The 63,204-nt window shown below is 34.8% G+C and overlaps 7 protein-coding genes and 1 pseudogene across 7 annotated transcripts; 3 read left to right on the forward strand and 5 right to left on the reverse strand.

Moving 5' to 3' along the window:
- The first annotated feature begins 8,460 nt into the window (after positions 1-8,460).
- On the forward strand, positions 8,461-9,285 carry LOC106435603 (protein SENESCENCE-ASSOCIATED GENE 21, mitochondrial). The gene is made up of 2 exons (XM_013876512.3): positions 8,461-8,759; positions 8,842-9,285. The coding sequence occupies exons 1-2, from the start codon at positions 8,686-8,688 to the stop codon at positions 9,050-9,052; spliced, it is 285 nt and encodes a 94-aa protein (XP_013731966.3). The 5' UTR covers positions 8,461-8,685; the 3' UTR covers positions 9,053-9,285.
- Positions 9,286-20,395: 11,110 nt separating this feature from the next.
- BNAC03G30980D lies at positions 20,396-21,169 on the reverse strand. Its single transcript, XM_013876522.3, has one exon. It carries the CDS (start codon positions 21,051-21,053, stop codon positions 20,565-20,567), a length of 489 nt encoding a protein of 162 aa, XP_013731976.1. The 5' UTR covers positions 21,054-21,169; the 3' UTR covers positions 20,396-20,564.
- Positions 21,170-24,342: 3,173 nt separating this feature from the next.
- LOC106435611 (protein SEED AND ROOT HAIR PROTECTIVE PROTEIN) lies at positions 24,343-25,917 on the forward strand. The gene is made up of 2 exons (XM_013876521.3): positions 24,343-24,591; positions 25,432-25,917. The coding sequence occupies exons 1-2, from the start codon at positions 24,417-24,419 to the stop codon at positions 25,752-25,754; spliced, it is 498 nt and encodes a 165-aa protein (XP_013731975.1). The 5' UTR covers positions 24,343-24,416; the 3' UTR covers positions 25,755-25,917.
- A 506-nt stretch (positions 25,918-26,423) lies between these two features.
- LOC106435607 (putative pectinesterase/pectinesterase inhibitor 26) lies at positions 26,424-27,214 on the reverse strand. The gene has a single exon (XM_013876516.3). The coding sequence runs from the start codon at positions 27,140-27,142 to the stop codon at positions 26,594-26,596; it is 549 nt and encodes a 182-aa protein (XP_013731970.1). The 5' UTR covers positions 27,143-27,214; the 3' UTR covers positions 26,424-26,593.
- Positions 27,215-31,103: 3,889 nt separating this feature from the next.
- On the reverse strand, positions 31,104-31,712 carry LOC125582975. The gene has a single exon (XM_048749465.1). The coding sequence runs from the start codon at positions 31,710-31,712 to the stop codon at positions 31,104-31,106; it is 609 nt and encodes a 202-aa protein (XP_048605422.1).
- Positions 31,713-32,579: 867 nt separating this feature from the next.
- Positions 32,580-33,544, reverse strand: LOC106373289 (glutathione S-transferase T3-like). Its single transcript, XM_048749466.1, has 2 exons — positions 32,795-33,544; positions 32,580-32,648 (listed from the first exon to the last, which is right to left on the reverse strand). Exons 1-2 carry the CDS (start codon positions 33,542-33,544, stop codon positions 32,580-32,582), a joined length of 819 nt encoding a protein of 272 aa, XP_048605423.1.
- A 2,572-nt stretch (positions 33,545-36,116) lies between these two features.
- LOC106435609 lies at positions 36,117-38,487 on the forward strand (annotated as a pseudogene).
- A 939-nt stretch (positions 38,488-39,426) lies between these two features.
- On the reverse strand, positions 39,427-42,285 carry LOC106435608 (protein DEHYDRATION-INDUCED 19 homolog 5). The gene is given in 7 exon segments (XM_048749467.1): positions 39,427-39,544; positions 39,632-39,827; positions 39,966-40,019; positions 40,022-40,052; positions 40,309-40,451; positions 40,567-40,655; positions 40,723-42,285. Coding segments are annotated over 7 exon segments (645 nt in total). The 5' UTR covers positions 40,737-42,285.
- Positions 42,286-63,204: the final 20,919 nt, after the last annotated feature.

The raw sequence follows: 63,204 nt of genomic DNA on the forward strand, positions 1-63,204 counted from the left end.
TTATATTTTAAATTTGTATTTTCCAGGTGGGGGGTTGACGGATGTCTTGCATCGGACGTAACCGACACGATCAAGGGTTACTTCTCCATGGCACATCCAAACTGGAGTAAGACGCCTCACTACGTCAGAAAGACGTGGTTCAAAATTTACGCTGTAAGTTTCTATTAATTAATTATATATTTTTTAATTTTTTCATGATTTATAAATATACTTTCTAAAAAACTAATTGTTAATTTATTTTTTCCAACAGCAAAAATATAATTGGGCTTTGGGGATCACTGAGAGGGTGAGGAAGAAGTTTAACGCGAAAGCGAAAGTTCGCTTGTTGGACACGGTCTCCAACTGGAAGGGTGACTGGATCGTGAAGGGGTATGAGCGTGGCAAACCCGCTGAGCTCACCACGGACGTGTGGGATGGCCTCATCCGTTATTGGCGCCTTCCTGATTCGATTAGAACCGCCCAGGCTTGCTCTAACTCCCGTAACACGGTCGATGAGCACGGGAACGGGCCGATGCTTCACACTACGGGCCAAAAACCCCACGCCGGTGTCCGTTTGGAAATGGTAATTAAATATTTTATTAAATAATTTTTTTAATAATTATATTAATTTATTCTAACTTTCTTAACTGTTTTTTAGGCCAAAGAGACGGGACATCTCCCGTCTCTTATGGAACTTTACGAGAGGACCCACAAGAACAAGGCGGGCGTATTTGTAGATGGCAAGTCCGAGCAAATCTACAACGACGTAGTTGCTCGGGTTGAAGACCGCCAGACTCAGCTGACCCAGCAGTTTACCGACGGATTACCCGTCACCTTATCCACACTTGAAGTGGATAAGATTTACGAGGAGGTAAATTTTCAAAAAAATTAATTTTTAATTATTCATTTAATTTAACTTTAAATATTTACTTACAATATTTATTTTTTTGTTTTTAAGGTTGTCCCTAAAAAAAAGGGACGGACATTGGGTATTGGTTCCGTCAACGATGTTCCGAGAGCGACATCGTCTTATGGTCAGCGACGGGATGATGAAGTCACGGAGCTGCGTAGAGAGTCCGCTCAGCTGCGTAACGAGTTGACCGCGACAAAATCTCGTATGGGTGGAGTCGAGGGCTTCTTAGACGTTATTGCGGCCACAAATCCGGAATGGGAGTCCATGTTGAGGAACATGCGACAACAACATCCCATTCATGGCGAGTCATCCGGCGACGTACATAACGAGGCGGATGTTACGAGGAGGAGTGATGAATTCTACCGGGCGATGAACGACCCTTAGTTTTTTTTTGTTGTTGTATTATATAAATTCAAAACTTATTTATTTATAAAATATTTTCATATGAATTTATTTTTATTTTGAATTTTAATTTATTATTAAATTAAATAATTTTAATTATTTTTTTATTATATTTTAAAATTCTGTAAAATAATAAAAACGAAGTAAATTCGTAGCTAATGTACGACCTCTTTACGTGGAAATCTTACGAGGAAATGACGAGAAACAGTTTACGAGTATTTTACGAGGAAGTATTTACGAGGAAATAACGAGGAAATGTTTACGACCATTTTACGAGGAAATCATTTCGTGGTTGTTACGTGTATTTTGCGAGGAAAATCTTTCAAGGTATTTACGTGTAGATTACGAGGAACTGTTTTCGAGTTATTTACGAGGAATTGTAGCGACGCCCTTACGAGGAATTGTAGCGACATCTTTACGACGAATCGTTCTACTTCGTCTTTACGACGAAATATATTCCTCGCTAAGTTACGACGAATTAGCGAGGAAATATGTGTTACGACGGACGTGTAACGAGCAAACGCGTTTCCTCGCTAATTCGTCGTAAAGCTTCTTTTACGACGAAATAACGAGGAAAATCGCCCTCGTTAAGATTATGTTTTCTTGTAGTGTGGACAAGTCGTCCATGGAAGAGCCTAAGGACTAATGGCTAAGGCATTGATGCTGGAATGTGAAGTACAGAGACTTACATTCGAATGGGATGTCAGCTGAGAATGCTTAGACGGATTCTAAGATTCTCAAGGTAAAGGACAAGCTGGTCCGGGAAATTGAAACTGGAAGTTCCATGAAAGGATTCGGAAAAATCTGTGTAAGACTTACACATAGCAAGTGGCGAGTGTAAGCAAGTCTGGGTACAAAGAAAATGACAATGGAATTGTCAAGACTATCTAAGCTTGATTGTCTTAGTAGATTTGTGCAGTCCGAGAGTTGAGATCATCGGAACAAGAGATTGGAAGTCAAGTGTTCTTGCCAAAGACTTGTTACGTGATCAAGAAACTACTCGGAGGTATAAGATACTATTGATGATGAGTGGTGATAATATGCTCTTAGAAACTAAATGGGTTTGCTAAGGCATAACTGTACAGATACTTTCTGTTCTGGCGTCTATGGAAACCGAGAGTTTCCAAGACGTGACTGTCTGTCATCGCGTGTACTGTCCTGACGTCTGTGGGAACCAGAGAGTTGCCAAGACGTAACTGTAATCGCCATCGCGTGTCTGCGGAAACCCACTCTGATGTCTGTGGGAGATGTACCTTCCAAGGCATAACTATACTGTTACTGGAACTCAAGGAGTTAACTACTGTGGGTTTCTGATCGCGATGAAATCATGGATGGGAACTAGTGAGAGTTTGCCATCACATGTCTGTAGGACGTATGTCCGTTAGGTACGTATTGTATGAACTGATGTCGTTGGGAACTGCTGAGTTTCCAAGACATAACCGTGACTGAGTCAATGGGAACTAGATGAGTTTGCCATTTTGGAATTGTGAACCGGGAAGGACTGAGAGTCCGAAAGGAAAACTGTACAAGGGATCAAGTGTAGGATCCGGTAAGAAATGTCTGTAAGGATCACGAATGATCCGGGAGGTGTCCATAAAGATGAATAAAGATCTGAGAAAAGCTTATGTCGATCACAAGTGGTCGAGGACTGGTTAGGATCAGGGAGTGATCCGAAGGAAACAACTGTAAGGATCAAGATGAGATCCATGCGTTCTGAAAAGGTTAAGTTCCTAGTACTCGGAGTTAGGCCATGCTAAGGAACACTAGAGTGCGAGAATCAAACAGTCAAGTCAGGATTGGACTGAGACTGGTTGGAACTGAGTTCCAGAAGGACGAAACAGAGTCATTATGTGACTGTGATCGGGTAAGGTTTAAGCTGGAAAAACTTAACTAAGATGGTGAGTTAACACTTCGAGAATTGAGATAAACTGGTCAGCACTGTTGGGAGTCTAGCGTTCTCGCCAAAGTGTGTGTCCAAACACCAAGAGATTGCTCGGAAGTAAGGACTACTATGCTTAGTGAGTTATGTGTATTGAACCGAGTCTGTTGGAATGGACTCCAAGCGTGATTGTGATCACGAAGTCTGGAACACAGAAATGGTCGAGTGACCGAAAGCCTGAGCATTGAGTCAAGGCATGAGTGCCGTTTGATTGGGATTTATTCCAAGTGGTGGAGACTGTTCTGAATGGGTAGAACAAAGTTCTATTGCCTGCTGAACTCGAGGACGAGTTCATTCCAAGTGGGGGAGAGTTGTAGCATCCCTGTCCCGATCTATGAACTGGACCAGTCCAAGGTTGGACTGATCAAACGGGACAGACATGTTGGACATGTCATCTGGATAGTTCTAATCAGATTAAGATGATACTGTCTGTCCGAACATAGCAGTTGAGCTTGTTGGACTAAGCTGGACGGATTCAGAGAAGGCATCTGGTCTTGTCATCCGAGACAAGTTAGTCAATGTGTGGACTGACTTGTATACGTTCTGACGGGAACTGAGACTGAGCTGAACATGAACTGATTAGCTAAGGAGAATGGCAGGATCAGTTACTGGATCAGTTACCGAGCAGTTATCAGGACGGCCAGACAAGTCGGTTAAGACTGTCGGCTAAGCTGAGATGAGCTGATTCAGTAGTATCAGTCTGATTCGAACAAGATTAGAGTTGTTGACTGGATCAGTCAGCTCTAGCTCGGTTTTCGCCTAAGTAAAACTGGCGGGAACAGTTAAAGTCCGAAAAGTGGAAAAACTCGCGCATGGAACGCCTTGGAGCGCGGGGTGTCGGTGGGTTAAGTAAATAACTGTTTGGAACAGTGATTGTCGGTGGGGGTTGGTGGAGAAACCGCCCATCTGTTTCCCTTAAGTGGGATTTCACGGATCAGAGAAGAAAACACGGGTTTTCTGAGACAGAAGAAAACAGAGAGAGAGAATTACCGAAAAAGGGAGAATCGGATCGGAGAGATCGAGAAGTTAACAGGAAAGCGGAGTTAGCCGGGAAGGGGATCGGGGTCTCGGTTATTGGCCACGGGTCTGTCTGGTGTACTGCGACTCCGCCTGATCTGATCCGGAGCGGACAGGTTTGCGGAGACAAAAATACAGAGAACAGAACCGAGAGAGAAAGGGGATCAGGAGAGAGACTGGGCTCGTGGAAAAGGACTGATCGGGTTCCAATCCCACCGTCGGAGAGCGATGGTGCCAGGGCGGCTTAGTCTGAGTCGTAAAAGGTGAGATGCGTACTGAGCAATGGAAACCCCGCGGATCAGAAAGGGGATCTCTGTTCTACTCTGTTCTGAGACAGAAAACAGAGGAAAAAGGAAAGGAGAAACCGGGGACGAGAAGAGTGAGAGACATGGCCGGAAAGCCGATCTGAGCAATCGACGGTGACCGCGAGTCTGGGTTAGTTGCGTACTGATCCTTGCGGACAGAGCCAAGGGTCGTACTGAAGATCTGGGAAGGCGGATCGGGGTCTCAGATAGAGACCGCAGGGCTATCTGTTCACTGCGACTCTGTCTGATCAGAGGGTGATCAGATCGTACTGATGACACTGGAGGGAGAGATCAGAGAGACAGATCGGAAGCAAGAGAGCATTACCGGAGGGCCGATCTGAGCCTCTATTGGGTAGCGAGTCTATCTGGCTAGTCAGCGATGTGTCCCTGTTCTGTATACGAAACAGGACATGACTGATGGAACCGAGAGGGCGATTCTGATCAGAAAGATAGGGAGCGTTGGCCGGAGGGCCGATCGGAGTCTCAGTTAGAGACCGCAGGTCTGTCTGTTCACTGCGACTCCGTCTGATCTGAATATGATCGGATCGCGACTGGGATACTGAGAGACAATGATATAGGATCCAAGGGAAAGGGTCTGTCTGCTGAGGCTGATCTGATTAGATCCGGGTACTGATGAATCGCGACGACACTGTAGTCTGTGGCGGGGTATAGGTTGCTGGTGGGAGGCAACGTACTGAAGGGTTCTTTGTACTGATCGGATGAATTCCGACTGGGTTCTGGGTACTGGATACTGGATCGAGCAGAGGTGCGCACAGAATTGGATTATGGTTTGGTATGTGCGGTCTGGGATGATCTGAGAGCAGATTGGAGCTTGAGCGTGATCTGTGGGCGACAGCATACGCTATCAGCCTCATCTGATGAACTGAAGGAAGGATCGGATACTGTGCTTGGAACGATCCTCGCCATGGAGAGATGTGGTAATGTCGCGATTGAATCGTTGAAGGCGATCGGGACTGTGCCATACTAAAGGAGGATCGACTGGAATCAGGATCGAGTCTCAGGATCTGAACCGGTTATGGCATTGAGCCGAGTCTTGATGGATCGGTGTTGAATGGACTGCGACTTGTACTGGAACTGGATAATTCGATGGCAGGGTAGCCGTGAAGAGAACTGACTGAATGGATGGCTGGTTGGTTGGAGACCAAGCCAGCCGACTGTGTGCTGACTGATCCAGGTGTGATCAGTGACTGTTTCAGGAACGCTAGCAAGGCTGGCGTACTGTCTGTTCGGGATGGTTGGTTGGAGACCAAGCCAGTCGACTGTGTGCTGACTAATCCAGGTGTGATCAGTGACTGTTTCAGGAACGCTAGCAAGGCTGGCGTACTGTATGTTCGGGATGGTTGGTTGGAGACCAAGCCAGCCGACTGTGTACTGACTGATCCAGGTGTGATCAGTGACTGTTTCAGGAACGCTAGCAAGGCTGGCGTACTGTCTGTTCTGGATGGTTGGTTGGAGACCAAGCCAGCCGACTGTGTACTGACTGATCCCGATGTGATCAGGACTGACTGAATCGATGGCTGCGGAGCCAACTGCGTACTGACTGATCCTGATGTGATCAGGACTGAATGAATCGAAGGCTGTGGAGCCGACTGTGTACTAACTGATCCGGGTGTGATCAGTGTCTGGTTCTGGGGCGCTAAGCATGGCTAGCGTACTGTTTGTTTTGGATGGCTGGTTGGAGACCAAGCCAGCCGACTGTGTACTGACTGACCCGGGTATGATCAGGGACTGGTTCTGGAACGCTAGCAAGGCTGGCGTACTATTTGTTCTGGATGGCTGGTTGGAGACCAAGCCGTCTCTCTTTGTTTGCTTGGGTCACGTGGGGATGGTTGGTTGAGTGACTAAGGAACAAGGGGATTCGGTTAAGTATCTGATCGAGCTGGCTGGATGATACGGAGTGTTCGGATGGATTTTCAGATAACGAAGCACTGAGGTAGTAAGGTATATGTTTATTATACTGTCTGTTGTAGTGATTCGCTAGGATGCTGGATAGCGAACACTCGGATCTGAGCTGAACCTCATAGAGGAAAACTGGATAAAAATCCTAAGTTAAGAGAAAAATTCGGATATGGCCAGTTTGGTCGAGGGAAGCGAACTGAGGACGAACCGCCGGTAAGGGAAACCGGGTCTGGGGTCACACGATACCACGCCGCAAAGAACCCTTTCACGATGCAACTGGCGTCGAGAACCAATAAAGAGAAACTCCACCGCCTCAAAATATCTAATAGCTTACGATAGTATCATCAGTTTATGTCTTATCATTTTTTATTGTTATTCTACACCATAGAATTAAAATTCAGTACTGTAAGTAGAGACTTTCAAGCAATGGCATCTTGAAATGCTAAAACACATTCAATATACTCTGGCCACTTTCCTACTTCACCCAGGTCTATATGTAGATTAGCTTCAATCATTAACCCTTCGCATACTATTCTATTTTTTTATAACATCGAAAATAACTAATCTTGTTACCGTTTTCGTTTAGTCTTATAATTGACAATATAATCATAAAAATATTGTGACAAAAAAAATATTAATCAGATTATTTTGTTAGTAATAATGTAGCACTATCAGACTGTTTTATCCACTACAAAATAGATGATAGTTTTAGAAATTTTTCTCGGAGCTAAAAAAAATTGTTCCATGTGTAACGTTCTAGAATTAATCTTCATGGAAATATTCAACATAAAATCATTGTTTTAGTTAAAATTGATAGATAAGTTATTGTAGTTATCAGTTATGAAGATTAATGAAATTTTAAATCATAAAAATACAATTTATAATAAATTATGTAAATCAGCTAGCACATGTCAAATTATCCTCAAATTATAAAGTGTTTATCGATTATAAAATTATTGATATACTAATCTCTTATAATTTATAATAAATAATATAAAATATTCTATAGTTTATTTTACATATCACATTTATAGCGTAACTAAGGTATTTTACTATGTAGACAAAAAAGGATGTGAGAAGAACGCTCTCTCTCTTATCTCTTCAATATCTTTTAGAGAGAGAGTGTGATTTCCGCCGGCTTGTTCCGGCTTATCCTTCCGGTTTTGGTGAAATCCGACCGGCTCAGTCTCCGGCGACGCATCTACTCTTCGATTGGTCGTCCGGCTTTTGTTTCCGGTATCTTCACCTGCTCTCTCGGTGTTGAATAGCCGGCTTTTGACTCCGCGTCGTGCTCCTTTCAGTGACGATGGTGGCTTTTCTCCGGGCTCTCCCGGTTTCGTTGATTGACGCCTCTAGTTCTTCCTCCGCTCAATCATCTCTCCTTCTTCGTCTCTGATGTTTTCTTGTTCCCCTTCTGTCGGGTGGTTTCATCTTCGGGCTTATACTCATCTATAAAGATGTCTAAATCTCATGCAAGATAATCGAAGGTTGTAAGTTGGATTGAGTAGGATTGTAGTATCTCTGAAGTGTTAATCCGGTGAGCGACTCGTTATGTACGAAGATAACTTGGCTTAACCGGTTTCTTCTTCGGTTAGCCTCTGCTGACGGCGGAGCTCCATCGCGTCTCCTTGCTGGCACCGGTGGAAGTTGGTGTTTTCTCGTCTTGATGCGTGTCTTTAGATTGCCGGGCAATCAAACACGTGGTGGATAGAGTCATCCTGCTTCCTCCACGGTTTTCCTTCTTTGGGTTTGATGGCCCAAAATAGTTTCTGTATAGTTTGGGCTTGTGTTGGCCTTTTTTTTCTTTTGTTGGGTCATGCTCATTTGAGCCTGGTACCATTAATAAAGCTCAGATGAAAAGAAAAAAAAAACTAAAGGTATTTTACTAGTATTAAACAGAAAAGACTATATGAACCCCAAAAAAGAAAGCAAGGCTAATAATTATTATGTGTGAAAAGCCATAATTGACGTGGTCGTCTTTGGGAGTGAAAAGACAATTTCGAAGTTACTTCCTTTCTCTCCAATCGTCGTCGTCCTTCCTTCTATATAAACCTTCCTCTCCTCTTTCTCATTTCACATCCCTCAAAGCCATTTCTGAAGTCAACATTCTAGTTCGAGAGAGAGAACACAGACGAAAACAAGAAGAAAGTTTCAACCTTTACTGTCTGTTCTATCTCTCTCTCTTTCAAGAAACTACATACTTCGAAAACATGGCTCGTTCTCTCTCTAACGTTAAAATCGTATCTGCTTTCGTCTCTCGAGAACTCTCCAATGCAATCTTCCGGTAAGTTCTGCTACGCTCTGTTTTCTCTGTTTTTTCTCGTAATGCTCTGTTTTCTAAACGGTGACGTTTTGTATTTTAACAGACGCGGTTACGCGGCCACGGCGGCGCAAGCGAGCGTTGGGAAAGGGGGAGCCGTTGTTTCGGGGGTGATGAAGAAGAAGGGAGTGGAAGAATCAACCCAGAAGATAGCTTGGATTCCAGATCCCAAAACCGGTTATTACAGACCGGAAACCGGTTCAAAAGAGATTGACCCTGCTGAGCTACGAGCAGCTCTCTTGAACAACAAGCAGTGATGAATTAGCTGAAAAGAAGCTCTTTTTTCTGTTAATTATTCGTTGTTGATTTTTAATGTCTCGGGGAATAGGTCATGATCCTTTGCGGTGAACCCTGTTTCTGTCTGTCTGCTACGTGCGATTCTGCAATTAATAACATAGAGAAGTCTTTTGGTTCCTCTAATTTGTAACAAAAGGATCGATGGATGTATGATGTATTCTATAAATATAGCTTTCTCATATTTGCTAGCAAATTTGCAACTTTTTCATCTAGCTTAAAACAACTAACATTGATATATATATATATATAAAAAACTAACATTGATATTGATCACAAAATAATTCATCAATATGGGGGATTAATTTTTTTTTTTTAATTTATGATTTTTTATCGATTGAGATAGAAATTTCAATTGATTAATCTGTCTATGGAGTAATTCAGTCTATATTGTTACATATGTATAGTAGCCAAATTAAAATAGAAAATAACCCAAATGAACTAAATAATAATTCGTATTTGTGATTATTGACGAAAAATACAAATTTATAATTTTAGTGATTTTGGAAAACGTTTTTGTATTAGAAAGGACATTGTAGCGTGAGCATATCATACAATATAAAATCAATAACTAGATCATGGGTGTGATTGGTGAACCAAGTGTAACTGATAATAATTTAAATAGAGTAACCATAAGGAAAAATGGTTGGGTAAAAGGTAATAATACAACCCAAATAGGTTAAAATCAGCACAATTTATTTTCCTTTTTTTTTGTCAACTATTTACCTTTTCAAAACTGTGAGGAACTAAGGAAAGGGTGTGACTGAAAGTGCTATAACAAACAATTTGGCTGAAAAGTAATTATTCTGTGGTCTGCCGCTTTTTCACCAATAAGGTGAAAACACAATGGCTGCAACTGGAATGCAGTTTTTTGGAATAAAAACTTCGAGAATGCTTGATTTCATGTGCATTCTAAAAAAAATTCACCAGTTACAACTAAAAAATAGAATGTGTATTCCATTTCATTCCATAACATTCCAGGAAAAAAAATAACTATCATTTGAAAAATCATTCCAAATCAAAAACGTTTTGGAATAAGTGGAATGCTGATTCCATTCCATTAAATTCCAGAAATTATAATTCCTATCATTCTATATATTCCTTTTAGTTTTTACCAGTTACACCCAATAATAAATCTTTGGTGCTGATTTCAGCTCAAGAATATGAAGGAAAATTTCTCTTTTCATACCAAAATTGGAAAGAGGTTAACACTACTTTTAATATTTTTGTCCCTCTAATTTTTCTGCTCGTTTATTCTCACTTCACTTCGTTACCAATCACAGCCAAAGTAAACTATATACCATGAGTTAAACAGTATTGAACGTAAGATAAATAAAAATGATTATTTTCATCTGATTAGCAAAATATAAGTTGAATAGAAAATACAGTTTTTCTCCCTAAAACAATTCTCGCTATTACTTAGGGCTGGGCAAAAAACTCGGATCCGAAAAACCGAACCGAACCCGATCCGAAAAAGTAGTATAGAACCCGAACCAAAATTGATTAAATATCCGAATGGGTTCAAAATTTTGGTATTTAGAGAACCGAAACCGAACCCGATCCGAACCGAAATATTTCGGGTACCCGATAATATCCGAAATTGATTTATATACCTATATATATTAATTATTTTTAAATTTAATATATATTAAGAACATCAAAATATATAAGATACTTTTAAGTTATCCAAAATACTTATAAATATATACAAATAGTCAAAAGTAACATGTCTAAAATAGCTAAAGTATACTCAAAACACCAACAATACTTATTGATTTTCAATCCAAATATTCAAACAAAACCAATTTATATGTTAATTTTAGATACTTTGACATATGCTATTCAAATTTATATGTAATATATTGTTTTGTTTATAGATTTTGAGAAATTTAAAGTATATAATGAATTTTAAAAATTTTAAAATAATTTAAATGGGTTATCCGAACCCGAACTGAACCCGCAAATATCCGAACCGAACCCGAACCGAAATTTAGAAATATCCGAATGGGGCTGAAATCTTGAACCCGAAAACCCGAAACCCGAATAGACCCGAACCGAACCCGAATGGGTACACGAACGCCCACCCCTACTATTACGACTAAATATATAAATCGGTATTAACAAAAAAGGTATAGAACTCGAGTAATGAGATCAGTATCTTGGTGATCAGCAACAATCAACATGATCTCGAGTTTGGATGGTTCAATGATTTGTAGGACCTCAACACTACATGGCAGTAAATTTTAGTTCAGATTCATGTACAACTTTGCGGGGAAGAAGTTCAATTATTGCATGTGCGTGTGTCAACTTATATGATTAACCTGAGAGATAACGTATTATAAGGAATGTTGTTATAAATTATTGGCGTATAATTTGAGCAAAGATAATGGTATTGATAGTAAACTATATCAATAACAATTCGATACTCTTATAAAATATGAATATACGGTGCTGTTGCTTGCATGGATAAACCGACATAATATTGCCCTGCTAATCTAATTGTTAATATAGCTTAGGCTGCTCAGCATTTGGCACTTGGCAAATGCAATTAATTAGCGACAACTACTTGACATAAGCGTCGTACCCTATATATTAATTGAAAAACATTTGAAAAATTAAAACTTTAATTTTGTATTAATTAAAAAAATTAGGTGGCACTCTAAATGCCTTCTAAATTCCTTTTCAAAAAATTCTAGAACATCTAATATAAAGTATAGTTTAATCTAATGGTGTCACATTATTTCATAATTATATAACACTAGAAAACATTATATTAACCTAAAATATAGGAAGTGTGCATTCTTTCCTTAAATAAAAGCTACGGAATTACCTAATATGATTTACATATATATGGCAATTAATGATTATGAATAATAAATATTTGATAACAATTTTTGCATTCTTCTTCATTTTTTTTAAATTTATATTATTAAAAAAACTAAACAATCACATTAACCATATAATAAAAAAATAGATTTTTTTCTTAGATGTTATATTTTGAATTTTTTAAAATGACTTTAAATTACAAAAATGAGGAAACCTTATATGTTTTATATTTTTTTAAAACGACATTAAAATACAAAAATGAAGACACTTTATATGTTATATTTTTCTTATATGTTAGAATTTTTTTATATGTTATATTTTGATTTTTTTTAAAACGACTTTAAATTACAAAAAATGTAAGTTTTCCTTAAGTATACGACTAAAAACATTAAAATGACTTGTATCAATTCGATAGTTGATTTGAAAGCTTTCAAAACCATATGGAAGATAAAAGTCAAAATAATTTAACCGTGGAAACAATACTATTCACTTTTTTCAAGAATGTGTCGATGAAAAAATAAAGTTTTTATGTCATAATTTGTTTAATGTCCACTAGAGAACATTATATTAACCTAAAATATAAGAAGTATGTATTCTTTCCTTAAATAAAAGCTACAGAATTATCTAATATGATTTACATATATATGGCAATTAATGATTATGAATAATAAAGATTTGTTAACAATTTTTGCATCCTTCTTCATTTTTGTTTAATTTTATATTATTAAAAAAATAAACAATCACATTAACCATATAATAAAAAAATTAGATTTTTTCTTATATATTATATTTTGAATTTTTTAAAATGATTTCAAATTACAAAAATGAGGAAACCTTATATGTTATATATTTTTTTAAACGATTTTAAAATACAAAAATGAGAACACCTTATATGTTAGATTTTTTCTTATATGTTATATTTTGAATTTTTTAAAATGACTTTAAATTACAAAAATGTAAGTTTTCCTTAAGTATATAACTAAAAACATTAAAATAACATGTATCAATTCGATGGTTGATTTGAAAGCTTTCAAAACTATATGTAAGATAAAAGTCAAAATAATCCAACTGTGAAAACAATACTGTTCACTTTTTCAAGAATGTGTTCGAGGGAAAAAATAAAGTTTTTATGTCCAATCCGATCAATCCATGATGTATTAATTATAGTTTTTTTCCATTATTTTTAATAAAAATTTGATCCGGTCCATCGAAAAGAAATTATATAATAACAACAAAAAATATTTTATAAATATAAATAAAATGATCAAATATATAAAAGAAACTATCGATAATATATACAAATAAACTTTTATCGTAGTTTAATATTATTGTACTTGATTAACATAGATTAGTTTTAAAATATGTTTTGTACTTTTGGTGTTTCGACCGTTCGTTTATTATATTTTTCGTAGATTAAGTGTCTGTATTACGCTTAACTTTATCTCTTTGCTTTCATCTAACCACACATTCATCATGATTATAAAATGTTTATTTTTATATTAATTAGTGAAGATATTTATCTTATCAAAAGAGAATTATCATTTAAAAAACAATTATTATATTTACAAAATATGTCATTAAGTTTTTTGTTTTTTATATTTTTTCATAAAATGCAGATCAGAATCGTCCGACTAATCAAAATTTGGTTCTTCATATAAATGTTATAACAAAGCAACAGGAACTAAATTTTTTTCTTATATATTTGCAAAGATTGTAAAAAAATGGTAAACCATTCTCTCTCCAGAAAATGTGAAAATTCCGGTGGCTACACGCGTGAAAATCTGGTGTGATGCAGATTCGAACTCAGAATTTTTGGAAATCTACGAAATGCCTTGACCACACCGAAATCTACGAAATACCTTGATCACCCGACCACAGACTCGGTCGGATCCCTTAGGTGTCGTAGCAAAGATTGTATGTCATTGACAATATCATATTCAAAAACCAGTACTCCTTATATCAAAAATATACTTTAATTGGAATATAATAATATATATTAATATATAATTTATGTATATATATGGATGGACCCATATTGTAACTTCAGCCTAAAAATAGGTATATATTTACGATAAAATTGCTAGATCTGATAATTTATGCAATCTTTTTTTACCAGACGGCTCTGGAGTTTCGATTTTGTTGAATTTTTATGAATAAAAGAAAAAGAAGTATTTGCCGGTATGTGAAGTTGAAGAATTCAAAAGGTCGAAGAAACATAGGACGTGTCCCTGTCTTTCTTTGAAGAGTCAATTATGCTCAAAGGCTCAGAGACTTCTTGAGAACGACTTATTGAGAGAGGCAACTTGGTACAACGAATCTATCAACATTGAATTTTCTTTTGCTTGACTATAAAATAGACATATAATTGAGTCTTCTCTTTTGCTGCATGTTATTTTATTCTTAGAAGGTAGGTTGTTTGTTAATTCGTATCCAATCATTTTATATACAGAATTTGTATGTGAATACGTGATTCGGATGTTAAACTCTATCTCTAATAGTTCAGCAACATATATTACTATATATGTTGTAATCTCATGTTATCTCACATACACATTTTTATTTATTTACTCCTTATACTTCAAATATAAGTTTTCGCACATGTTTATAGAGTAAACACTAGATGATCCTTAATCCCTGTGATTTGTATATAGTTTGCGATACTAAGATAACAAAAACTGGCAAAACTAAATCTGTCTCTTTTCTAATATGTAACCGTATAAAGTATGTTAGTTATAACTCTACAGTATCATGCATTGAAATAAAAAGAATACAAACGAAAAAAAGAATTCTGGGGCAATGGCAGAGTCAGAGCTTGTAGCACCCTTTTTTTTTTGGCTCAACGTCAACTTATGTATGCACAGAATTACAAGGTTTTTGACTCATAAGATTTTAAACCACATTGATAATAAAACGATCGAATATTATCTATGCACGTCTATACGTTATCTAATCAAACTTCATTGTTTATCCAGGAAGGCTTCTAGCACCTTTGAACTCTTGATAGAGCTATATCTCACATAATTTATTTTGGAAAAGATAGTTCTTGTGTTATGTCTAGTTTTAGGATTTCTTTTGTTACTGAATGATTAAATGCATATATTGTTGGATACCAAATTTACCGCGTTTAATCTGGCTAAGCCACATTGTCAATTAACCTCTTATACTGATCAATTCGGTGGAAGCAGGAGCTCCATTATTGTTCATAGAAAACATCTAAAACTGTACTAGAAGATCGACAAAATACTCAAATGTGGCCATCATAAAACTTGGATATGATAGCGATCGTGAATATCAAATCACCTTTTACAGCATCTCCAAACTAACTCTATTTTTTTCTCTAAAATAGAATAATTCTATTATAGAATTAAATTTGTTTCAATGGTTATCTCTATTGTTATATTCACAATATGACCAGCCATTGCTATTTTGCTAGAGATCGATGACTTTCATTCGTTATTTAGTTGCTTGCATTATTCGTTTTGATAATGACCTAAAGAATGAGTTGCCTCCAACGTAACTCCCTTGTTTAGTCAAAGATTCACGGTGGAAAACAAACAAATTGTGTTTTTTTCTTTGTATAAAATATTATTGGTGACTAGTAATCCGTGAGCTTTTCCTTTTTTATAGACGCAGGAGAAAACATACAAATATGTTATTTTTTACGTCATCAAGAATCATTTGCAGTTGTAGTTTCAGAACATTTTTTTTCTATCTAAGGCCATCCATTTCGACTCTCAAGAACTCGAGAGAGAACCCGTTTTGGACATAAAAAGTGAAACATTGGTTTTGAATATCTAAATCTTTAAGAATTGGACGCCAAATCATTTTTGTAAATTGTTAAAATTTCTTACGAAATTGTCTATCTTCCAAAGTTAGCCTCACACTACCGGTTTAGATGGATTAATTATTTGGCACATTCGGGGGCCCTCCGCCGGTGTCCGTTTGGAAATGGTAATTAAATATTTTATTAAATAATTTTTTTAATACATATATTAATTTATTCTAACTTTCTTAACTGTTTTTTAGGCCAAAGAGACGGGACATCTCCCATCTCTTATGAAACTTTACGAGAGGACCCACAAGAACAAGGCGGGCGTATTTGTAGATGGCAAGTCCGAGCAAATCTACAACGACGTAGTTGCTCGGGTTGAAGACCGCCAGACTCAGCTGACCCAGCAGTCTACCGACGGATTACCCGTCACCTTATCCACACTTGAAGTGGATAAGATTTACGAGGAGGTAAATTTTCAAAAAAATTAATTTTTAATTATTCATTTAATTTAACTTTAAATTTTTACTTACAATATTTATTTTTTGTTTTTAAGGTTGTCCCTAAAAAAAGGGACGGACGTTGGGTATTGGTTCTGTCAACGATGTTCTGAGAGCGACATCGTCTTATGGTCAGCGACGGGATGATGAAGTCACGGAGCTGCGTAGAGAGTCCGCTCAGCTGCGTAACGAGTTGACCGCGACAAAATCTCGTATGGGTGGAGTCGAGGGCTTCTTGGACGTTATTGCGGCCACAAATCCGGAATGAGAGTCCATGTTGAGGAACATGCGACAACAACATCCCATTCAAGGCGAGTCATCCGACGTACATAACGAGGCGGATGTTACGAGGAGGAGTGATGAATTCTACCGGGCGATGAACGACCCTTAGTTTTTTTTTTAGGTTGTTGTATTATATAAATTCAAAACTTATTTATATATAAAATATTTTCATATTGATTTATTTTTATTTTGAATTTTAATTTATTATTAAATTAAATAATTTCAACTATTTTTTAATTATATTTTTAAATTCTGTAAAATAATAAAAACGAAGTAAATTCGTAGCGAATGTACGACCTCTTTACGTGGAAACCTTACGAGGAAATGACGAGAAACATTTGACGAGTATTTTACGAGGAACCATTTACGAGGAAATAACGAGGAAAAGTTTACGACCATTTTACGAGGAAATCATTTCGTGGTTGTTACGTGTATTTTGCGAGGAAACTCTTTCAAGGTATTTACGTGTAGATTACGAGGAACTATTTTCGAGGTATTTACGAGGAATTATAGCGACGTCCTTACGTGGAATATTGACGTGGTCTTTACGACGAATCGCCCTACTTCGTCTTTACGACGAAATATATTCCTCGCTAAGTTACGACGAATTAGCGAGGAAATATGTGTTACGACAGACGTGTAACGAGCAAACGCGTTTCCTCGCTAATTCGTCGTAAAGCCTCTTTTACGACGACATAACGAGGAAAACCACCCTCGTTAAGATTATGTTTTCTTGTAGTGGGGTTTATTGAACTGATAATTTGAGAGGATTTCATTAGATACAAAACTCAAAAGATTTTTGTAAAAACTCGGGATTTAAACAAAATTTTAGGAGATGGTTAAAATGGATTTAGGAGTTTCAGATATAAATAAACTTTAAATTTCTTTTATGAATTAACCATAGAAAATCTGGAAACAAACCTTTCTATCACAAGTACACAAAAACTTTAATTATCTTAAGAGACTCTTCATCACACTGATTAATACTGCAACATATGCATGACACGTTGGAAGGCACTGAACACTTATCTCTTCCCTTTGACAGTCCACATCACTCAAACTTCAAATGGAACTACGGTCAACGAGAGAACCTCTTTTTTTTTTTTTTGGGTCATCTAGTAGATTAATATTCATTTTAAACTGTCGACTTACACAAAACCGGCAAGAATCTGGAACCCTTCCGGAGCCAATAACCGGCGTGATAAACGAAAACACCTGGAGTCAAGGGTTGGAGCTAATACAAACTCCAAAATCTTACACAGAACAAAGGAGAAAAAGATAGCAAAAGCGATATGGAGTTCCACATTAAACTTCAAAGCAAGGTGAGAGCATCGAAGCCAGAAGCAAGATTGATCGAAAAAGCGATGAAAGCCTAAATTATTGGGGTTGAGAACCAATCTTCTAAAATAGTTCCACCATGGAACCACCAAACACACACCAGACTTACCACAACTTCGTCAAAAGAAGCCAAGAAAGGACACACTTACAACCCGAGCAACCAACGTAGAGAAACGTTTGGCAATCGACTACTCAAAGACCCATCACAATTGAGCATAGGCTCCTCGGTCCCTTACCAAGTAATCCGGAAAACCCGTAGGTTGCAGACCAAGGGACCGCACAGCTTCTCAGACCTCGATGCTACACCACTGAAATCTTCAATTAACCACAAAGGAGGAGCGACCAGAACACCCCAGCGACCTGAAACATGCTCCTTAACAGTGTCGCACAGCCTAACCAGCTCCATAACGCCTAAAAATCAAATTCTCCTTCAAAGAACACTAGCAATGCTTGCGAGGATTCTTAAAAATCCTCCAAGAAACCGAGGATGAGGTGCTGTGACCCGGGGGAAGAGCCCAAAGACCTCTGAAGCCCCACTTGAAGACTGCCAGACCAAACCCAAGCAATTAAGACCCCACATTAGAACCGGCTAAATACAACCACTGCGTACCAGAAAACAGATAAGGTTCAACAACGACAGTCCAAACCAAGTATAGAACCACCAGAAGAGCTAGAGAAACTACACAGAAAACCTCAAAGAGCATAAAACCGAAGAGAAACCCATCGCACAAACAGGTTAATCTCGGCTCACAAAACCGCACAAACCAGCCACAAGCACACTCATCTTAACTAAACGAAATAGAACCGCTAAATACGAAGCCACCACCTGAGAGGAGTCGCAGATGAAGATTAACCAACCAACAGCAAGGCGGCCCCATCAAACCATACTCAAAATCCCTCGGATAAATAATCAGCTTCACTATCATCCATAGGCGGAGCCCATGACACAGGAGCCGACCTCACCGAGAACGAACCAACCACCATACACCGCTCGATCCCCAAAACGCCATCACCGTGGGAATAACACTCTATCTCTAACCATCTCCGACGAGGCTCAAAAGACTACACAAGCACTAATAATAGATAGGAGAGTTCGAGGAGGTCCTCTTACAGCCCAGCGAGGAGCGCCGGCCGAAGAAGACCTCAGATCTAGGGACAACGTCTGATGCGGCGCTTGAGATGGAGTAGAGAGCTTTTAGGGGTTTTTTTTTTCCAGAGAACCTCTCTTCATAAATAATACTTTTTCAGCTTTGGAGTTATCACAGTTGAATACTTCTCCGTTTGAATCATCATCAGATCAAGTAAACAAAATTTTGTTAAAAGAACAGAACCGAACCATGTCAAGTGTATATCTAGCAGTGGGTCCAGGAATCCACGTGGTGAAAACTTCTGCGACTAGTGTTTATGGACAGTGGTTGGGGATGACGATATTCAGTGGTAATAGCACGGCTTTATGGGATCACATAGGGTAATAGAACTACATTTAGTCGCATTCGTAATTTCTGACGGATGATAAAAATGAAAATATGATAAAACGAAGATGATGAAATCCCTTTTTATTTTTGTGAAATACCATTTCATTAGGTGGTATTTGCTCTAACTGAATTTTGACTACAAAATATTTTTTAGATAATCCAAAATAATTCTTGATAAATATTATTTATGAAATTCTAATTTTCCAATAAGGGGTGATTTAATGGGATTTATATAAATGATAAGTTCAATAACTATGGATTTGTAAAAGGTTTTATAAATACTAAATCACTGTTAAAAAAAAAAATACTAAATCCAGTAAGGTAAGATTTGCCAAAAACCCAGAATTCTTTCAAATACCTAATTCAACAAAGCCCCCTCAGTTTATCGTCTTTATGCGTTGACCTCAATATCTTTTTCTTAATGCCAATTTTTTTTTATATATAAATATTAATATAATTAATAAGAGATTTTGGTGAATATGTTGAATGGTGACCTTAAGACCTTTTTTGGGGAAACATTGACCTCGACACCAAAACTGCAAGAACCTGTATGGTTAGTATCAACTTTTACAAGGATTGGGTTCAAGCACCAGAGACCCGGAAACTGAAAGCCACAGGAAGAAGAACAAGAAGAAGAAGCTATATAAAATCTCCATAAAATTGTGATTCGTGACCATCAGTTTAACATGTAATCGAATTAGTGTGTACAAATAGGTGTGGCGTGGTAACGCACTGATACAATTAACTCGATGGTAATGAAGTATATATCACACTGATCCTCAACACAATGGTGTGAAGTAGTGAAGAAACTAGAGTAGGTCTCTGAAGAAACATGTCCTTGTTCATCCTCAAATAGAAGAGTTCATCATCCCCAAACAGTAACTTAAATATCAAATACCTACAAGTAAATTATTTTTCCACCAAATCCATTCAAACCAATCACATAAACTAGATTTATTCTACTCCAAAAAGTAAAAAACAGCAGCTTAACTATACCTCTCAGCTCATTCAGACCAGATCACCAAAGAAGAAAACCAAAAGGAACCCAAAAGCAAAAGAGAGCAAACATTATATACTAATGAACAAAAGACATCAAATTTCATGCAAGATTCACCATTTCAGATAATAAATTATCCCAAATTCACCATTAGATTCACTGATGTGTCACTTCACAATGTCCATTACACAACTTTGGATCCCATAAATATAAGTTTTTAATTCCTCAACCAAAGGCAAGAACAGATCTTATTGGACAACAGATTAAAACAACTAAAGACAAATCTTTTCACGACGAAGAGACAAAAGGGAAGCTTCTATCAAACTTGTCGGAACTCAATTCCTCACACTCAAACCCACACCCACACTGAGGCGACTCCAGAAACTCCTCGATATCGAAATTCGCCGACGTGATCCCAACGGAAAACGCCATCTCCTCTCCGCTCCTAACGACCTCGACGATGTTGAGCCACAAGAAGAGGACTTTCACCTTGATGCCGCTCAGCTTCGTGAGCTTGTTCTCGGAGATGTAGCCGCTGATCGTCGATTTGTAGTTCAACTGGTACGAGCCCACGAGGGAGAAGCTGCAGGAGCCGTTGAAGTAGGCGTGGAATTTGCCTGTCGACGTGTCGAGATCGTAAGCGACGACTCCTTTTGGGAGGATTCCGACGGGGAAGTTGTAGCTCTGGAGGAGGGAGTACGCCGTCGGGGAGTCTGATTCGGCGGTGGCGACGGCGAGGAGGAGGAAGGCGGCGATTAGGATCGGGAGACGTGACATTTTTGGGTTCACGAAAGATTTGATTTTTCGTTCGGGGAGACTTTTGCGATTGTTGAAAATATCTTTCTGTTCGAAAGAGAACGATGTCGTTTTAAGGAGACAACTGGATACACGTGACCATGTGTTGGATTCGGTGATGAGAGTAATTATTTTTGGCAAAATCTCTCTCTCTCTACTGGTATTGGATCAAGTTGATATCATTTGCAAATAAGACCTCTTTATCAGAAAAAAGATAAACAAAAAATTGCACATGACTTGATCAAATTATTATTGTTCGTGAAAATATATGTAAGAAAGTAAAACATTTTCAGAAAATATGTAAAAAAGATTATTATTATTTTTGTTTCTTTAAACATGATCATCAAACTCTAAAATTCAGTATGTATATAAAAGCTCAAATTAACATAATGAGTTATTAATTAACTAATCCTCACAAAATTAACATAAAGAAACTAAATCATATACACATTGTTAGTGAGTTATTATTAGTTAACTACTAATCCTCACAAACCTCATAACAAATCGCCTTTTTATTTAGTATAACGTAGGCCCAACAGATTTAGAAGAAAAGAGAGAGCCCTTTTTGTTTTTGAATAAAAGAGGCCACGACAGATTACAATCTGACCTTTTCTTGATTTATATTTGTTCTCTCTAGCATTTAATTGTGTTGTTTGGTTCATTGCAGGTATTGTGGTGTAACGCTGTAACTGTCTCTCCTCTTGTAGCGTGTAAGATTGCTCTTGTACATGAGTTAACTACATCAAACATCTTAAAGTGTTTACTTGTGTTCCTTGGACGTTGTTTACACATATGTTCATGAAACTTGAGGAGGACCTCCCACTTTCATGCAATGGAACCAACCGAGTTATGTACTTCCGTTCCTTAATTATGTTTGTCAGCGACTTTATGAGATCTTTGAGTGGAAAGGTTTCAAAGGAAAGAGTGGTGAGATATATATTTCCCAACTAGTAAGTGTTCAAAGGGAGTTAGTTGAATCCTATAGAATCGGTTACAGATATATAGCAAAGTGAAATATTGGCTTTGAGCCCCCAAAATTTTAAATGTTAATATTTACAAATATAGATTCTCAAATTCATAAAACAATATTATAATTCTTACTAAATCGTTTTTAGTCTCCAAAAATTCAAAACCAACTCTAGATCTTCATAAACCAAAACGCAAACGTGAAAATAGAAAGTAAGACAATAAAATGTTGGAATCATCAAGGTTTCCACTCATCCCAACTACTCCATTCCAATCAATTGGAATATCTTATAGTTGAAAATGAAATGAGGGAGTATTTTAAGTCAAGGATTAGCTGTGCCATTAGTGAAACTATTTATTTAAAATTGTGTTTAGTTATTTAAACTCCAAGATTATATACTCAGTACTGATTTTGCAACATTATGAAACCACTGGGGGATGTGATGTTTGAATCTGGTAGATCTCAGACAAAAAAACAAACATGTCCTCTATCTGCATAAACCAATTATCATGATCGTTAAAGAGGTTCATCTCCAGGTTCGGGCAATGCTCCTTGGTCTAGATAGAGAGAGAATTGCCGGTATTTCACCACAACGACACCCTGTGGAGTCGTATCTTTCTACATGGTTTGACAGATTCCAAGCTTGAGATGGCTTAAATAAGTTATACTTCACATAAGTTACAATTTATTTAAAGTCTTTCTGGTCTTCCTGTCTATTTAGCAAGCTTTGTTGTTAACTCTCGCCCTTCTGGGTTTTATTTGGAAATGATATCTACTTTTGGAGGAAAAAAAAATGTCCTCTATCTTGCCTACCGCTATTGAGTAGAGAATGCGATACAACATAGCTAATGGATTCTTACGAAACACTTGACTACTTGTGGGAAGCCAAGCAAAACCCTAAAGGATTTTTTTCAAGACTAAGCATAAAAGAGCATTAGCATCATAACTATTGTTGTTTTATAGTTTTTTTTAAAGAAATAATAATCCAACCTGAAAACGAGAATTAAGCATCGGTTTGTAATCGATTTGAACAAAATTACCTAATTTAAATGTTACATAACTAGCTTCCGACGCATTCTGTTAAACATTGCAATAATCCTTCAATGTCAACTATTGATGAGAACGACGAGAAAGTGGGATGCACCTCGTTTCCTTGGTTACCAGAACTTCCAATGTTGCTTTCGAATAGTTGACGCCCGATGAACTCTTCAAAACTTGTAATCTTCACCGTCTTTGAAGCGGTAGACGAACAAGAGAAGAGAAGGTTCCGATTCACTCTAACCTTAGAAGAGTTTCCTAGAACCCGTGCTGTGCATACAATCGCCTCCGCAAAAAAAAAATGAAAGGGTCTGGGTTTGAAATCACTGTCGTACACAGTATAGCTTATGATAAGTAAAGTGGAATCTGTCGACCATGAATGAATAAAAAAGATAAAACCTAAATATTAGAATGAAAATTATTTATATGATGAAAGAAAAACAATATTTTTGGTTATGACACAGAAACAATTACTTGTAGAATATATCACATGTATATTCTATTAACTCCGTTCCCGAAAGTAAGATTTTTTAGAACTTTTTCTTGTTCCACAAAGATAGATTTTCTATATTATTAAAGTACTTTTTTATACTTTCGAGAAACATTAATTGAGAATATTTGAATTGATTAAATTTCATTGGTGGAAAGTTATTGGAAATTGTATAATAAAGTAGCAAATAAATTAAATTATAAACATTTAGGGTTTGAATGGTAACCAAGAGAATGAAGAGGAACGCTACATTCTTTAACGTTCCTCAAAAATGTTACAATTCATGAGGAATATTTTTTTCTCTTCATTCCTTCTCATTCATTTTTTTGTAGAGAATTATAATGCAAATTTATTCCTTGTTAATTTTGATAAGGAACCCTCATTCCTCATCATTTCTAAAATTTTATTTCTATTCATTCTTTTCCTAATCATTCCTAATGTTCCTCGATGGTTACCAGTCACATACTTATTGAATTCTTAATAAGCGTGAATACTCTAGAAAATCTTATTTTCGAGAACAGAGGGAGTATAAAAATATAGGAGTATTAAATAGATGTAATGAATGCTTAATTTATATCACTTTGGAACTTGGAAGTGGTGAATCCCATTCCCACACACCATTTTATGCCTATCACGTCGAAACATTATAACACTATATATTGTATGCCGTGCATGCACGTTCATATCACAAGTTGTCGTCATGTCAACCCTAAACCCTAATTAATTAGAAAGTTACCCTTCATTGTCAACGCTATATATTAGCCTATATAAAACCCCATGAAACTAGTTTTCAAAAATTCACTTTGCTTCTTCTCCAGTCCAACATATAATTAAAGCAAGCAAAAATAAAATGGCTTTCTCACGCCTTTCATTTGCTGCTTCTCTCGTTCTCTTCTCATCTCTAATCATATCCTCAGTTGCTTATTACGGTGACGAGGCAAACCCCGAGAACGGAAAATTAATTCCGGTCGCCGTTGAAGGTGTCATCATGTGCAAGTCCGGTGATAAATCTTACCCAATTCAAGGTAATCTATTACTTATTTTGTAGCCAAAACGAACTGCTCTTATTACCCCTAACACATTTACCCGATCTGAAGAACCTAGCTAACAGAACTGAAAAATGAGGTTCGGTTTGAGTTTGTATACCATGAAAGAGTGGATCATGTACTCCTAAAACCGGAAAGCAATAATCAAATCAAAACCGAATGGATATCCGAATATCAAAATCTACCAAAAATATTTAATTCTAAAATATTTGAATATCCTAAAAATATTCTTTATAAACCAAATTATTATAACTTTGAATTATTCAAATATTTAAAATTATCCAAATTATTTAATATTTTTATTTGAAGAATTTGAATTGCTCGATATTCAACATGAAAACCCCCAAATTATCTAAAAATTAGAACCGAATTAGATCCAAACCTTTTTGGATATTAGTTGTTTCCCAACTTACTTACTTGAACCGAACAAAAAAACCAAATAACCAAACTGAAACTGAACTGAATTTCATAAATACCAGAACGGTTCCTAAATTTCTAGAACCGAAAAACTAAAACAAAAATACCGAACTGGAACTTACCTAAAATTGAATGCCTTTTTAAAAAAAACTCAACCTAAAATTGAATACCTAGGTTAGTTCTAATGGTAGAAGACAATTGGAGTACAATAAGGCGGAATCCTTCACAAATATAGTTCCTCCGCCTTATGATTAGGCTACTAACAAAAAAGAATTGTGTTTTATTGGTTGTGGGCTCGGGGAAAAGTCTGAGCCAGATGTATACGCGTTCCTAGGAAAATTGTTACTTGCTACGACATATATACTCTTTAACTGAATGGCACTAATCATTTGTGTACTTCAGGTGCGACGGCAAGAGTTACATGTGTGAAGACAGACGTATATGGGGAAGAGATAGTTCCAGTCTCAATGATGAGCAGCAAAACTGATGCTAAAGGTTACTTCTTTGCCACTTTATTTCCTTCGCAGCTTCGTGAAGGAAGGATGGTGACCAAGTGCAAAATTTTCCTTCACAAATCTCCAATCGCTGGTTGCAATTTCCCGACCGATGTGAACAAAGGTGTGAAAGGACAGTCACTAAGCAAGTACCGTATTCTTGAAGACAAGAGTTTCAAGCTTTACTGGGCTGGTCCTTTCTTCTTCACCTCTGAACCTACATACTACTAAATTGATGAACATGATGTTTTCAGAATCTTTTGTTTTCTTTGTTTTTAATTGATTTATCATTTTGTGAAATACATTCATTTATCTCTGTGCAAGTTATAATGTTTTACAGACTATCTACATTATTACATTTGTATGTTCATCCTACTGTCTGGTCATTTTTCTCTGTGCAAGTGTAACACTAGAGTGTTTAATTATAGATATTTTTCAACACATACAAATTACTAATTTTTCAATATCATCTTTGATATTAAATTTGTTTCACGTAAAAAATAATAAGATCGATAATTAGTTTTACTAGCACGTTAATATCAAAAATATTTAATTTGTTTTACCAGCACATTCATATAGATTTACATTAGTCTAATTTTTTTACAATAAACTGCTATTATATTATTCAAACTTGAAGTACTCTGGGTACATTAGTTTGATTAATTTAAATGTTCTAGATAGCTTTTATGTTTTTTATTTGCTGTGAAAGACTTATGTAATAAATCAATTATAATATATATTTCTTTATTTTCATTGTGTAAGGTAGATGGGAAAGCAAAATTCATAACTTGATTAATTTCATTGTTTTTTTGTTGCCAACAGTTTTTTTTTTTGAACATAAACTAGATTTTTGTTGCCAACAGTTCCATTGGTTATATACTTATATCAGCAAAAATAGGAAAACATGCATATATATATATATTCCAGTATACAAGTGCATTCAAAATTTACCAAATACAAGTATTTCAAACATTGTTCATTTAATTTAACCAACACATAAATGAAGCCAGTTATGAAAAAAATACAAAAAAAAACCAATATAAAAAATTTATCGGCAACAAGTTTTGAATTTATGGAGTTAAAATAGTGTTGATGAGAAGAGCATCTTTGCAAAGCTTCAAGAAATTAGTGTTCCTACGAGCAAGCTCAGCGTCATTACCAGCACGTTCGCTCAAAGCGTCTTCACAAGCCTCTCCGTCGCTAATAGCCGTATTGAGCCAAATATCAACGTCAATGTATGCATTCGCGAGCAAAGCTGCGAGAGAATCGTCAAGCTGCGCGACTGCGTCTAAGTAGTTCTTAGAACAATCGTCAAGCGTGTCTTCCAACGCCGGCTCGAGGTTTCTTTGTTTCAGTTTTGATTTGATGTACAAAGACGTGTCGGAAGCGTTTGTAGACGCGACGCTTAACGCTATGACGCCTAATTTGGGTGCAGTTGCGGTGTCTGCCTCGGGACGTGACGTTAGGCTTGAAATGCAAAACGCTTTGTCTTCGGATTTCTCGCAGAGTTTTTCTGCTAAGGCTTTGCCTGTCTCGGTAAATGTTGGTGGTAGAGCTTTTCCGGCGATGACCACCGTGACAACGACGGAGAGGAAAAGGAGAAAGATCCTTCCAGCCATTTTTATTTTTTGTTTGTTTCTTCTTTTGTCTTTTCTTGAAATTTTACCAAGAAGAATCAAATTGTTAACATACTTATTTAAAGAGATTATTAAAGAAAAATGTATTTTGGGTCATTCTATTTTAAGGTTTATTTTTGGCTTCCTCTAGTCTATTTTTGGGTCATTTAGAAAATAAACTTGGACAATGATTGGTCAATGATGGTATGGGACAATGATGGACTTGGACAGAGACAGTTTAGCTTTTATGTTGTTTAGCATTGTTTTTTTTTTTGCTTCAAGTTGTTTTACATTGTTATTACTTGTTATTTTAGGGTTCCTAGGATTGTATAGGTTTGTGCACACATACGATTCAAATAAACCAAAATTTACTTTTTTTACTGCAATAATAATATAAAACTTTTGAAAGATACGAATACATAGAATCAATTGCTGATATACTCTTGATCCAAAAATTGTATTCTCATGTATTCCTCTCTTTTATTTTTTTTTTTAATTCAAAAAATACAAATTCAGAAAAGAAAGACAAAACATCTAATCTATTAAATTAGAGTCATATGCAGAACCGGCCTTGAGAACAAGTAAAAGAAGCACATGTTTGCAGCCGCCATATTATTATGTATTTAACCGGCCACAATTTTTGAAAAATTGTTACCAGTCTAGTGGTTAGTTACACCCTATCAATATGTCAGATAGTGGATTCAATACCCCTTAGAGCATCCACATTGGTGAACCCCCTTTGGGGTTCATACCAATTTTTTAATATATTTATGGTAGGACCATGAATAGTGATGAACTCACTACAAGAAAACATCGGTATTCTGACGGACATTCCGACGGAAAATGAAATCCTCGGAATTTCCCGAGGAATTTCTGAGGAAATTCCGAGGAAACCCAAAATTTGGGTTTCCTCGGAATTTCCTCGGAATATACCGACGGAATTCCGAGGAAACATCAATCCGTCGGAATATTCCGAGGAAATTCCGACGAACTAGTGATCGATCGATGCGTTTTTGGACATATACCCATCGATCGATCACATTGTTACGCTTTGGTCCATCATAGTGATCGATCGATGCGTTTTTGGACATAAATACATCGATCGATCCGTTTATAAAAAAACATTCGAGATTTTGAAACCCCAAACACTAGTTCCTCAGAATTTCCTCGGAATATTCCGAGGAAATTCCGAGGAACACTTGATATCCTTGATCGATCGATGGGATAATCTCATCGATCGATCACATTGTTACGCTTTGGTCCATCATAGTGATCGATCGATGCGTTTTTGGACATAAATACATCGATCGATCCGTTTATAAAAAAACATTCGAGATTTTGAAACCCCAAACACTAGTTCCTCAGAATTTCCTCGGAATATTCCGAGGAAATTCTGAGGAACACTTGATATCCTTGATCGATCGATGGGATAATCTCATCGATCGATCACATTGTTACGCTTTGGTCCATCTTAGTGATCGATCGATGCGTTTTTGGACATAAATACATCGATCGATCCGTTTATAAAAAAACATTCGAGATTTTGAAACCCCAAACACTAGTTCCTCAGAATTTCCTCGGAATATTCCGAGGAAATTCTCAGGAAGAAAAGGGTTTCATCGGAATTCCCTCGGAATATTCCGAGGAAATTCCGAGGAAATAGGGTTTTTAAACCGAAAACAACGTTTTGCGGTTTGAATAACACATATATAACCCTTATTAAGTGTCTTACGTTCATTATGAAGTCAAAAATTTGTTCATTACCCTATAATAAACACTTTTCCGATTGTATGAACGAAATCCCCACAACATAAGAGAAACACTTATACACTTTAATGAACGGTAAAGGGAATACTTACAATTCGTTTTGAAATTTGTTATTTCATGGTTTATGCTCATCTATACAAAGAATCTTCAATGGTATGCATTACAATTGTATAAGAAATGAAATACGGCAAAACAAATTGATGTTTTGAAACCCCAAACACTAGTTCCTCGGTATTTCCTCGGAATATTCCGAGGAAATTCTGAGGAACAATATAAATTAATAGAAATACACGCACAGGATATTCTTTTTCCTCGAATTAATGAAAATATTCCGAGGAAATTCCGACGGATATTTAAGTGGCCGTCGGAATTTCCTCGGAATATTTTCATTTAACCGGGCAAACAAGCCGCCAAATATTTCGCGAAAATTGAAATTGAAAATACTGAGGGAATTCCGACGGAAAATATCCGTCAGACCCAAGGTTTTATAAACTTGAACCGCATCTTCTTCCCCATTTCTCTCTTCTTTCTCTCCGGCGATCTCTCTCTCCTTCCGGCGTTCTCCACCTTCTCTCGCGACGATCTCTCCGGCGAATCCTTTCCATTCCTTTACAAATCATGTAAGGACCTTATCCCACTCTCTTAGGTCCTATTTGTTAGGTTTTTAAGTAGATTTGATGATTTTAGAAGTTTTTTGATAGATTTTTGTTAGGGTGATTGGGTAGGATTGTGATTTGTTGTGTAATAGGTTTAGAATTATGATTTGGTTGTGTTGAATTGATTTAGAATTTTTTTTATAAATTGTTTATTATTTTTGTATTTACAAAACGTTTATATAAATTCGATTTTACAAAACGTTTTTGTATATAAATTCGATTTTTGGATTTATAAAAGATGATTTCATATTTATAGAAATATTTATATTTATTAAAACTAATTTTGTATTTATAAAACATTTTTTTATTTATAAAAACTATTTTATTATTTTTTGTATTTTAAATATGTTTTCTATTTCAATTTTAATTTTATATTTTTGAATTTCAATTTAAAAAAATAAATTTATAAATTTTTTTTTGAATTTTGGAAATATTCCGAGGAAGTGTATCCCTCGGAATATTCCGACGACATATTCCTCGGAATATTCCGAGGAATTTCCGACGAAAAAAGTCCTCGGAATATTCCGAGGAAATGAATTTCCTCGGAATTCCGTCGGAAATTTCCGAGGGATTTCCGAGGAAAGATGAATTTCCGAGGAGTTATTTCCGAGGATTTTTTTCGTCGGTAAGTCGTCGGAATAGCGTTATTCCGACGACATACCGACGATTTTTTCCCTCAGTATGCCGCTGTTTTCTTGTAGTGACTTCTTAATATTGTGTTTCTGCATTAGTGAACTCGAAGAAGGGGTTCATAGGAATTAAAATAATATTTTTTTTTAAAAAAATTTAGTTTTGATTTATTTTTGAATACATGAATAAAATATAATAATTTATAAATTTTTATAAAATTTTATTCGTTACATTGATAATTAATGAACATACAAAGATTATTCATTACTAAATTTTTGCCATACATTTTCAACTAAATCAGCTTTCAACCTATCATGTTTCCCTGAATCCCGAACTTCATTGCGCATGCCTAGCATATTATCTGAATGCAAAATTTCTCTCCTTTTGACCTTCGAACCTCTGCTTGACTCTCCTGACTCGAACTCAGATGTATCAGTAAGACTGTATCCGTCTCGTTCGTCCTCTACTATCATATTGTGCAATATGACACAAGTTCTCATAATTTTCCCTATCTTTTCCTTGTCCCATAGTAGAGCAGAGTTTTTAACTATTGCAAACCTCGATTGCAATACCCCGAAAGCACATTCGACATCTTTTCTGGTGGATTCTTGACGTAGAGCAAATAGCTCAGCTTTAGGACCTTGAGGAAGTGGGATGGATTGGATAAATGTTGACCAATTCGGATAAATTCCGTCAGTAAGGTAGTACGCCATACGGTAAGTGTGGTTGTTGACCTTGAATTTAACTTTAGGGGCTCGACCTTGCAATATGTCATCAAAAACTGGTGACCGATCAAGAACATTGATATCGTTGAGGGTACCTGGTAATCCGAAAAATGCGTGCCATATCCAAAGATCTTCTGATGCCACAACCTCTAAGACAATTGTTGGTTTTCCTGAACCACGGGTGTACTAGCCTCTCCAAGCCGTTGGGCAGTTTTTCCACTGCCAATGGATACAATCAATGCTGCCTATCATCCCGGGAAACCCGCGCTTCTCGCCAATGTCGAGTAATCGTTGAAGATCTTCCGGTGTTGGTCTTCTTAGATACTCATCTCCAAACAATTGTACTATCCCGTTAGTGCAATGTTCTAAACATAAAAGTGCAGTACTTTCACCAAGTCGAAGATATTCGTCATACGTATCTCCTGATTGACCATATGCGAGCATGCATATAGCTGCAGTACATTTTTGAAGTGGAGATAGGCCGTACCTGCCGTGAGCATTTCTTCTTTGCTGAAAGTATGGAACTTCAGTAGTAAGGCGATCAACAATGCGGAGGAACAAGGGTTTGTTCATTCGAAAACGCCGCCTAAACATCACCGACGGGTAAGTGGGATTTTCGTGGAAATAGTCGTTCCATAGATGAATGTGTCCTTGTTCCCGATCTCTTTCAATATAAGCTCTTTTTTTGGGCTTGTTGGTTTGAACATCTACTAGGGAGTCGATGATATTATCAAATTCTTCGTCAAACATATCTTCAAAGGCTTCATCAACGCCATCTGACTCTGAGGATGTCATAACTGAAAAAAACGAGTAGATAAAATTTATTTTTTTTTGAAAAAAAACTATTAGAAACATAAATCTGCAATATATGTGGAACATTAATTTTTTTTAAAAAATATCTCTTGGAATATCATATTTTCTTTTTAATTATAACATATAGTGGAAGTTTAGATTTCAATATTGTATCCAATGCTACCCGATCAAACTTGTCATAATGTATTCAATATTTTCTTTTTAATTATAACATATAGTGGAACTTGTCAAACTAAAGACTATAGATAACTCATAATGTGGAACTTGTCATAATGTGGAACTTGTCACTCGATAATGTGGTGATAACAAAACTAAGAGTTTGAGATTTTACTTGGTCACTTGATTTTGTAATCGGCCAGTGAGTGGTTGGCTGGTTTGACAGAACAAGAGTGAGGCAGCTGGTTTGAGAGAACAAGATTGAGGGAGCGAGTGAGTGGTTGGCTGGTTTGAGAGAACAAGAGTGAGGCGGCTGGTTTGAGAGAACAAGATGGAGGGGTATCGACTAAGAGAACTATGATTTGTAGTTAGAGAGAAGAGAACTATGCTTTGGCATTTGAGAGAAGAGAACATAAACAAATGTTAGAGAGAAGAGAACATATATGAGAGACATGAAACATTTGACCTTTTTATAACAAAATTTTACAAGTCCCGTGAAGTGTAGAGACAAACAAAATACTACACTTCATATTACAATCCGTGACACCAAGTACTACACTAGTGTCTAGTACAAACAGTGACCTGCTGCGACCCAAAAGATACATGTAGTACTACAACTACATCAACAACCCGTGACCTGCTGTGAACCAAAAGATAGATGAAGTACTACTACTACTACAATACCCGTGACACCTACAATAACCCATCAACGTCAGAATTTATCTCCCATACGCCCGTGACAACGCCAGGACATCCTTTCACCTGCAAAATAACACAGAAGAATATAACTTTCCAGTCAACAAAAGCAGTTGTAAAATTATCAAAGCAAGTAAAGAAGCAAACAAACAGTTAATCAGCTAAAGCATTCAAGAAATTTTCAAGTAAACAACCTAAAGCATCTCAGAAACAAGTTTGTCCTTCAAAGCGATCTCAGCTTCACTTAGACTAGCTATGTTCTTAGAGAGGAGACGATCAAGTATTTTCTGTTTCGAAAGATTCTGTTTCTTCTCTAGAATGCTCTCCAGGCGATCAAATGCAGCTTCATTTCCATGCTTCTTGCGTTTGGCTGCTTTGCAAGCCTTAACACCAGGAGGCCTAGCCTCATCCGAGTCAGGCACCGTCTCCGCAGCTTCCTTCATTTTCTCCTTTGCACCATCTCTTGATATAGAGTTCGATCTCCACTTCTGATCATACCTCAGCTCCCTCCACGCGTGTTCAAGTGTAAAATTCGCCTGGTAGTCATTAAAGAAGATGTCATGAGCTGACTTCATGACATCGTTCTCGTTCTGCCCACTAGATTGCTCCTTCAATGCTGCCTCATAGCTTCCCACAAATTTACACACTTGTTCATTAACCCTTCCCCACCTCTGCTTACACTGACTCCACTCTCTAGGTGGAAAGCCACCGAGCTGAGCGCTTGCATTAAAGTAATCCTCTATTCTTCTCCAAAACGACCCTAGTTTCTGCTGGTTACTAACTATGGGATCTTTGCTTGTGTTTAACCAGGCACTGATGAGGACAATGTCTTCTTGAGTCGTCCACTTTCTCCTTTTAGCAGCAGGTTTAGGAACCTCAGACGACCCTACTTCTACGGTTTGACTGGACTGGGAAGATAATAGGTTCACAAAACCGGGAGAACTTAGTGAAAACGTATCCATTTTGGTTTGGGGTTGTGTTTTGTCTTTTGTTTGAAGTTTTAAGAAGATTAGGGTGGTGTTTTAGACTTGCTTTGTGTTTTCAGAAGTTTGTTTGGGTGTCTATAAAAAGGATTTAGTATTTTTTAAAGAACTACTTGCGTTTGAGTTACGGGTGGTTTCCTAACTACCAAACATTCATTACACTTAATTAGACAACAAGTTGTTCACAGACATTCATTACACATAAAATCAATTTTTAAAAACTCTAACAGGTTTAAGACACAGCAATTTAAGTGCATTCATCACATCAACCAACCAGAGGAAGCAAACTAGTACTAGATATTTAATGAAGTTAAGTCTCAGTTCAACCAGAGGAAGCAAACTAGTACAGTTCCTACTCTACACGGAAACAGTTCCTACTCGAGTTCCTAGTTAAGTTCTACTTCAGTTTAGTTTGAAAGTTTACCCGTTCTGTTTCAGTCGAAACAGACCTTCTCTAGAACAGCCGCCTGGACTGTGAGGTTATAGACATCACCGGTGAGCTTATCAAGCAGAAATGTGAGCCTCTTAACCTGTGCCAACATAAGGGATAAAGAAAACTTGTAACTGACTTATAAAAACTTAACTTTAAGAAGATTAAATTCCTAATATATACTAAAAAAAGTCTTGACAAACCTCAAGACTCTCAATCTGTTTACTGAGTATGGGCACACATTTGATCATCTCATCAGCCTCCTCCACACGCTTACGCAGGCGTATCATCTCCTCCTGGACACCTATAACCCAAGGCTGACGGTAATGCAACCCATCAGCCTTGGTTAAACCACAGAAACATCAGTCAGACAACATATTTAACTATAAAATTTAGACAACATAATAAGACAGGTGAGATTAATGAAGGGAATGCGAATGATGTGGGTTACCTTGTAGTTTATGCAGCTGAAGAAGCGCTTCCCGGGACGAGTGTCGTACTCCTCCTTGACCCGAACCTCGTCGATGATTCTACCACCACACGGACATCTAGTCGGCATCCCATATGCCGAATCGGCCACGTTGTACAGGTGGTCGAAGTACTCCTTCTTCCTCTTTGTATCTCTTCTCTCATCTGAGGGATCCATCTGAAACAGAGAAATGAAAATGATTAAGCGAATCGATTTAGTCAAAACTAATCGAAACCCCCAAAAATATATTATCAATCGAACCATGAATCGAACCCAGTACAAGATCTAAACCCACTAATCGAAACCCCCAAATTCGATTTTGAACCCTAACTCGATAAACCCTTTTTGATTTCCAATCCGCGAGAATCGAACCATAAAACGATAAATCGAACCCCTAGACGAGGTAATACAACAATAAATCAAAACCCATCTCGATTTCGAACCCTAAATCGTAAAAAAAAAGTGAGATTTCCCCAAAGTTGATTTCGAAAGCCAAAACGACATCAATCTAAACGAGAATCCAGTCGAGACCCACCTCTGTTAGTGGAGGAGACAATTACTCGTCGAATCGATGGAGAAAAGTCGAGAAAAAGGGAGAGAGATCGTCGTCGCACGCGAAATCGCCGCGAGGAAGAAACCCTAGAATTTTCGATACAAATGAGAGAAATGAATCTCTCTCCCCTTTCCACCGCGTGACGTCGACCCGCGTCTCCAATAACTTGGCGACACGTGGTGTGAACCCATATCGGACGGGGTCACTCGTAAGGGGCGGGTCGCGAGAATTAACCCATTAAATCTTTATTTTCAATGGTCCGGCCCTATGAAACTGAGCCCATGAACTTCTCTAAAACCTCTAATGGGGCTGCTCTTAGGTGCAATGTTTTTTTTAGCCATTTATTTGATATGGGCTTGTGGCCTTAACATGCCTAGGACCGGCTCTTGTCCTATGATTTTTTTATGTGTGATTTTTTATTTGGATTATTCCTTAGACTTTTTTTTAAATTACTCATAATTTAATTACAATATGTTTTCATATCTTAATCTTTTATTTGAAATACAAATAAACAACTTTCTTTATAAAATTCTAACAAAATCTTTTAAAAAATCTATTTGCAATTTATTTTTGTAATTAATTAATTTAAATTCTGATTATCATTAAAATATAATTAAAAATTAAAATTAATTCAGTTTTGATTTAAAAATAAAAATTAAATCACAGAAAGTATTTTAATTATATTTTACTAATAATTGAAATAAAAATTAATTGCTTTTGGAAATAAATATTTTACAATGTTTTGTTAGAAATTTTTTTAAAAAACATTCATTTGTATTTGAAATGAAAAGAAATAAATATATTAAAATATATCTAATGTACTAAATTAGAGTCATATTTTGGACTTCATATGTTATATTTTAATTTTGGACTATCAAACACGAGTTCATCTAAATCATTAAAATTTCATTATATAAAATATTTATAAAAGATTTCACACCATTTAAAACTGGATGAAAAATTAAGATTAAGATTAGTAGTTCAGAACGACTCATTTAGAGTTAGAGCTAGTATCGACTTTTGGTTGGCACTTCATATACAAAGACTTATACTCGACTTCCAGATCCCAATTTGACGACCTACGATTCTTCTAGAAGATAGAAAAAACGAATTCAAATAGTCTATAAAACAAATAAATGTTTTAAATGAAACTTAGCCATGCCCATAAAATACTAGGACCGTCACTGGCCGCGCCTGGCATGCATTCTGTGCTAGTTTTTTTAACATTGGTTAATTATGCAATTATAAACTACAAGAAACATTACATAAACATACTACGGTCGACAATTCTACCAGTGTTACGAAGATTTACGTCCCTGTAAGATCCATTCCTAACGATTTTCTTTGCGCTATGCCGAAGATTTCTAGTAGTCTTTTCTCTAATATTCTGCATAATTTGCTTTTCTGAAATTTAAAACCCATAGAATCATTAATGAACTCTTGGCCAAACCACTAGTCCACAAGATTCTATTCTAGTTAAGACAATAAAAGGATGCAAACCAAAGGACTAAAACCGAACTCCTCGCCCACTTCAAACGACCAATCAATTCCAAAGAACCTCAGACACCATCAAATTTTGCATTTTCTTTCATTTAATTCGTTTTTTGGTGTGGTATGTGTTTAAGCGAGAAGCACACATGGAAATGTGTACGTGTGCAAATGATCAATGGGCCTACAACGGGCTTGAATTAAAGGCCCACATAGGAACGAGAGGTTTATGCGAAAAGAGTTAACAATATGTCATTTATAAAAGGTATCGTCTTCCACTACGACTAGCTTTCCTTCGTGAACGGAGAGGAGGCGAAAGAAATGGTGTCGCTGAAGCTCCAGAAGCGGCTCGCAGCCTCAGTGCTCAAGTGCGGCAAGGGCAAAGTATGGCTCGACCCAAACGAAGGCAACGACATCGCCATGGCCAATTCGCGTACGTTCTTCTTCATGCTTCTTCTACTTTTGCTGTTCTCTGCGATTGAAGCTTGTTGATGTAGCTTTGCAGCTTGATCCTAACTGTTACGGATTCAACATACCATCACACTGTGTGATCATAGCTTTTGAGTCTATCCTGCGTTTAATGATTGACATTAGTTATGATTAAAATACTGTTTTGTATGGTAGCTCTTGATACGTTGAATGAAATTGAATCCAATCTGATGAAATTTGAGCTCGAATCCGCCATGTTCTTCCTTAGATTACATGATCTAGGGTTCCTGAATTGTTACGGATTCAACATACTATCACACACTGTTTGATCATGGATTGTGCGTATATTCATCGTTTGAAGATTGCTGTTAGTTCAACATGTTATCGTTTGATGATTGATTGTTAAGATACTGTGTTGTTGTTATCTATGAATAGGCCAAAACATAAGGAAGCTAGTGAATGATGGATTCATCATCAGGAAGCCAACGAAGATCCACTCACGCTCCAGAGCTCGCCGTATGAAGATCGCCAAGATGAAGGGGCGTCACTCTGGTTACGGTAAGAGGAAGGGTACCAGGGAGGCGAGGTTGCCGACGAAGGTGTTGTGGATGAGGAGGATGAGAGTTCTGAGGCGGCTTCTGAAGAAGTACCGTGAGTCAAAGAAGATTGACAAGCACATGTACCATGACATGTACATGAAGGTGAAGGGAAACGTTTCAAGAACAAGCGTGTGTTGATGGAGAGTATTCACAAATCGAAGGCCGAGAAGGCGAGAGAGAAGACTTTGTCTGATCAGTTTGAGGCTAAGAGGGCTAAGAACAAGGCTAGCAGAGAGAGGAAGCATGCTAGGAGAGAGGAAAGACTTGCCAAGGTGAGCTCTTGCGCTTGTATTATGATATATATGGTTTGGTGAATTTATTGATTCATTTCGTTGGTATATGGTTTTAGGGTCCTGGAGGAGATGTACCTGCCGCCGCACCACCTGCCTAGACAGCAGAGTAAGTATTGTGATCTTTTCATGATAATTGACTAAACTGTTATTGTATTGTTTTGAGGTTCTAAACTCTTGCATTGGGTTGTTTGTTCTTGCAGGGTCTCAGCGAAAAGGTCTAAGAAGTGAGAAGAATAGTGACTTTTCTTTAGCAGATAATTTTGCATATGGTTTTTGTGATTTAGCTTTGAGAAAACTCTTTTCTTTGCGACAAGTATGAGAAGCCTTGTCCATTAGTTTTGTCAGCAGCTCGCTGTCTTTTAGTCTTCGAATACTTTTTATTCCATATCATGATTATCATCTCAGCAATATGGCCTTTACGACCTACCTGGTTCATAGGCGAATTAGAAGAGACTAGGGGTGGACGCAAGGCGGGTACTTGCTTTTTTACGTATATTTGATACTTGGTTTGCCTTGAACAAAGTATTGATTCGACTTGTACTTGACTTGTTGGAAACGAGTACTTGTTATTTCGAATACTTGTCCAAAAACATGTTAGTTGCAAGTTACTTGCATTGTTTGATTACTTGCTGCTTAAGTATTTATTAATTAATTGGATATATTTCCAAGTTTCTAAAAATTACTTGATATATAATATCTTACGAGAGAAGATTATGAAGTTTGTTTTATTTACTCAACTTGGTAAAAACACGAGAGTTATTTTTAATAAAATATTTACACCTAAAAAAAAAATGGAATTCAATAAGAAAGTAATGTTTATTTCTTACAACAAAGAAATATTTGTTTAGAGCTTTGGTTTTTATGGTTTAGTTATCATTTTTTAGTCGTAAAACAAGTAACGAGTAATATCAAGGCGAGTCGTAACTTTTTTTGTGATACTTGTTACTTGCCTTATACTTGCAAGTAGCAAAACTCAACGACTTGATACTTGACTTGACAACGACGAGTACTTGAAAAAACGAGGCGAATACGAGTAAAGTAGCAGGTATAAGACAAGTAACAAGTATTCGTGCCCAGCCCTAGAAGAGACTATTATTAGTTTAAACTAAACACAGTTCTTTCTGCTCAGACATGTTTGTGTGTGTGTGTTTCTGCCCTGACGATTCCGTTTCATCCTGAAACCGAGTTCCAAGAGCCAAGAAGTCAAGACCAGTGTTACAACCGATTTGTGTAGTTCGGGTGAGGAAGAATAGCAATTCTCTTTTGTTTGAACCCAAGAACTTTAGAGACCATCAACTTGGGAATAGAGGACTCCGTGGAGGCTATTTTAAGCCTCACCAGACATGGATGAGGAGCTTTATACTCCAGGGCAAAACTTTCTTGGCCCTAGATGTGAAACCACACAAGAAATGGTTGGTAAATCAAAATCCGGCCTCGAGGAAGATTAGTAGCTGTAAAAGAAGTAGAAGCTTGAAAGATAAAAATAAGCTAATTGGCTTATAATACAAATACACTACTCAGGTTAACTTTTGCTAAAGTTTCATATATAAACTACTGACTAAAATTCAAACAATGTAATCACATCTTTTCTTATTCCTACTCAGAAGTCGTCGGTGTGATTAAACATGACTGATGATATTAAACCTTGCACAAACTCTCTCTTCTTGATCTTCTCTAGTAGCTCAGTATCTGACAAGGGTGACAACGATTTCCCCTCTCTGCAAACAAAGCCAATGGTCAAAATATAGCTTCAGACAAGGTGACACAATGCACACAGAATCAATAAAACATTAAAAGTTGCTTACTTTTCTGTTGAATCTTTGGTAAGGCACTTTTCTTGTGTGTTTGCTCCACTTGATAAATCAGGCAGTACAAGCTTGGGCTGGTTTGGTGACGGCGGGTTGTAGTAGACAAACGATAGTAACGAGTCAGGAACACCTTTTGAAGCATGATTAGTAGACAGTGGCCCATCGATTAGAGACTGTACATACTTCTTTTTCCCTGGAGAAAGTGCTGAATAAGACTCATCCTTGTAAAGTCTCTGCTTTTTTTCAAGGTAAAACTTTTGTCAAGGAACCCAAATGAACTGATTTAACCATACCATCAATTATCTAATAAAGATGACTCAATTAAATAAACAAAAGGATATCTTGAGAACATCTCTATGCTGAGTGGTTATGTGATCAACCATAGCATCTTCACTCGTTTGCTACAAACCGGACATACCTACATAACACAAAACCAAAGCTGATAATTACATTCCAGATAAATCCTGAACCGGTCTAAGTTTCTAAATGTGCGTTCTTTTAACTCCAAACTGTTCACAACGGCAAAGTGTCTCCAAGTTAACTAAGATCCAGGATGTACTCTTATTGCAAAAAATCACTAGAGGACAATGAACAATTAGACAACTAACTGATTCATGCGAAGCCTCCTCGATGTCTAACTAGAAGAAGAGTAAATGAATGTAAACTGTGATTACCCCATTGTTAGCATCTAGGTGATGCTCTTCGTCGATATGGTGACACAACTCAACTAAATCATAATCATCTGTGTAAAACGGGCACTGATAGTCCACTTCCATTTCATCATCTTCTTCAACATCTTCAAACTCAATACATGAACCTAAAAGAAGAACATAAACCCTTTTTTTTTTTTTGATCAAAGAAGAACATAAACCCTAAAAACCAAAACTTTAAGCTATATCCAATCTGAGAAAGAGGGGACTTTTGAAGCTAACCAGAGTGATACTTGATAAGTTCTTCTAACCGATACTTCTTGGAAGAATCAAACCCACAAATGTCTAACAAATCTTCTTCCATTTTGATTCTGAATCCAAAAGGACAAAGAAATCTCAGATCACTTTTGTAATTAAAAGCTTGTGGATTTATATCACCTGTCAAAGTACATTGGGATGTTAAGCTTCTTTCTTACAAGAAAGTGGCGAGACACGAATCTTGTTCATGGGAAGTCTTTAATGACTAAACCACCCTTAGTTGGTCAAGCTCTTACTCTGTGTCTGTGCAAGTCGGAAGTCTGAACTACCGTCCTTGTTGACTTTTAGCCGCCTCTAGTCCACATGGAATTTAATGGCGTTTGCGCCATTTTGCATTTTTCTAAGTGCGTCATCGTCTTTTTTTTTTTTTCATCAAGAGTTATATTATTAACTGAAGGGCTAAGCCCAAGATTACAAAGCCCAGCCGAAAGGCAACTAATGAACATAAAACAAAGGCCTCAAGCCCACATCGGAAACTCTAGAATCCACTAACGAAGGGTCACCGTCGTTCCCGTGAGCCACCGGCTCGAACCACAACGAGACCCCCACAACCCACTAACCCCCGGTGAAACATCCATCGATCGATCCACCGGTACAACCCGAGCTCGACAGCTCCATATCATCTTCACTGCAGCCGCCTTCAACACAGAGATTCTATCATCGGAGAGATCGATCGCAAATACGAGATCACCTCCGCTACCATTGATCACCACCACCAAGAAGAAGGCTTCACACAAACATCTCCAAATACCACCGGAGAGCATCAATCGTCATCAGACGAGAGCTCCTCCATCAGAACAACACCGACATCATAAAACCAAAAAAACCTAAAACGGAACTAGGTAAACCCGAGATCAAACTAAGGAAACCAAAGACGGCAGCGCGGAGCTTTGCGAGCCTCCACTCTCCGTGACCAAAAGCCGGCGAAGGCGGAGCTGTGTGAGTCTCCCCTTCCCGGAAGCTAGAATCGGCGACGGTGGATCTAAGTAAGCCTCCACCTCCCGAAAAGAAACCGACGACGACGGATCTAGAGTAGCCTCCATCTCCCGGAGCCAGTACCTGAACATGCAAACCGCTCCATGTAACCCGAAGCCTCCAATCGATCGCGTCGTTACTCCAACCACCGAGCCACCAATAACGGTTGGTTGCGGCACCAGAGCTTAGACAAAACGATCTTGGGGGACGGTACAGATGAAGCAAAAGGAAAAAAAAAAAAAAAGAAGAGGCTCCAGCGTCGGCACAGACGCTCACGCGCCGGCCGAACGCCGGATCCCAAACTCAGATCTGGTTTCTCTCTCTTAAACTCTCTCTCTTAGTTAATGTTTTTTTTTACCTTAATCAACTAATGTTTGCGTCATCGTCTTAAAACGTGTACTCCATACACTTTATTCACGAGTAACTAATTGTACTATAGTAGTAATAAACCAAGTGGCTAAAACGCCCAATATCTAAAATATATTCTATTAAAACAACAGCGTAATCCATTGATATAGGTTCAATCCAATAACTATTTTTCCCCATAACCTACTTTTAAAAAAAAAATAAACCAATTCTTTTATAACTACATCTAAATCTACCTATTTCTTCCTTTTATGAAACCTCTTCTTTTTTTCCTATATTCTAGAAACCCTCATAACTTTTTTTTTTTGACAATAAGAACACTTCCAATGGAGGTTCTATCCATTGGAGTTCTAAAAATTCATATGTGTATAAGTATATGCTGTATATGTGTATGTATATGTGGAGTCCATAATTTTGTGGAGAACCCCACCTTTAAGGTTCTAAAAGCTTTTTTTTAAGAACCTTGAAGGTGGAGTTCTCCACAAAATAAAAAACCACACACCTACATACACATATACAATATATACTTATACACATGAATTTTTAGAACTCCAATGGATAAAATCCCCCATTAGAGGTGCTCTAAGAACCCGTAACTATCATCTATGAGAACTTATAATTTATTTATTTCATTTTAAGATTGTTTTGTTTAATTAACCAATGCAGATTCTGTAAAAATTATATTTTATTCTCAGTGTAGAGATCTTTGACGGGGGTGGTTTGCCGTGACTTCTTTCTACTCAGTTAAAAACGCAGAATGTTGAAAAAATTATGTATAGTGTTAGTTTGTGTAAAATCTGTTATGAAAGTCAAAAAAGAGACACGTTGAAAATATAAAAGATGCGGGACCTGTTGTACTATTTGTACAGTGAATCTTATTTTTTAACAACGATTGATTTTGATCGTTTATAACTCGTACTTCACACTTCTCTTCTCTCTATAATAAACTCTCTCTATCATATATCAGTGTTATTTCTTTCTACGGGTATAAATTAAAATTTTGCCCTACTTAAAATTTCACGATACAATAAAATTCCGGTTCTTTTCGTAACACGTTATCAGCACGATCGTTCTCTAATTTGGTAAAATTTATGTGTATCATTTATACCTGCTATAATGGTCGGTATACCACCTATACTATAATTTATATCATGTTATAATGGCCGGAATACCGCATATATTATTTATTAGTAGCTTAATTAATTTATTGGTCGGCCGGACCGCCTTATATTATGTTTATTGTTAATTGGTCGGCCGAGCCGCCTTATATTACGTTTATTGTTAATTGGTCGCCCGAGCCGCCTTATATTCTATTTATTGTTAATTGGTCGGCCGAGCCGCCGCATAATTTATTTATTACTCTGCATTGACCGGCTGAGCGTCGCATGATTTGTTGTCATAACATAAATATTCCATTGCCATAATTTTTTTACTTTTATTAATTTTTATGAAATTTTATAGATTTGATTGACTGTTTAATACAATATTTTTAGACTCAATTTTGGTGCACTCGATTTAACCCCAATAGTCACAAAGAAAAATTTTCAAAAATTTTCCCTTTCTCCAACGGTCATGAACAATGATTTTCATCTATAAATACAACTCATTTTCACTCTATTTCCTCATCCAAAACATTTCATCTTCTCTCAAAAATTTTCAAATCGCTCTCCTCCGATTTTTTCATTTCAAGAAAGATGATTCGCGCATTTTTGATTTTATGTGCAATTTTTATTTGTGTTTTTTATTTACGGTTTATTCGTTGGAGAATTTGCTCCGGGAGAATTTAAGATGAATATCGGTTTACTTTTCTTTACATTGTTTCTCCTTGTAATTGCTTGCATGATTAATGTAAACGGTTCATTTTAATATTAATAATATTCTAATAATTTTTATTTATGTGCTTTAGAAATACAAATGGCAAAAATCGAGAAAGTTCAGTTTCCGGCCTTGGAAGTAACTGGGGTAAATTACACGACATGGGTTACAAACATGGAACTTCATCTAGATTCTGAGAAAATACTCGGAACAATAAAAGAAGGCAATATATCAACCTCTCATGAAAAGGCTAAGGCCGTGATATTTCTGAGAAGACATCTAGATGAAAATCTTACGCATGATTATGCGAGAACCAAATATCCCTTAGGTCTTTGGAAAGCTCTGAAGGAGAGGTTTGATAACCAAAAGAAAATTACTCTCCCCCATGCACTCGATGAGTGGAAAAATCTACGATTTCAAGATTTTGAAAGAGTGGAAACGTACAATTCCGCTATATTGAGGATAGCGGCGCAATTAGATTATTGCGGTAAGCCTGTGTCGGAAGCAGAAATGCTCGAGAAAACTTACCAAACGTTCCACAAAAATCATTATGTTATACAAGAACAATATAGAAATTGTGGGTATACGAGGTTCTCTGAACTCGCTGTGGCGCTTATAATAGCGGAGAGAAATAATGAACTCCTCATTAAAAACCACAATGCCCGACCCACGGGAACCAAAGCATTTCCTGAGGTGAATGCAACGGATATAGAAAATCTAGAAAAGGAAATTATTCTTATCGTGGACGTGGTCGTGGCCGTGGTCACAATCGTGGTTTTGGTCGTGGTCGTGGCCATCGATGTAATCGCAACCATGAAAGGAGTAACAACCCAAGAGGAAGGGGATCCAACACATGGAATCGATCTGATCGGGTAAGAGGGAAAGAAATCCAAGAAAACCCTACTCATAAAAATGAGAACCTCTGTTACAGATGTGGATCGAAGGGACACTGGTCTCAAGTGTGTTGAACTCCTCGGAATCTATGCCAATTGTACCACGAATCTATTAAAGGCAAGGCAAAGGAAGTAAATCTCAATGAACACCTTGTGGGTACAACATCGACATACCTCGAATCCTCTGACTTTATGGGAGATTTCGACGAGACCACTTATCAAAATAATTGAAATGCTTGTACTGATCAAGCTTAGTAATGCCCAGTGATACCATAAATATTATTATGTATTTCACTTTCAGAATAATGTTGTATTTCAGAATAACTAATGTATAATTATTGTGTACTTGTTATTGATGCATAATATGTTTACTTATGAAAGTTTATTTTCTTTATTGATATTAACTGTGTGTTACAGAAATGGATAAGAAAGCAAATGGAACAAATATCCTAGAAAGCGAAAAGAAGCTGAAAGGCATGATACTCCCAAAATAGCGGAAAATATTTTGGAAGAAGCAAATTGTGAATCTAACGACAATATAGAGCATCATGAATCTGAAGGAAATCACGAGATTTCTATCAATTACATCCATAATGGAAAGATATGGAAACGAAATGAGATGGATGATATTGATGACGTTTTCTCATACCTTTTAGCAAAGGAAATAAATGAAGAAAACGAAGACCCAGAACCAAAGTCTGTATATGAATGTCAAAAGAGACATGACTGGATAAAATGGAAAGATGCAATTCAAGTCGAATTAGATTCGCTTAACAAACGAAATGTATTCAGACCTATTGTGCTCACACCCAAAGATGTGAAACCTGTTGGATACAAATGGGTGTTTGTCCGAAAAAGAAATGAGAAAAACGAGATTACAAGATACAAAGCTTGTCTCGTAGCCCAAGGTTTCTCTCAAAGGCCAGGAATTGATTATGAGGAAACTTATTCTCCTGTTATGGACGAATCACATTTAGATTCCTGATGAGCCTAACGGCCAATGAAAATTTAGAAATGCGTCTCACGGATGTCGTTACGGCATACTTATATGGATCATTAGATACTGATATCTATATGAGAATCCCCAATGGATTTAAAATGCCAGAAACATTAAGTTCCAAACCTAAAGAGTTATGAGCAATAAAATTGCAAAGATCATTATATGGCTTAAAGCAATCTGGACGAATGTGGTATAATCGTCTCAGTAAACACTTAACAAAAGAAGGATACACGAATGATCCTATATGCCCTTGTGTTTTCATAAAGAAAACAACATCCGGATTTGTGATAATCGGGTGTACGTTGATGATCTTAACATTATCGGAACACAAGAAGAAATAAAAAAGACATCAGATTATTTTAAAGGAGAATTTGAGATGAAAGATCTCGGACAGACAAAATATTGTCTAGGGTTACAAATTAAGCATTCTCAAAACGGTATATTTGTACATCAGTCTACATATACCAAACGAGTATTGAAACACTTTAACATGGATAAAGCAACTCCTCTTAGCACCCCAATGGTCGTTAGGTCACTTAATATTGAAAGTGATCCATTTCGACCACCTGAGGAGAAAGAAGAGATACTTGGTCCGGAAGTACCATATCTAAGTGCAATTGGAGCGCTGATGTACCTTGCAAATTGTACACGGCCTGATATATCATTTGATGTAAATATTTTGGCAAGATTCAGCTCATCTTCAACTCGAAGACATTGGAATGGGATTAAACATGTTTTTCGTTACCTCCAAGTGACCATTGATTTAGGCTTGTTTTATCCTAAAAGTTCAAAAGGTCAAATGGTTGGTTTTGCAGATGCAGGATATCTTTCAGATCCACACAAAGCCCGATCACAAACAGGATACGTTTTCACGATCGGAGACACTGCTATATCTTGGCGTTCTCAGAAACAAACGCTCGTGGCTACTTTTTCAAATCATGCTGAGATCATTGCACTCCATGAAGCAAGTAGAGAATGTATATGGCTAAGATCAATAAGCCAACACATCTGTTCAAGCAGCGGGATTGACGAAAATACGGAGCCAACTATTCTATATGAAGATAATGCAGCACGTGTTGCTCAAACAAAAGAGGGATATATCAAAAGCGATAGAACCAAACATATACCTCCGAAGTTCTTCTCATGCACTCAAGAGCTCGAGAAGAAGAAAGAGATTGAAGTGAGATATGTCCGATCATGCGACAATGCAGCTGACCTCTTCACAAAATCACTTCCAACTTCAGTATTCAGAAAACATGTCCATAACATTGGAATGCACCATCAGAAAGATTTATGACTGCTCATTCGAGGGGGAGCTTACGTAGTTGTACTCTTTTTACCTTACTATGGTTTTTTCCATTGGGTTTTCCTGGAAAGGTTTTTAACGAGGCAACAAAGACGTTAAGCGAGAATGGATAGTGACACTGGTCCCCAAGGGGGAGTGTTATGAAAGTCAAAAAAAGAGGCACACTATAATGTTGAAAATATAAAAGATGTGGGGCCCGCTGCACTATTTACACAGTGGATCATACTTTTTAACTTCTATATAAACGATAGATTTCGATCGTTTATAACTCGTACCTCACACTTCTCTTCTCTCTCTATAATAAACTATCTCTATCATATATCAGTGTTATTTCTTTCTACGGGTATAAAATTTTGCCCTACTTAAAATTTTGCGATACCATAAAATTATGGTTCTTTTCGTAACAAAATCTTTTTTGTTCTTGATTGTTTGTGTGTTTTTTATAAATTTAAGAACTATGAAGAAAAAATGATGAGAAAACTAAAAAGAATAAAGAAAGAGCGGCTGAATTAAGTTTACATGGAGAGAGAAAGAAGAAGACTTTTTAATGCTTTGACGTTTCTATTTTCTTTTAATGCGAACATCATAATGAAAAAGAGATATTCTCTCCGTTTCATTTTATTTGTCGTTCTAAGTTTATACACACAGATTAAAGAAACATATGATTTTGTATATTTCTAAAATAAAAACACGATTACCTATACATCTAATCATATTTCAACCAATAGTTTATATGTTATTGTATAACTACTATAGATTTAATTGAGTAGATGATATTAATGAAGTTATATAAAAAAAGAAGTTATAAAAGTAAGTATGTATATATATTTAGTCACAACATTATTCAATAGGTATCAAAAAAAAATGCCAAGGTAATTTTCAAATAGGATTCTAAATTAATAGATTAAATTATTTTAGATAATACTAGTGGTATGTCCGCGCTTCGCGCGGAATGTGGTTTAAGCAATTTTGTATGAAGATGGTGGATGATGTATTTATGAAATGTTATTTCCGAACCATGAAATTTTATTTATATGTTATTGTGTTTTGTATTTGTTACATTGTTGAACATGTTATGTGTATGTTGTTGTGTTTTGTGTGCGTGAAGAGAAACATTTTTTTTTGTTCATTTTATATGATTGCAGTCTGCAGACATGGGTAAGAGAAGAGATGAGGTTAAACAACTGGCTGGTTTCTGATGGGCATGGTGAGATGTTGAGGATACCCCTTCTTCCAGGATTTCTATCAACCATGATCACTTCTGTTTTTTTGTTGTAGATTTTTCTTAACCATTAGGAAAGCAGAAGTTATGATGCAGAGAAGTTTGAGTTTAGCTGTCAGTAGGAGCTAGAGATGTAAACGGGAGTAAATGTCTATCGCTGGTGTAAGTCAGACGTTTCAAGATGGTTGGGGATGGTTCATTGATTTATTTAACGTGTTTTACAATGTGTTGGCTCATTTTTTTTTGGTGTAGGCCGATATTTTATTAAGATAAAATAGAAATCGTTCATTTGAGAGATAAGGTCAGCGTATGTTGTTGAAACCTTAACTCAAGCTAGTGTTAATCAGAAGTGGAGAAACCAGAGTGAGTCTTACTTTTAAACCTCTTAAACAGCTGTATCACATAACAGGAAATCTACCCTTCAAACTTCAAAGGAATGATTTTGGAAAGTATGCCTAACATGTTGTATGAATTTGAACGTTATGCCTGAGTAGTCATTAAATGCAAATGCATTAATTTATTGTTTTAATGCTTTTGATACCATTGTGGATATATCACTGGGCAGATTTTCATTGCCTTGATCCGCTAGGAATCATAACTCGGGATGTGTTCTAATAATATTGTTGGTCCCCTATTTCTTCCTCAAGTTGGTTTGGAAAGCCAGCAGGAGTTTGCCATTTTGAAAAGAAAAAAATAACAGAACCTTTGGGGGTGTTTGCCTTTTAAAAATAAACAATGAGCATTCACTGAAAAGGTTTTATAGATTTTGATAGAACTGGTTCTTATAGAGCATCCAACAACAATAGTTTCTTAAAGAGTTTCTTTAAGATAAAAAAAAATGATAATTAGAAACGAAAAGAAAGAATATACTAAAGTAATAAGAAGTTTATATAGATATAATCATAAAAACTCCATTAACCACTTGTATTTTTGTATTATATTGTTTAATAAACTTACATTAGAATAATAATACATTTTCTTAGGTTAGAAACTTATTTGGAGTTCTCCCCAATAAGGATGGATGCTCTTAGTGACCAAACTAAACAAAATATAAATAAAAAAAAAACAAATAAAAAAACTCCCAAAGGATTTCTAAAGAAAGGTATTTCCTAAACTCTTTATTTAAAACAAAGTAATCAAACAATTGATTAGCCTTCGGCTTGGACACTCCATACGATGCGAAACTAAACATTGCATGCCTTCTTGACTGTGAGCACGTCAACCTAAAGTTCTGCACTCTCAGCTTTGACTCCACCACGATAAATCAGATCATGGCTTCCACTACTCTCGGCTGATCCTTCCTCTACCACTCCACAACCTTGCAGTTCAGTGTGGTTGGCAGGGACCACCTTGGCGACATCAGTCGGAGAGCTTAGTTTTAACTACTTCAGTTTCAGGCATGTCATCTATGGATTATTATCATCCCATACGCATGAACTAAATCAAACTGTAGTCATACAAATAGTAAGTTGAAAACATGTTTAGAAAGGTTCTAAACTTACGGGTTCCAGCAAAATTTGGGAGTGGTGACGTTGATTGCGGTCAAATACTCTTGATATGGTGAAGGACTGATGCTTTGAGGAGAAGTTGAATGGCGAAAGCTTCAACTGTAAAGTGAGAGTGCTACCAACCAAGTCTTTTATGCGTTGTGGTAGACTGGTAGGGGTCTTTGATCAGGGTCCTTCAAACCTAGGTGATCTTGTGAGAAAATTCAGGTGAGGTTTTCTATAGTGGTGTTTAAAAAAAATTTAAACCAACAATTGTATAAGGTTCTCTCTGGTTTACCATAAGTTGAGCGACTTCTACTGAACGTGCGTTTGGTTAGTTTAGTCATCTCTCCATCAAACGCGACAAACCCAACCGTATATGTCTCATCAGACACACAACTGAACACAGTACCTGCATGAGTTACAGACATTATATTGTTTAGTAGTGGTGAGATTGTAACCAAATCTTAAACGCTAGTTACGAAAGACTAAAAATTTAGTTGATTGAGTATACCTGAGAACACCAACTGTGTTGTTGTTATTGTATGATGCACATGTAATGGATGAGAATCCACGCTGAAGCTTTCTATAACATTTGATAAGTAGGTATTTGTTTTAGCCAGCAACATAATCTCATCTTAACTTCATCAGTTGGTATACGATTACAAGTGTCTGTTACCTCGACCATATGTTGGCTGAATCTAATAGACACATGTGATGTGGGGTCCTTGAAAGAATGATTACTCCTTTTACATCGAATCCACTTAGCTTAGTTTCCACCCTCTCTGAGCACTTGTTGGAAGGTGTTCAAGCGGTGAACGCTAATAGTGGGATCACCGTCGACTGCAATGCATAGAACACCACCGATAAGAAAAAAACGACTATGGGGAAATGAGTTTACATATATCAGATTCAGTAAGGCGAAATTACCTGCTCATCTACCAGACCAATATCATCCGTATAAGCTCTCCCCCTTTCTTGAATCTTGACAACTGTTTCATTACTCCGACCAGCTTTCAACTTAGGCAGAAACAGTTGAGGATTCACCATTTTCGTAACCTTCATAGAGATGCTTTTGTATAATAAAAGAGATTGAGAAGAAAATATGAGCCGCCACGTTCCCTTCAGCTCCATACATATATATAGGGTTTGAAATTATTGACCAAACCATGGGAGGTGAAAGGATTAAAGGCCGTTCAATGCTACGATTGAATGCCATCATAAACATCAAAAATTAATCGCCAGGGAGTGGTGCCTCGCATTAATTTCGTCGATTACAAAACGGAGAAAGATGTGTAATTCGAGACGACAGAGGCAAAGACGGAAGGGGTGAGATGATTTGTCTGATTTATATGGGCCACATAGCTAAACCAAAATTTACAAAACACAAACAAAATCATTTAGTTGGGCTGTGGAAAACAGATTTGATGGATACATTGGCCCAACCTGAAAATCACATCACGTTTTGTTAATTAACAAAACGAAAATAAAGAGAACGACAGAATAAAGAAGTGTCAGCTGTCAACAAAAGCCCCTATGTACTCGCTGACGTGGCAGCGTGGGAAGGCAGATGAGCCTACTCTATTAGTATAGATAACACACCAGATTGAAAAGAAAAAAGACACCTCGTCTGTGTTATCTAGTTTCAAATGATAATATTCATGCATACGCTATTACATATATATCAACTTCGACCAAATGGTCAGCCAACAATGCATAATCATTCATTATCAATCATGACAATCAATATAAATCACGACCATCATAATCAATCATAACCATCACAACACAATCTCAATACGGTAGTATTCTCTATTTCGAACATCCTTGACGTCCGAAGGTTGATAGAAATTGTTTCAAGCCCGCATCACGAACTCCTAACTATTTCGATTCAATACTTTATAAATCAAACCAATAAGATCTATGTTTGGCATATTGAACCACACTTTAAAGACAGACCTAACTGCTTCACGCGTGATCTCCAAGTCAATTGTTTTGAAGCTAAACCAGATCTAGGCTGCATCAATATATGAGGGCATTTCAAGCTTAAAATTTAGATCAAGTTACATCAGACACTTAGGTGCTGTTCGTTTCATTGCTCATCCAGGTGATCCATCTGGGTGAAGATGCAAATCGATGTTCGTTTTGTGCATTGCAATGCTACATCCAGATGAATCAACCAGCTGAATTTTTAAAAACTCATCTCAAATTCTCACCCAAATGAAGGTGAGTATTGATGGTGCATCTGGATGCAGATGCATCTAGTTCAGTCCAAAATGATACATAACAAAAACAACCTTTTAAAATCAAACTATTATTTTCAAACCAAAATTTTTATTTTTTTGCATATAAATTTTTCCGCCAGAACCGAAAATGCATTTTCCCGCCAAAACTTAAAAATAAAATTTTCCGCAAATACCGCAAAAATGCATTTTTCCGAAAAAAGTAAAAAAGCATTTTTTTTCATAAAAACACACTTTTCTGTCAAACAAGTAAAATCGCACTTTTCGGCCAAAACTGAAAAACGCATTTTCCCGCCGAAACCGGGAAAACGCATTTTCCCGCCGAAATCGGAAAAACGCATTTTCCCGCCAAAACCCAAAAAACATATTCCTGCCAAACCCTCCAAAAGGCATTTACCGGCCAAAACCGCAAAAAACATTTTCTAGCCGAAACCGGAAAAACTTAATTTTCCCGCGAAAACCGAAAACGCAATTTTCCTGCGAAAACCGGAAAAAACACATTTTCTCGCCAAAACAGGAAAAACACAAACCCCCCCCCCCCAAAACCGAAAAACGCATTTTTCCGGCCGAAACTGAAAAACGCATTTTCTCACCAAAACCGGAAAAAAAAACATTTTCCACCAAAACCGAAAAATGCATTTTCTTGGCGAAACCGAAAAACGCAATTTTCCCGCCGAAACCAGAAAAAAAAAACAATTTTCCCGCCGAAACCGGAAAAACGCATTTTCCCGCCAAAACTGAAAAACGCATTTCCCGCCAAAACCTAAAAATGTATTTGCCCGCCAAAACCGGAAAACGCATTTTTTTTGCCAAAACCGGAAAAACGCATGTTTCCGCCAAAACCGAAAAACGCATTTTCCGCCAAAACCGAAAAACGTATTTTCTTGCCAAAACCGAAAAAATGTATTTTCCCGCCGAAACCGCAAAAAATATTTTCCGCCAAAAAACAAAAATGCACTTTTCCCGTCAAAAACGCAAAAATGCACATTTCCCGCCAAAACCGCAAAAAGCATTTTTCCGCCAAAATCGCGAAAAAAAAAAAATTTCCTATCAAACCCGCAAAACGTATTTTTTCGTTAAAAACACATTTTCCGCCAAAACCGTAAAAATGCTATTTTTCCGTCGAAACATAAAAATGCTATTTTTCCGTCGAAACATAAAAAATATATTTTAGTCATTTTATTAACAAGTCCACATGGATGCAGATGCAGGTTAAAAAATGAACATAGCTGCATTCAGATAATTTATCTGGATGCATGAACGAAATGAAGAAACGAACAACATCCAGATGAAGCATCTGGATAAGACATCTAGATAGACCATCTGGATGTATTTTCCAGATGTACAAACGAACAGTGCCTTAACCGGAAGAAATATATCATATCAAGGAATGAAAATATCTACCCCTTATTATTTAATTATATTATAAAATTTTCAATAAACGACTGGATATTTTATAGAGCTGTTAAATAATATGCATAAATTAGAAAAAAAATGTTTAAATTCAATAAAAACGTAAACTTGATAAGAAAAATTAAAATAGTTTTCCTATCCATAATCAAAATTTCATAATATGCCCATCAGAAAGGGATATATGACAACTTGTTACAGTTTGTTTTGTGGACAATATTTCTTTATATAAAATTAATCTAGTTATTTAATTAGGTTGAGCCACAAATCATTTTCACGTGACTCAAATTTGGATCCCCACTGTACACAGACTTTCTTGTTTTTTTTAGAATAATTAAGTGTTGAAATGTAGGCATCCTTCTTTGCAGTTGCTTTCTGCTTTGAAAATTCTTCGAAGAAACTGCTGAAAGGATTTGAACTATCATTCATTTTCGAACATTTTGAATAATCTTTGTTGTTTCTAACTAATTTGTCGTTTCCATGGAATCGAATTAGTTTAGGTACAGAGACGAAGGAGTTGACTTTATTTTCTTCTTTGTTCTCCCTGATGAATTAAAAACTATAATCATATTATATTTGAAAACTAAAATAGATTTCCAATCCAGTACTCGTAGTCTCATATAGTATGCTAAAAAAACAAAGTTGGATAATCTATACTATTAAAAAGAGAAACATTCTGAAAAAATCTACTTAAACAAAATTGTTACATCCTTTGATTAACTAATTTTTTTTCTAGTCCAACCTTATATTTATGTAACCATCGTGATAAATCTATACTATTAAAAGATAAATATTCTCAAAAAATCTATTTAAACAAAGTTATTGCATCCTTTTATTAACTAATTATTTTTTCTAGTCCTACTTTATATTTCTGTAATTATATCATAATAAATGCTCTTATTTGTCTTTTGATTTTTTTTCTTTTTAATACACCTAATCTTAATGGATCCGATATTTATTATCAAAGCAAATTAATTGAAATCGGTTAGTTATGATTTGAAGTCGGTTTGGTTTAATTAATTTCAAAAATAAAATATATCTTTACCAACAGGTCCAACACGTTCTTCTATCTAGCTCTATTTACAGATAATCTCACATTATAATCTCACATTATAATGTCCAAAACATAAATCCATATATACTGTCATATACCATATAATAAAAAAACACATGTGTATCATGTGTCACTTATATCCTATTGATCATTATACCCTGAATTCAAAGTCAAAAAGTTAATAATATAATCTATGGTATAACATATATTTGTTCAAATGTGTAATAACATTGTTCTATTTTATCTTATGAAACACCAAATCGTAACTAATTTTAATTCCAAAATTTATAAATATAACCTTTAAAATAAACATTAAAACTTATATGATGCATTTACCTTATCTGACAACTCAAATAGTTTATTCCGTTTTATGTACTACTAGGATAAGACCTGCGCCTTGCGCAGGGTGAGTTTATTTCTATATATTATCGATAATATTTTTTTGTATATTTGATAATTTTATTTATATATATACAATATTTTTTGTTGTTATTATATAATTTCTTTCTGATGGATCAGATCAATTTTTATTAAAAATGATGGAACAAAACTATAATTAATACATCATGGGTTGATCGGATTGGACATTAAACAAATTATGACATAAAAACCTTATTTTTTCCATCGAACACATTCTTGAAAAAAGTGAACAGTATTGTTTTCATAGTGAATTATTTTAACTTTTATCTTCCATATGGTTTTGAAAGCTTTCAAATCAACCAACGAATTGATACATGTCATTTTAATGTTTTTAGTCGTATACTTAAGGAAAGCTTACATTTTTGTAATTTAAAGTCGTTTTAAAAAATTCTAAATATAACATATAAGAAAAAATCTAACATATAAGAAAAATATAACATATAAGGTGTCCTCATTTTTGTATTTTAAAGTCATTTTTTTTAAAAAATATAACATATAAGGTTTCCTCATTTTTGTAATTTAATGTCATTTAAAAAAATTCCAAATATAACATATAAGAAAAAATCTAATTTTTTTATTATATGGTTAATGTGATTGTTTATTTTTTTTAATAATATAAAATTAAACAAAATGAAGAAGGATGTAAAATTTTTTATCAAATCTTTATTATTCATAATCATTAATTGCCATATATATGTAAATCATATTAGGTAATTTCGTAGCTTTTATTTAGGGAAAGAATACACACTTCTTATATTTTAGGTTAATATAATCTTCTCTAGTGGACATTAAACAAATTATGAAATAAAAACCTTATTTTTTCTCTCGAACACATTCTTGAAAAAGTGAACAATATTGTTTTCACTGTTGAATTATTTTAACTTTTATCTTCCATATGGTTTTGAAAGCTTTCAAATCAACCATCGAATTGATACATGTCATTTTAATGTTTTTATTCGTATACTTAAGGAAAACTTACATTTTTGTAATTTAAATTCGTTTATAAAAATTCAAAATATAACATATAAGAAAAAATCTAACATATAAGAAAAATATAACATATAAGGTGTTCTCATTTTTGTATTTTAAAGTCGTTTTTAAAAAAAAAATATAACATATAAGGTTTCCTCATTTTTCTAATTTAATGTCATTTAAAAAAATTCCAAATATAACATATAAGAAAAAATCTAATTTTTTTATTATATGGTTAATGTGACTGTTTATTTTTTTAATAATATAAAATTAAACAAAATGAAGAAGGATGCAAAAATTGTTATCAAATCTTTATTATTCATAATCATTAATTGTCATATATATGTAAATCATATTAGGTAATTTCGTAGCTTTTATTTAGGGAGAGAATACACACTTCTTATATTTTAGGTTAATATAATGTTCTTTAGTGGACATTAAACAAATTATGACATAAAAATCTTATTTTTTCTCTCGAATACATTCTTGAAAAAGTGAACAGTATTGTTTTCACAATTGAATTATTTTCACTTTTATCTTACATATGGTTTTGAAACCTTTCAAATCAACCATCGAACTGATACATGTCATTTTAATGTTTTTAGTCGTATATTTAAGGAAAACTTACATTTTTGTAATTTAAAGTCGTTTTAAAATTTTCAAAATATAACATATAAGAAAAAATCTAACATATAAGAAAAATATAACATATAAGATGTCCTCATTTTTGTTCTTAAAGTCGTTTTAAAAAAAATTAACATATAAGGTTTCCTTATTTTTGTAATTTAAAGTCATTTAAAAAATTTAAAATATAACATATAAGAAAAAATATAATTTTTTATTATATGGTTAATCTGATTGTTTATTTTTTGATAATATAAAATTAAACAAAAATGAAGAAGGATGCAAAAATTGTTATCAAATCTTTATTATTCATAATCATTAATTGTCATATATATGTAAATCATATTAGATAATTCCGTAGCTTTTATTTAAGGAAAGAATACACACTTCTTATATTTTAGGTTAATATAATGTTCTCTAGTGGACATTAAACAAATTATGACATAAAAACCTTATTTTTTTCCTCGAACACATTCTTGAAAAAAATGAACAGTATTGTTTCCACAGTTAAATTATTTTTTTATCTTCCATATGGTTTTGAAAGCTTTCAAATCAACCATCGAATTGATATATGTCATTTTAATGTTTTTAGTCGTATACTTAAGGAAAACTTACATTTTTGTAATTTAAAGTCGTTTTAAAAAATTTCAAAATATAACATATAAGAAAATTCTAATATATAAGAAACATATAACATATAAGGTGTCCTCATTTTTGTATTTTAAAGTCGTTTTAAAAAAAATATATAACATATAAGGTTTCCTCATTTTTGTAATTTAAAATCATTTTAAAAAAGTCAAAATATAACATATAAAAAAAATCTAATTTTTTTATTATATGGTTAATTTGGTTGTTTATTTTTTTTAATAATATAAATTTAAACAAAAATGAAGAATGATGCAAAAATTATTATCAAATCTTTATTATTCATAATCATTAATTGCCATATATATGTAAATCATATTAGGTAATTCCGTAGCTTTTATTTAAGGAAAGAATACACACTTCTTATATTTTAGATAAGTATAATGTTCTCTAGTGTTATATAATTATGGAATAATGTGACACCATTAGATTAAATTATACTTTATATTAGATGCTCTAGAATTTTTTGAAATGGAATTTAGAAGGCAGTTAGAGTGCCACCTAGAATTTGGGGTTTTTTTTAATTAATACAAAATTAAGGTTCTAATTTTTCAAATGCTTCCCAATTAATATATAAGAGATTATAAAATATATGAGAAGTTAAATAAATTTCTAAGAAAATATAATCAGTTTTTTGTTGGGTTTTGACTGGGTCGACCGGTATCGGTTCACGGGTTAATGACGATTTGTTGGGTTTTTCAGATTTTAAACTAGTAAATTTTCAATAAATTTAAATTTTGTGGAAACTTATCAGTTGGTCGAACGTCTAATGAAGAAGATAAGCATGTCCAAATTATATACGGCCATCGGGTTTTTCTAGCTCGGTCGCGGGTCCGGATCAGATAGAAAAGCACTGCTTATATTTTGAATAAAATATTTGGATACTTTAGTTATTTCGGTAATTCGGTTTATAAATAGTATTTTAGGATATTTGTTTATTAAGAAATTAAATACAATTGATATTTGTAGGTAAATAATATATATTTTAAAACTTTAGACACTCATTCGGTTCTCTATTCAGTTTCAATTTTTGGGTTCCAGAGATATAGGATCTACTCGGTTATTTATGAAATTCGGTTTAATTTCGGTTTTATTTTTTCATTTTGGTTCGGTTTGGTTCCTCGGCTCTGGAAAAATGTTCCGAGACTTATACACTATATTATATAGAGAAGCCAAACACTTTATTTTCTCGAGTTTTCAAAGGTCGGTATTACAAGAATGCTTACCCCTGGAACCAATTCGTTCATATTCTCCGTCATATGGCTGGCGGAGTATCGCATCTGCTAGATCTCTGGTAAACAAAGGACTAATCAAAAAGGTGGGATCAGGATCATATATATCTGTATGGAATGATCCATGGCTCTCAACCACTCGTCCGAGACAAGCTAATAAAAACCAACACAATTTTTACCCAGACCTCACAATGGATTCTCTCATTGATTCTACTTCGCGAACTTGGAACTCGCATGCACTTTGAACTTTGGTAGACCAATAGGATATGAAAATTATAGAAAGCATACCACTGAGTAGGACCCAGATGGTAGATAGAGATGGATGACATTTCACAAACAATGGAAAATATACTGTTAAATCAGGATATCATGTAGAACGGGTTTACCCAGACATGAAAAGACTGCCATTACTGTTTGGACCCACAGTTGATGTATTGAAGGCGTTCTGTTGGAAAATACGGTGCCCACCAAAGATAAAACATTTCCTATGGCAATTGGTGACATAGTGTATAGCAGTCAAAAAGAATCTACGAGCGTGAGGGATACGGATGATAAAAACACATCACAGTTGCTCAGAGTTTATCTTCAAAAATCTTAGAAATTATCTTATCTCATTCATAAGATGAGTTTTGTTCCTTTTCAAAGAATTTGATTTCAGTTTCCGAAATTTTATATTTTTATGTTTTTGTTAGTGTTAATGTTCGAAATAACAGTCAATTGTTTTATAAAAAGTATAACTTTATTTATTAAAATTTGTTACAAATATTAAATCCCTAATGAAAATCTTTAATGTTAAATAGAAATTGAAGTTCGAGCAAGTTTCCTGGCGAGCATCATGCAAGTTTCTGGTAAGTTTGTTACCTCCTTATTTCTAGTTTGGAAAGTTTATGTTTATAGAAAGTTTCTAGATTAGGAAATATTCCGTTGAAGGAAAGTTCCTTAGACTCTGAACTAAACCGTTAATTCTCATGTTACATTTTGTTCCATCTTCCGTTGATCTCTTAAAACCAGTGGCAAAGGTGCTAGTTTAATACTTCTATTATGGAAAGTATAGGATTGAAGCATGTTTCGTCTATGTGAATCGAGTCTGTTTGCAGTCATACGTGTTTTATTTATTTTATTCTTTGTTTAAATCTGAGATAGAAAATTAGTGGATTGAACTCATGAATGATTTTTTATGTTAAAATGCGGTTATATATAAATATATCTATGTGTAGGCTATCTTGTTCCACTGGTTTGACTAAAAGTTCATTAGTGTTTCAATAGGAGGAGGTGTGGGTTTAGAGTCCCAGAGAACGTGAATTATGAAAATCAATGGAGGAAAATCTTATAATATATCTGCAGCGTGACGTAAGAAATATTGTCAAGCATGAATCCAAAGGGCGACTCATGTGATGCAGTCATGCGTGAATATTCATAAGACATGTAGAATTATCAGATTTAAAATCATCTGTAATATTTCTCATAGTTTATAATAGCATAATTATCCAACATAATAGCATAATGTATAGTATGAGCTGCATGGCCTAGAAAGAGGCAATTCTATACCACATATGAGCTGCTGTATAGGGAAACCCTTCTATATTACGTAGCATTGTGCATGAGGAGAATGCGGGAGTACAAGGAAAGACTTATGTACTACACATATTTTGGTGAATATATATATATATATAAAGAGAATGTGGAGTGCAAAAATTTTAGTTATGTACTATCACGACATTGGTTGTTATGTGTGGCGTATAAGGTGTCATGTTTTTCATGTTTAGGACTAGGCTTCTACAGTCGGAGAACTACAACTGATTCAGTGGTATGCGTATTTAACATCATACAAGGAATTTAAGTTATTTAAGAATAAAATTTTGTTAGTTTTTAGATTTTATTATTTGCTTATAATATTTAATTTTAAATTTTAATTTAATTATATGTCAAAATTAAGTTAAAATAAGTTTTAAAAATTAAGATAAAATAAATAATATTTTATTTAAATTTATATTTGATAATATATATATGTATATATTTAAAATTATAATCTTGGAAAGATTTATTATCTTTTTTGGTTAAAATATACTAAATCAAATTCTATAAAATTAAGAAAATTCTTTGTTAGGTATATAACTATAAAAACGTAAAATCAATACTAATATTTCTAAAATTTGTAGATATTATATAAAACTAACACTATAAAAACGTGAAACCAATACTAGTTTTTTGTTAAATTATACTAAATAAAATTGAAGAATTGTTTTAGTAATAAAATTTATATAATTATAAAAATAGAATTAAATAATATTTTTAAAATTGTAAAATATTATTATATTATTTATAGTTATATTAGTGATAATTTATGAGTGATTACCATATTTTAAGAAACTTACCAAAAATATAAGTCAGCATTAAATGAAAATGTACATATCACAATTAGTTTCTAGTCATGTCATCATTGTTAGTACGTCATATCATCATTTTTAAAAAACGTTTTGTGGTGATGACACAAATAATGTTTAGGGGATACCTTACACTGTGACTTTCCTATTGATTACCCTTCTTTTCTCTTTTTCATGGATGGCTCACGAGTAAATGACTATTCGGACGGATGGGTGCTCTTGGATGTTTTTTTAGACTTCTGCTTTTATGATTTTTATTTGTATTCTATTTTACCTATTAAGTTTTTGTGTTGGAAAGGATTTTCGGGTATTAATAAAGTGGAAATTTGAAAGATTAAGGTTATTAAGATAAACAAGAAAATATAGTGTTACATTTAGCTTCTTCAATCATCCATTACATATGAAAGACACCAACTTGCTATTGATCAAGAATCATCAAATTTGAGTAAATTTAGTGCAAATAAAATCTTGAAATCCGAAATACTAAGATTTTAGAATGAAATGAGGGAAAATATATAACTTAAATGATGTATGTGTGTAAGAAATGAGATAAAATATGTATAAACTGATTTTTGTTGCATTTAGAGCATGGTATTGGTTGTTATGGTTGGTGATATTGAAAACAATGAAATTTTGTAAATAAGTGGTAAAGATTGAATAAAATCAACATATTTCAAAAGAAAAATTAATGGCATTTTCATGCTGAACTTATATATATATAGTAAAAAATTGGCAAACTAAAATTTTAGTTTTACATTTGACCTAACTGATTTACATATCTAATATATTAATTTAGGGTCTTATTTTTATCAACCACTAACAATTCATAGTATGACCACTTAAAAAAATTAGTTAATATCCATATGACATATTTGATTATTTACATTAATAACAAACCAACTATAAATTTGATTTTTTTTAACTATAAAAAAATATGTTGAGAAAGAATCTAACAAAATCTTAGTTACTATTTAAATATTTTTATAAAATTACATATTAATTAATTTCTTAATTAGTATAAAACAAGAAAATAAAAATTATATACTATTTTTTATAAGTTCTATAAATATATTCTGTATTATATTAAAATAGAAGTGTCATATGAATTAAATATGAAAAGATTATATTAAATAGGTAAATTAACAAATTTTATTTTTTAAATTTTTTTCATTTTAATAAATTATCACTCATCATTAAAATGGGTTAAAATTCGTAAACTATATAATATTTTTGTACAAAAATAATTTATTAACATTGGTTAAACTTTTATATATACGACTATATATAATATATTATTAATTTTGAAAATCTCAACAATTTATTGTTTAATATTTTTTTATACAATAATATAATAGTATATAATAACATTTAGTTCATATACTATTCAAAAGTATGTTATTTAAAACTATGGAATTTTAGTAATTCATTTAAAATATTAATGACAAATCAAATTTTTATTATAAATTTTATTTTAATTATAAAAAAAATCTGTTGAGAAAATTTATAAATTGTTATCAAAATTCAAATATTTTTTTATAAAATATTGTATAAATGTGATAACAAAAAAAACAAATCAAAATTCATGTAATTTTCTAAACTCAAAAATAGTAGTGTAATTTTTCAAAGTTTTCTTGAGAAAATGTAAAATTTTAAAAATAAATAGTCAAACTCAAAATGATAATATTTCAAATTTTGCAAAAGATAGAATCATATATGATAAAAAAAAAAATTTTGAAATGCACCACGAAAAAACAAATTATATATGAAAATTAAAGCAATCTAATATTTTTAAATCTTAACAAGAAGTAAAAAGAAAAGTTAATATCATAACATCCAAAAATATTCTATATCAATAAAATTTACTAAAATAATATTATAGATGCTACTATGTATCAAATTTGCTAAAATAATAGGACTTTTTTTTTGGATAAACTATCAAATTGATTATAAGAGTGAAAAACTATATGGTGGAGTAGAGTGCTATACAGTAGTATGAATAAAAAAATCGTATGCTTCAGCCTTCTTCTCCGCTATGCTGTATCCAGTTACTTCAAACCAGTTACCTCAAAAAAAAAAAAAATAGGACTATATTATTTAAACAAAACAATATTTTTACTTATAAATTCCATAAAATACTAAAAAAAAATATGTTAAAGTATATTTTTATATTTTTTTAAACACAAGATGTAAATACAAATTATTTTAAATATATTTATTTTCTATAATATAAATAAATTAATTTTAAAATACATTATAGCATAATGTATAAACTAAAGAAAAAACATATTTTGAAGGAGGTTATCTATTTGATTATTTCATACTATTATTTTATTGTCCCAAATTCAAAAATATATTAGTAAGTAATAAAAATTAATAACAAAGTAAAATGTATTAAACAAATCACTATATATTAATAATACCGAATAAGAAATATAAACAATAATATTGTTGAGTTTCACAATATATAGTACTAAAATAAAAATTCTATATTTAAAATATTTGTAATAATATCAAATATTTTTTTTTGTTCAAATAATATCAAATATATTTATAA

The sequence above is a fragment of the Brassica napus genome, chromosome C3 (assembly GCF_020379485.1).
Source record: "Brassica napus cultivar Da-Ae chromosome C3, Da-Ae, whole genome shotgun sequence".
Taxonomy (NCBI): domain Eukaryota; kingdom Viridiplantae; phylum Streptophyta; class Magnoliopsida; order Brassicales; family Brassicaceae; genus Brassica; species Brassica napus.

Coding starts and splice junctions, on each gene's coding strand:
- LOC106435603 (XM_013876512.3), top strand. CDS start 8,686: ATGGCTCGTTCTCTCTCTAACGTTAAAATCGTATCTGCTTTCGTCTCT. Junction 8,760..8,841: donor CTCTCCAATGCAATCTTCCG/GTAAGTTCTGCT, acceptor GTATTTTAACAG/ACGCGGTTACGCGGCCACGG.
- LOC125582975 (XM_048749465.1), bottom strand. CDS start 31,712: ATGACATCCTCAGAGTCAGATGGCGTTGATGAAGCCTTTGAAGATATG.
- LOC106373289 (XM_048749466.1), bottom strand. CDS start 33,544: ATGGATACGTTTTCACTAAGTTCTCCCGGTTTTGTGAACCTATTATCT. Junction 32,649..32,794: donor TCGCTTTGAAGGACAAACTT/GTTTCTGAGATG, acceptor GTTATTTTGCAG/GTGAAAGGATGTCCTGGCGT.
- LOC106435607 (XM_013876516.3), bottom strand. CDS start 27,142: ATGGCTGGAAGGATCTTTCTCCTTTTCCTCTCCGTCGTTGTCACGGTG.
- BNAC03G30980D (XM_013876522.3), bottom strand. CDS start 21,053: ATGTCACGTCTCCCGATCCTAATCGCCGCCTTCCTCCTCCTCGCCGTC.
- LOC106435611 (XM_013876521.3), top strand. CDS start 24,417: ATGGCTTTCTCACGCCTTTCATTTGCTGCTTCTCTCGTTCTCTTCTCA. Junction 24,592..25,431: donor TAAATCTTACCCAATTCAAG/GTAATCTATTAC, acceptor TGTGTACTTCAG/GTGCGACGGCAAGAGTTACA.